Genomic DNA, 72,089 nt, shown 5'->3' with positions numbered 1-72,089 from the left:
GTCCATGGCATTTTCCAGGCAAGAGTACTGGAGTGGGTTGCCATTGCCTTCTCCGCAGGTAATACTAGTTTGTGATTAGTGCGTTGAAGGAAAGCAGCTGGTAGAGAGAATGGCCAGTTGACCATGGTGAGAAGTATAGGTTAGATAGGAAAGACCCCCCTCCAAGAAACTGACAAGGGACCGGAGGATGCACAGACATTCATTGGTCAGGTAAAGCTCAGGGCAAGAGTGTTCCAGGCCTTCGGAACAGGTGGGACGGTTCTAAGGTGAGAGAGTGAGAAAAGACCAAGAGTGGCTTCCTTCCCATCTCACTCAGGACAGAAACCTCATCCTCCTCTCACCCACAACACTCTGCCACATGTAATTCCCCATGACCTTTCTGACCTAATGCTATGGCATCTTTTTCTCTTTCTGACCTCACCGCCTACTTCCTTCCTCTCTACTCCCTCTGAAATAGCCCCCTATCTTTTCTTCAAACATGCCAGGCAAGTTTCTACCTCAGGGCCTTTGCACTTGCCATTCCTGGCTGAAGGCTCTACTGCCAGGTAGCTGCAGGGATCATCTCATTTCTTCTGGATTTACTCACAAATCACTCTGTAACACCTGATGTGGACTCCTTATCTAAAACTGCAGTTCCTCCTATGCTTTATGTTAATCTTCCCTGCTTTTAGAGTTCTTCTTAACACTTATCACCTAATGAACTATATATATATATAACTATAATTATGTAACCATATACAACTACATATAAATGTATATGTCATTCATTATATGATATATATACACATTTGTCCGGGCTGCATGGCTTGTGGGATCTTAGTTTCTTGACCAGGAATGGAACCTGGGCCCTTGGCAGTGAAGACACAGAGTCCTAACCACTGGACCACTGGGGAATTCCCTAACAAACTATATATTTTATTCATGTATCTTACTTATTTCTCACCTGACCCCCTTGTACTGTAATCCGTGAGGGCAGGGGTTTGTGTCAGGTTTATTCACTACAGTATCTTAGCTATTAGCATAGGACCTGGCATGTAGGAGGCATTCAGTACACCTCTGCATATTGAATGAATGAGTGGTTGACACTGCTTTTTAATGTACTTGGTTTCTTCCCTGCTTCATGGTATTTGCTCTAATTCAGTCCCTCTCTTCTCTCTTACAGGCTTACCCTGCTCTGCATCATCTCAGGCTCTTTGCTTCTGCTTCTCTAGCAATCTGACACATCTCCTGGGTGTTTAGATAGTGAGTCAAATTCTGTTCCTTCCTTCTTGCCTTTAATGATTATTTGTGGGGCCCCTGATACCAAGCAGGACCCTATGGGACTCCTAGGCACAAAAACCTTCCTGTGTTTCCCATTTCTTGATTACAGGAAATAGGCTTCAGTCAGCCTCCGTGAACTCCCCTGAGTTCCAGCAGGCAGGTTCAAACAGAGGCTAATTAGGGAAGGGAGGAGATTGAGAGAGTAGGGAGGAACAGTCAAGAAACAATAGGGGTAGAATCCTGGTAGTGAAGGTAATGAGTACGTGCTCAGTCATGTCAGACTTTTAGTGACCCATGGACTCTAGCCTAGTAGGCTCTTCTGTCCATGGCATTTCCCAGGAGAGGATACTGGAGTGGGTTGCCATTTCCTCCTCCAGGGGATCTTCCTGACCCAGGGATTGAACCTGCATCTCCTAAATTGCAGGTGGATTCCTAACCACTTGAGCCACCTGGGAAGCCCATAGACTCCTGGTTCCCCCTCAAGGGCTCTATATAACAGTTTCTTTGAGCTGTTTTACAGTTAATCCCATCAGGCTGAAGAAGTTAACAGTGGCTGCCCACCAGTATGTAGACCCCAGACTAGTTGTAACCAGAAGGTTGATGATGCTGACTTCCACTTACCTCGCCACCAACCAATCAGAAGAATGTCGACGAGCTGATCCATTCCGTGTGAGCCATTATGATAAAACTCCCCACTACTCCCTCCAGGTTAGGACACACAGTTTTGAGGGTATTAGCCCGCTGTGGCCCCACTTTGCCCAGAAAAGCAATAAATCTATTCTTTTTACTTCACCCCAAACTCTGTCTCTGAGAATTAATTTGGTGTCAGGATATAGACTTCCCTCGCTTTCCTGGTGGCTCAGACTGTAAAGTATCTGCCTGCAGTGTGGGAGACCCAGGTTCGATCCCTGGGTCGGGAAGATCCCTTGGAGGCAGATGACAACCCACTCCAGTATTCTTGCCTGGAGAATCCCACGGACAGAGGAGGCTGGTGGGCTACAGTCCACGGAGTCGCAAAGAGTCAGACATGACTGAGCGACTAACACTTTCACACTTTCAGGATATAGAGGCTGGATTCAGCTTCACACCTGCTATGTACCAGGCACTGTTCTGGTCTTGGGGGATTTGATGACAAGGAAGACAATATCATTGTCTTCACAAATTTAGACTTTAATCAAGAGGATCCCCCCCACCACCACCCAGAGATTCTGCTTTGTGACAAACACCTCACCCCTGACTCTCTGCTGCCTTTACCTGTTATAAGGCAGCTCTAACAGCAGGGGCCAGCCTGGCAGAGCATCTGCTGTTAGTAAATAAATGTGGCACGAATAAAATCAGTACAGGATGTAGGAGCCAGGAAGGAGAGAGGAGCCTGCCTGGTTGAAACACTGCAGAGGGAGGCAGAGGTGCCTGCGGAATGCCCCCCAAAAGGATTTACTTGATTGGGAGAGGGTGGTAAGGTGAAGACGCTGTGCTGTGCTTAGTTGCTCTGCCGTGTCCGACTCTTCGCGACCCCATGGACAATAGCCTGCCAGGTTCCGCTGTCATGGGTTCTCCAGGCAAGAATACTGGAGTGGGTTGCCATGCCCTCCTCGAGGGGGTCTTCCCAACCCAGGGATTGAACCCAGGTCTCGCACATTGCAGGTGGATTCTTTACCATCTGAGCAATGAGGGAAGCCCATGAATACTGGAGTGGGTAGCCTATCCCTTCTCCAGGGGAACTTTGTAGATAAATGCAAGCTGGTCATCCAATTACCCAGTAGTGTTTTACTTCCTCTTTACGTGATCAGGAGGATTATCTTATTCTGAATTTGTTCTTAGATAAATTAGGTTGGCCGCTGCGGAAGAATGGCTTCGTCTGTGTAGACTGTAAAAAGCAATGAAGCATTGCCATCCCAATTCCCATAAGCACATGGCTTTACAAAACTTGATTGCTCACAGGACGTACCATTTGAAATGCACATATTGCACACTCTAAATGACACGCTTCCAATGTGGCAGATGCTGACAGAAAGTTAACTGAAAAATCTAACAGCTTACGAAAAACCTGAATGGAATTTTTTGGCCAACCCAACATTATGTAAGATAAGCGCACATACTCAAAAAGGAGATATAAAATATAGGAGCAATAAGCACTTTTCTATCCCTTCCCCCTACACATCCCTTTTCCCGACACATGCATACACACACCCCCACACACACACATCTTCACACACATATAAACCCCTCATGCAAATGAAAAGAGAAGAGCTTCCTTCACAGGCTACCAGGCAAAAACCTTAATTCTCTCCTGGGGCTTCTGATGTAGTGTCTGCCCTTTTAAATGAACCCAGTCTGCCCTTGTGAGCCTGAGCTGGGATTACTTAAAGGCTGTGCAAGGCCTCTGAGCTCCATCCCTGGAACACTGCCAGGTCATTTCCTATCTGCCAGAAGTGCTAATCCTTGATCTTGGTGTGATTAGATCATCATCTTTTCAGATAATAATTTTTGTGGCCTTCTCCCCACATCTGTTCTTTAACAATGTCCCTATCTTTTTCTCTCTCCCTCCCTCCACTGCCTCCATCCAAGTTTAACCTAGACTCAGCTCTGCTTTTTTCAGTGGCTGTTGGAGGTGGGGGCAGGGTTGGGAGTCTGGTTAGAATGGAAAGCACTAGTAACCTGCACATGTCTTGGCTTTCTTTACTCAAAATCTAAGCCCGCAGGATAATTAGAGGGCTTGTAAAGTTGCTAGAAAGGTGAAGTGAATGTGTGTGGGTGAAATGATTTAGAAGAAACAAGGCGAGAAAGATTTCCCACAGTTTTTGCAAAGGTTCTGTTGGATTGCAACAGTGTTTGCAGTCTGAAGGTTTTATCAGTAAAGGAGACTGGAACGTTCCTCCCTGACAAAAATGCCAGCATTAAACGTCACTCCAGGGGGACTGGCTGCACAGGACGTCGGGAAGTTGGAATCTCAGGCACCTCATTAATGATCTCCATATGCAAAACCCGAGTTGGAAGTGACAAATAGCTGGCAGAAAGCAGACATGTGGACAAAAATTACGGGATTCTCCAAGTAATCTATGAAGACAGCAGACCAGAATCCGGGCTTTGGTGATGCAGAAAAACGGGAATAGCAGCAAAATGCTTGTGCATGGAGAAACTCCAAGAAATAACTGTTTTCTACTGATATGGTGGAATGAAGCTCAAAATAGAAATTAATTTGATATATACAAAATAAAGAGGTCTGATAGCTCTGGCTGGGATTTTTACCTTGCAGTGTTCTCATCCTTTCTTCCGCTACAAAAACCCTGGCCCACTTTAGAGGAATTATATCTTTTCCATTTGAGGAGATGTGATGAAATTGTGGATCAAGTCTTTTTATAGAAAATTGGAGAACGCACAAGGTTCAGACTAGACCAGTTAGCGTCCTCCTCTTAAGACTTTGAGGAAAGTGATGCAAGTACAAAGAACTGTTGGATCTGATCGATCTGTTTTAGAAGTCATCAGTTCCTGCCACTGAGATCCTCAGGGCTGCTCTGTGTTCTGCCCTTCACAAGTTCTTTCTTCGGGTTTGTCTTGGATGCTGCGATTCTTTCTCTTCAACTTAGAAAGGCTGTTAGTAGAAATACAAAGTTAAAGAGAATTGGCATTTTGGTTCCAACTTCTAAAATGCACAGTTCTTCGAAGTGTTACACCATCCTACTGCACATGGCTTTGGATTAAGGAACTGGTGATGAATTGCAGCTGTAGTTGGCCTTGACTCTATGCCAAGGTATGCATTTTTGCATCTGTTTTGGTTTCTCACGCTGATTCTTCTTTTCCCTGAATCAGCCCAAGTGATTAATTCTTTCTACTCCCCTTCTCCCAGAATCTGCTTCGCAGGAGGAGGACCAGAGAGTTAGGCACTGACCCCAAAGCTCCTGATCAATGAGAAGATGCTGTATCATCTTCAGTATGTTCCAAGATGTGCTTTCTTTCATTGATATCTAGTTTTTAAAACATTAGCATGAACCCTCTTGATCAGTGGCTGATATAAAGAACAAGATTAAGTTTTGTCCCCAAACCAGAGTGATTTCTCTTTCACCCTTTGGTGTCATTTCCTTCTATCTGATTTGTAGCTTTTGTTTGCTAGACAAATGCCATGCTAAATTTTTTATTTTACTGAAAATTATTCATCTTTAAATATTAGTGAATTCACAATTGCAACCCCATATCGAATATCTTCATTTATTTTGCCAAAAGTTTACTTCAAATATTTATCAATGTTGTTTTGAATCATTCTATAACAAATTTAATTGTATACTTTTCAGTTCAGTTCAGTTCAGTCGCTCAGTCATGTCTGACTCTTTGCGACCCCATGAATCGCAGCATGCCAGGCCTCCCTGTCCATCACCAACTACCAGAGTCCACCTAAACCCATGTCCATTGTGTTGGTGATGCCATCCAACCATCTCATCCTCTGTTGTCCCCATCTCCTCCTGCCCTCAATCTTTCCGAGCATCAGAGTCTTTTCAAATGAGTCAGCTCTTCGCATCAGGTAGCCAAAATATTGGAGTTTCAGCTTCAACATCAGACCTTCCAATGAACACTCAGGACTGATCTCCTTTAGGATGGACTGGTTGGATCTTCTTTTAGACACATATTTTCTTGATTTTGAGTCTTTCCTCCTTTTTTGCAGTTTAATCATCAATATTTTAGTGTGATTGTGGTGGTAAATATAAACTACGTTTTTGTCAAACATAGAACTTTAGGCCATAAAGTAATTATTTTACTGTATATAAAATTTTTTTAATGAAAAAAGCAGGTTTTTTTCCTTTTCAGTTTCTTGCAAAAAATTGTAAATAGGGAGATAAAAATAAATACAATTTTTTGTTATCACACTTGGATATCCTCTGGCCTGGATTATATCTGAGGTCTGTAAATAACTCATGAGGTTACATTACTCACACAAAAGAATACTGTTTGGTTATGAAGCATCTCTATTTTGTACCCAAATAGTTACACAACTTACATGAGATTTTCTGGGGAGCCATAAATCCGTATATTCCAGTTTTGACAGGTGATCCTACATAGATCATAATCCTTTTAAAGATGTTACATAGATGAAGATTCACCTCCTAGAAAACATTATTTACATGTTTTCCTGAAGGTCAGTCTTCAAGTGTCTATAAGTACATTTGACTAGATCACCTTCCTCGTTTCTTCTCTGGAGATGCCACTTCCCCAATTCCCACGTGAAAAAGTGGATGTAGTCCTGCTGTTACTTCCTTTTTGGAACTTTTTAAGTCAGAAACTCAATGTCATCAAGCTTCTCTCCCTCTTTCTGTCTCTCCCAGATAGACTCCCACCACACCCCCTCCCCTTATACTTTGGAAGATGGTCACCAACAGCTTTATCTTAGAAACTCCAGTAGAAAGAATTACTATCATCATTTTTTGTTTCTTCATTTCACTCTCATTTCACCTTTATGGCAGGGAAAATAGGGATGGTTCCTTTTGAGGTCATGTGCCATCTCGCTGTTAGTGGATTTAAGCCCCTGGATCAAATTGAATCAGGCAGTAAGTTCTGTTATTTAAGAAGAAAGTCAGGAAAACTTCCTGGGCAGCTAAATCTAATAGCCCAGAGTCCAGTAAAACATCAATCATTTTTGTCTTAAACACAATCAGAATTTGGTCAGAAACCACCTGACCTGCCTCTTGAGAAATCTGTATGCAGGTCAGGAAGCAACAGTTAGAACTGGACATGGAAAAACAGACTGGTTCCAAATAGGAAAAGGAGTACGTCAAGACTGTATATTGTCACCCTGCTTATTTGACTTCTATGCAGAGTACATCATGAGAAACGCTGGACTGGAAGAAACACAAGCTGGAATCAAGATTGCCGGGAGAAATATCAATAACTGAGGATATGCAGATGACACCACCCTTATGGCAGAAAGTGAAGAGGAACTAAAAAGCCTCTTGATGAAAGTGAAAGAGGAGTGAAAAAGTTGGCTTAAAGCTCAACATTCAGAAAATGAAGATCATGGCATCTGGTCCCATCACTTCATGGGAAATAGATGGGGAAACAGTGGAAACAGTGTCAGACTTTATTTTTTGGGGCTCCAAAATCACTGCAGATGGTGATTGCAGCCATGAAATTAAAAGACACTTACTCCTTGGAAGGAAAGTTATGACCAATCTAGATAGCCTATTCAAAAGCAGAGACATTACTTTGCCAACAAAGGTCCATCTAGTCAAGGCTATGGTTTTTCCTGTGGTTATGTATGGATGTGAGAGTTGGACTGTGAAGAAAGCTGAGTGCTGAAGAATTTATGCTTTTGAACTGTGGTCTGTGGTGTTGGAGAAGACTCTTGAGAGTCCCTTGGACTGCAAGGAGATCCAACGAGTCCATTCTAAAGGAGATCATCCCTGGGTGTTCTTTGGAAGGAATGATGCTAAAGCTGAAACTCCAGTACTTTGGCCACTTTATGTGGAGAATTGACTCATTGGAAAAGACTCTGATGCTGGGAGGGATTGGGGACAGGAGGAGAAGGGGATGACAGAGGATGAGATGGCTGGATGGCATCACCAACTCGATGGACGTGAGTCTGAGTGAACTCCAGGAGTTGGTGATGGACAGGGAGGCCTGGCGTGCTGCGATTCATGGGGTCGCAAAGAGTCGGACACGACTGAGCAACTGAACTCAACTGAACTAGCATTTTGTTCATAAATATGCTTCCTAGGTAGCTCAAATGGTAAAGAATCTGTCTGTAATGCAGGAGACCAGGGTTTGATCCCTGGGTTAGGAAGATCCTCTGGAGAAGAAAATGGGAACCCATTCCAGTATTCTTGCCTGGAGAATCCCATGGACAGAGGAGCCTGGCGGGATACAGTCTATGGTGTAGCACAGAGTCGGACATGACTGAGCAACCAACACTTTCATATTCTTAAAGATATTTTTAACCATGGTATTTTTTATCCACGGTTATTAGATGTAAGATTAAAAAGTAAGACTTTTGTTTAAAAATATCTCGCTAATATAGTTATTATTTTTCAAGTTAGTTTTTTGAAGGAAATTATACTCTTCTTTAAAGCATTCTGCGAATATTGAAAAGATTTCTGAAATTTTCTATAGAAAAGCTTTAAAAATCAGTTTGTGAATTACACAGGAAAATTATTCTTGTTACTTCATAACATCATATTAAATTTTAATGTCTGCAGTCAAATGTTTTATCATTAGCATTTGTCTTAAGAGAAGACTCTGAAAGTTATTAAATACAGAGTGACAAAAAATAATTTTGGAAGTCTTTAGGGATCACATCACTGCCAAATTAACAAACAGTAGTATTTTATTCTGCCACTGAAGGCTAATCCATACAATGGAATGCTGGATGTGGAGAAAACAGTGGCAATAAATCCTTAAAACAAAGTGTGCTTATTTAAGAAATTTTTAAAATAAAATTCATGGTCTCTTTGGAAATGCCAATTATTTCCAATTTTGTTTCATAATATACATTTTGATGATATGACCGTACAGTTGGATCTATCTTCAACTGTAAACCTCAGATATGCAGGTGACACCACTCTTATGGCAGAAAGCATAGAAAAACTGAAGAGTCTCTTGATGAAAGTGAAAGAGAAGAGTGAAAAAGTTGGCTTAAAACTCAGCATTCAGAAAACTAAGATCATGGCATCTGGTCCCATCACTTCATGGCAAATAGATGGGGAAACAGGGGAAACAGTGTCCAACTTTATTTTTTTGGGCTCCAAAATCACTGCAGATGGTGACTGCAGCCATGAAATTAAAAGACGCTTGCTCCTTGGAAGAAAAGTTATGACCCACCTAGACAGCATATTAAAGATCAGAGATATTTCTTTGCCAACAAAGGTCCATCTAGTCAAAGCTATGGTTTTTCCAGTAGTAATGTATGGATGACAGAGTTGGACCATAAAGAAAGTTGAGTGCTTAAGAATTGATGCTTTTGAACTGTGGTGTTGGAGAAGACTCCTGAGAGTTCCTTGGACTGCAAGGAGATCCAACCAGTCCATCTTAAAGGAAACCAGTCCTGAATAGTCACTGGAAGGACTGATGCTGAAGCTAAAACTCCAATACATTGGCCACCTGATGCAAAGAACTGATTCATTTGAAAAGACCCTGATCCTGGGAAAGATTGAAGTCAGGAGAAGGGGATGACAGAGGATGAGACGGTTGGATGGCATCACCAACTCAATGGACATGAGTTTGAGTAAACTCTGGGAGTTGGCGATGGACAGGAAGGCCTGGTGTGCTGCAGTCCATGGGGTCATAAAGAGCCGGACACGACTGAGCAACTGAACTGAACTGATATATATATCTACTGTAGATGTTTACATGCTCAGTTGCTCAGTTATGTTTGACTCTTTGCAACCTTTTGGACTGTAGCCTGCCAGGTCTCTCTATCCATGGGATTTTCCCGACAGCAATACTGAGTGGCCATTTTCTCCTCCAGATGATCTTCCCGACCCAGAGATCAAACCAGTATCTCTTGGGTCTCCTGCACTGAAGGTGGATTCTTTACCACTGAGCCACTGATGAAGCTCCCTATAGATAGACATGATAAAGATATATGGGATCATAGTACAAAAATATGTGATTATAATGAAAAGTGTGATCACTCTGTGTAACTGACTGAGAACTAATTATGTCTTCATCACCATTTCCTCCCCACTCCAGTCTTTGCATAGACAAAGATCACCCTATCTAATTTACTAGAGAACTGAAGGCACTTCTCATCCCTCCTGAAACTTTCAGTGTCTTATTTTTGCATTTTTGCAAGTCAGCTTGGGAGCACCTTCAAGGGGGATCTTGTTTGGTTTGGCTTCTGCTTTTGCCAAGAGAGATATTACTTTCTGAGGTGGAGAGAGAAAAAAAAGGCTCATCAAAAAGGACAGGTGTGGGTCCACCACCACCAAAACTCCCAGTAACCCCAACATCACCACCAGCACCACCAGTACCAGCAGCACCACCACCACAACCAGTACCACCAGCACAAATCAGCTCAGGTCTGTTTAGCCTCTAACTATGAGTTGAGAGTAACAGAAATATACTCTCCCAAGAACAGAGAAGAAGAAAAAAAAAACAAACAGTTCTTCTCTAGACCTTCTCAGAGGAATAACATTTCTGTTAAGAATTTTGGAAGGATGAATAGGGCTCAGCAGGAGTGCAGGAGAGAGTGGGGGAGATAAGATCTCCAGACCAAGGAGACATGATATTAGGTATTAAGTGCGAAGGTTCAGGAACTTCTAGCAGTTCACTGTGGACCAAGACCAGTGGCTTCAGGCCACGAAGTATCCTGGTTTGTCAAAGAATTTGGACTACGAAATCTGAGAACTACTTCAAATGGAGTAGACTGGAATTTGGAAATACCAGTGTTGCTGCAGCTAGAGGAGGGATGCAGGCAGATGGGGTTAGAAACAGGGTCCCAGTATCTTTCATGTGAGAACAGGTGAAAAATGCAAACTTGTTCAGGGGCAGGGAGAACGGAAAAGGGAGGAGACATGTAGGAGCTATTACTGATAACTGATGATCTACTGGATGTGAGGACTGAAAGGGAGGCATTCTTCCTGCTGCACTCAGAAAACTGCAAAAACTAATTACAACGATCCGCTCACCTTGTTTAAAATGCTTTCACTGACTTTCTGAGGTTTTCAGACAAAGATGAAATTCCTCACCTACTCACCTTTGCAGCTCTAGTACCGAATGTCTAGTGGTCACTTAATACGTACAAATATTCTTCATCTCATCTCCTTCTCCCTGGTCTATGAACATACATGTATGCTAAGTCACTTCAGTTGTATCAGACTCTTCCCTGGGATTCTCCAGGCAAGAGTACTGGAGCGGGTTGCCATGCCCTCCTCCTGGGGATCTTCCAAACCCAGGGATCGAACCTGTGTCTCTTATGTCTCCTGAATTGGCAGGCGGGTTCTTTACCACCAGTGCCACCTGGGAAGCCCACACGTGCTATTTAAGTTGATCTTTCCCTGAAGGTAAAGAAAGATTTTAAAGGAGATAAACTGAGGTTTCTGTCAGTGGCAAAACTGGCAAGAGCTCTTGGGACTCACAGTGACAGCCTGATACACATTTTGTCCAAATAAGGTAGTTAGGGTAAATTTCTCAATAACCTATAAATTGTAATATAAAGATTATGATTATGCTCTATTGCACATTTTACATTTGCTGGGTTGGTCCTTGGTCTTTGGTAGAATAGTAATAAGTGTTCTTAGGGTGAGAGATATGAATGTTCTAATCTCAGCATGACCATAAGCTCAGACTATTTATTATTTTAAATGACCTTTTTTCATATAAGTGAAACCCAGGGGTATTTTAAAGTGTAGAATGTTGGCAAGGCCATCTGATATATTCCTATAAATGCATGCCCTGAGGCCTTTCCTGAACATAGTTAACCCATTTGGGATAAACATTCTTAAAATTACCCTACATCAAATAAATATTGACATGTTTTTAAGGTCATTTGCTACAAGACTAGAATTTTAACAGAAAGCTAAATTTGATGTAATGTTTTAAACCACTAAGTGGAATTGAAATTCATGGCATTTATTTGAGAGTATAAATCTTAAGCATTAAGAAATCATTTTGAATTTCTATAGTTCCTGTCATACCCTAAGCTGCTGGTGTATATATATATAGGCTATTTACATACAATGCCTGTAAAATATTCTTTATATCCCATTTTTTTTTCTAAAATGCCCAGAAACCCAAGGACTTGAGATGATAGAACAGAAGATTCTTTTTTATTGTATTATACATTTATTCATTATATATATAAGGGATTAATTCCAAGCTATTATTTATCTCTGTGCTATTCACTTTTCCCTTTCTGGACTATGCTTCATAGATAATAAAGGAAACAAAAAGACAGAGAATTGGGTCTGGGAGGAAAAAATTAGAGAGGAAAAATAGTTCCCATTATTGAGATAGATGATGGATTTAGAGAGGCAGGGCAAAAGGTTGTCATTCTTCTAATGAATATTTTTGTTCCACATCGAAGCACAAATATGTTTCAGGATTTGTATGTGAGGGGGTATCCATAATGAGAAGAAACATTTCTTCTTGGGAGCCAAATAGCAAGGAACATATCTCATCTCACAATAAAACTAGACACACGTTTTGTTTATTTGACAAGAGAATTGATGATGTCTTTACATCCCACAGAATAACCTCTTAATTTCTGGGTTCCCAGGAGCAATCCTAAATTCCCCATCCACCTTAGATCAGGCTTCTGGCAAAAACTGATTCTAGGAAATTGCTATGCTTCCCAGTTTTGGTTGCTTGTGAGTGAGGGGGTGTGGGCAGGGGACAGGAAGTTGTTCAATTAAAAATGATTACTATGCACAATTGCTGAAGAAGGGAAGAAATGGGTTTTACATCTTGATTTTTAAAAACAAAATCATTAAGGCAATACCTTTATAAGATGATGCACTCTCAGGTCCATACATGACCGCTCCTGGAACACTTGCCCTTTCTCCCAACACTTTGAGTCGGCTTTGTTATCATTGCTTCTGAAAATCAAGCTGTGGCAATGCCTTTCCATCTCTCCCACTCTTACTCCAACTTAAAGCAAAGCCCCAAAACCAAATTTTGGGGTTTAAAGAAGATTCCCACAGTCAAGGCAGATCATAAGCATTCAAGCGAGGCTGTCAGATGAAGAAGATATAACATTTAAATGCTTAGGTGGTAGACAGAATCCTTCCCTCCCCTTAAAACGGTGACCATGCTCTAATCCTTGGAACCTATGAATATGTTATATGACCTGGCATAAGAGACTTTGCAGGTATACTTAAAGATAAATTATCTCAGATTTTCTGGGTAGGCAGGCTTCCCTGGTGGCCTAGTGGTAAAGAGTCTGCCTGCCAGTGCAGGAGACAGGGGTTCAATCCCTGGGTCAGAAAGATCCCCTGGAGAAGAAAATGGCAACCCACTCCAGTATTCTTTCCTGGGACATCCCATGAACAGAAGAGCCCAGTGGGCTATATAGTCTATGGGGTTGCAAAAGAGTCAGAAACAACTTAGCGACTAAATAACAGCAACAATCTGAATTGGCACAGCAGAGAACCTGCTCTGGCTGGAGTCAAAGAGAGGCAGCAGCAGAAGTTAGTGACAACCCTGCATGCAAGTTGGCTATTGGAGGGGGCCACATGGAAAATATGAGCACAAATGTGGTCAGCCTCTGACAGTAGAGACCAGCGCAGGGGGATGGCCATCAAGTGCACGAGGATCTCGGTCCTCCAGCCATATGGACCTGAACTGAGCCGACAAGCTGAGTTAGCTGTGAGCCCCACTCTAGACCGATTAATGCCGCCCTCATGACACACTCATTTTGGCCTTGAGAAACGCTTACACAAATACCCATTTAAGCCTACCCAGACTTCTGACCTACAGAAGTTGTAAGATTAAAAAACAATAACAGGGACTTCCTTGGTGGTCCAGTGGTAAGAATCTGCCTGTCAATGCAGGGGACACAAGTTCGATTCCTGGTCTGGGGAACTAAGATGCCACATGCCGTGGGGCAACTAAGCTCACACACCACAACTACTGAAGCCCACTCGCCCTAGAGCCGTGCTCCAAAACAAGAGATGCTGCTGCAATGAGAACCCTGCACACTGCAAAAAGAGGAAGTCCACGCACCACAGCAAAGACCTAGTGCAAGCCAAAACTAAATAGATAAATAAAATAACTGGTAACTATGATGGCTCAGGTCAGTCCCATCACTTCATGGCAAATAGATGGGGAAACAGTGACAGACTTTATTTTCTTGGGCCCCAAAATCACTGCAGACGGTGACTGCAGCCAAGAAATTAAAAGACGCTTGCTCCTTGGAAGAAACGCTATGACCAACCTAGACAGCATATTAAAAAGGAGAGACATTACTTTGCCGACAAATGTCTGTCTAGTCAAAGCTATGATTTTTCCAGTAGTCATGTATGAATGTGAGAGTTGGACTATAAAGAAAGCTGAGCACTGAAGAATTGATGCTTTTAAACTGTGATGTTGGAGAAAACCCATGAGAGTCTCTTGGACTGCAAGGAGATCAAACTAGTCAATCCTAAAGGAAATCAGTTCTGTGTCTTCACTGGAAGGACTGATGCTGAAGCTGAAACTACAATACTTTGGCCACCTGATGCAAAAAACTGATTCATTGGAAAAGACCTTGACGGTGGGAAAGATTGAAGGCAGAAGGAGAAGGGGACGAAAGAGGATGAGATGGTTGTATGGTATCACCGACTTGATGGACATGAGTTTGAGGGAGCTCCAGGAGTTGGTGATGGAAAGGTAAGCCTGGCATGCTGCAGTCTTTGGGGTTACAAAGAGTTGGACACAATTGAGCAACTGAACTGAACTAAATTGATAATGGCTCAGGCAGTAAAGAATCTGTCTGCAATGCAGGAGACCTGGGTTCAGTCCCTGGGTCAGGAAGATCCCTTGGACAAGGGAATGGCAACCCACTCCAGTATTCTTGCTTGGAGAATTCCTGAGGTAACAGTCCATGGTGTCGCAAAGATTTGAACAAAACTGAGTGACTAACACTTATTAAGTCACTAAGTTTGTGGAAATGTTACAGAAGCAATAGAAAACTTAAAGATGTAACTACAAATTCTAATAAAGTCTTTACTTCTACTTTTACTGTTAAAGTTTTGACAATGATGAGAGAGAAAAGAAAATCAACTTAGAGTAGCTTTTCCTCAAAATGTACCAATTTTTTTTGTCAGACAAGTTTCAGTCAGTAAAAAAGAAGCCATTGCAGGTATTTTGAGTAGGAAGGATTTAACATAAGACATTAATCACTTTAAAAAACGATAACAAAAACAAGGGTTGAAGAAACAAAAGTGAGCAAAACCACCTCTCATGAAACATGGAAATTGAAAGAACTACAAGAAACCACTGCTGATGATTTCAGTTAACTGTGGTACCAAAATGAGCTGTTCTCAGAATGACTGGGAGCAGTTGGCAAAGCTTCCTGTCAACTGCTTGCTAAAGTGAATGCTTGCCTTGCTCTGCAGGAGGAATAATAATGGCTTCTGCCTCTGTCCCGCTCTCTGAACCTCATGTAACTGGTGGAATCTGACCCAGAAACTAGGCTTCTAGCTCGTGCAATATAGAGACAAGAACAGAAGGAAAACAGCCCTGAGTGGCTGGCACGTGGCTGTACATCGTTGTTGCCACTACTTCAATATCCACGTGTAGAAAGATGAAGAAAAATGAAGCAGGAAGAGGAAAAAATCACCATCCACCAAAGCATTCAGTGACAAAGATTCAGACACAAAATGAAATGGAGAAAGCTTCATTGTATCCAGATGAGTACTTCCACTCTACATCTCTAGGTGTTTTTTTCTACACTCACACAATATGACGTCATGGAATACTGAAAACTAGTTCCATTTTCTCCTTTTACGTAAAAGGAATGGAAAAAGTCTATAGAGATTGTGTGAAGGTCCAAAACAAGTTGGCTGGTTAGGCAGGAAACAGGGTCAAGGGCTTATGGAGTCTTTCTAGTCTCCCAACTTCCTGTCAAGGTCTAGGAAACATCTAGGTTTTTACCTAACTTAGAGGCTAACAAGTTAGTCTGTTACTGTGTGTGGACGTTGGCAGAAGACAGAAGACTCTTGGATCAGGGACAACGGACTTTAGTCCTTATGTCACAGCGGTGGCCAGGCTGTCAGATGGTCATATTGGTCCCCCTTGATTGTTGAACTTCATAGAAGTGAGGCAGAGGGGCCCGGAGGCTGCTATGCACACAGTAGGTTTGTGTCATAGCCAGAGAACACTGAGCTTGAGGAATGTTCTGCCTTTTTTTTTTTTTTTTAGCAAATGGAAGCAAGCCTACTCTTTGAACTATAAAACATGCTACCTCAATCTTCAAGGTGAAGTGAAGTGAAGTGAAGTCGCTCAATCATGTCCGACTCTTTGCGACCCCGTGGACTGTAGCCTACCAGGCTCCTCCATCCATGGGATTCTCCAGGCAAGAATACTGGAGTGGGTTGCCATTTCCTTCTCCAGGGGATCTTCCCAATCCAGGGATCTAACCTGGGTCTCCCACATTGCGGGCCGACGCTTTAACCTCTGAGCCACCAGGGAAGCACAAATATAACCCTGAGAAAGGACATTGATAAAGGGTTTCGCATTCTCGGCAGACTTGCAAGAATGTGCACCAGAGAGTCGGTGGCAACTCACCCCTTCTAAAGTCACTCATGGGTTTCCCTGGTGACTCAGCCGGTAAAGAATCCGCCTGCAATGCAGGAGACCTAGGTTCGACCCCTGGGTTGGGAAGAGGAGGAGGGCATGGCAACCCACTCCAGTATTCTTGCCTGGAGAATCCCTATGGACAGAGGAGCCTGGTGGGCTACAGTCCATAGGGTCACAGAGTCAGACACAACTGAGAGACTAAACACTACACTGCTACTACTCATACCACTTAAAATTTAAAATACTTAATACTATGTGCAAAACAACATATGTAATGTATGTAAATATTCCACCTCTGAAATTTAACCAATTCTGCATATGGTTTTAGTCCATTCATTTTCACTACCATATAATATTGCAGTGGGTGAATACGTAACAATTTATTAATCCATTCTCCTGCTGATGAACATCAGGGCTGGTTTGCAGTATTTTGCTGTTATGTTACTATGAATCTTCTTGTGTACATTTACTAGTATCTTTGTGCAAAAGTTTGTCTAGAGGATTTGATGAGATGTGAAATTATCTGATTATTAATGAAGTTAAAAATAACTTCTTATATTTTAGTTACAGTTTGTCTTTCATGTCTATGAATTGTCTGTTTATGTTTTTAGCTCATTTTTCTGTTAGGTTGCTTTTCTTTAAAAATTTAAATTTATTTTTAAGAGTTCATAGTTTCATCACTAATTCATGGTTAAAACCAAATCTCTTAGTAATAGGAACATTCTTAATCTACACACACACACCCACACCCCCCTCCACCACTGCCAAAAAAAAAAGGTATCTATTAAAACCTGTAATTGCAACCATCTTTTATATGACAATCTGATAAAAGCATTCTTTTTAAAATCAGAAACCAGACAGGGATGCTCTCTATCTTGGCTTCTATTCAACATTATACTTGAAGTCTTACCTAGCTCATTAAGGGAAGAACAGAAAATAAAAGATATGAGAGGAAAGGTAAGAAGAAAAAAATAATCACAGATGAAATCATTGTCTACTTAGAAAAGCCAAAATTATTCAAGGAAACATGATTAGAAATGATAAGAGAATTTATAAGTTGTATGGGCATGCTTAGAATCACAAATGAGTGATAATGTTTTTCTGCAGCTAGTGAGATGACAATATTCTTTTTTTTCTTTAAGCTGTTAATATGGTGAATCACTCTTGTCAGTTCAGTCACTCAGTCATGTCCGACTCTCTGCAACCCCATGAACCGCAGCACGCCAGGCCTTACTGTCTATCACCAACTCCTGCAGTTTACCCAAACTCATGTCCATTGAGTCGGTGATGCCATCCAGCCATCTCATCCTCTGTCGTCCCCTTCTCCTCCTGCCCTCAATCTTTCCCAACATCATCTTTGCAAATGAATCAGCTCTTCTCATCAGGTAGCCAAAGTATTGGAGTTTCAGCTTCAACATCAGTCCCTCCAATGAACACCCAGGACTGATCTCCTTTAGGATGGACTGGTTGGATCTCCTTAGAGTCCAAGGGACTCTCAAGAGTCTTCTCCAACACCACAGTTCAAAAGCATCAATTCTTCGGCACTTAGCCCTCTTTATAGTCCAACTCTCACATCCATACATGACTACTGGAAAAACCATAGCCTTGACTAGACAGACCTTTGTTGGCAAAGTAATGTCTCTGCTTTTAAATACGCTGTCTAGGTTGGTCATCACTTTCCTTCCAAGGAGTAAGCGTCTTTTAATTTCATGGCTGCAGTCACCATCTGCAGTGATTTTGGAGCCCCCCAAAATAAAGTCAGCCACTGTTTCCACTGTTTCCCCATCTATTTCCCATGAAGTGATGGGACCAGATGCCATGATCTTCATTTTCTGAATGTTGAGCTTTAAGCCAACTTTTTCACTCTCTTTCACTTTCATCAAGAGGCTCTTTAGTTCTTCACTTTCTGCTATAGAGTGGTGTCATCTGAATATCTGAGGTTATTGATATTTCTCCCGGCAATCTTGATTCCAGCCTGTGCTTCATCCAGCCCAACGTTTCTCATGATGTACTCTGCATATAAGTTAAATAAGCTCTTGTAGACTTTTTTTTTTTAGAATTTAGACCACCTCTGTGGATATTTGTTCATCTTGTATTGCTATCTCACGCTTAGTTGATTTTAATCCATGCTTTGGACAACCTGGAGACCTACATTGGCAATTCTTTTCTCCAGCAAGTATTTACATTTGCTTCTTGTTGAAGTCCAAGAAACCACTGACCTAGGGCCACATTTTCTGTCTTCAAGGATCCAGGTTAAAACCTGAGCTTCTGATTGAGCTCATTAAGCTGATTGCTGGCGAAAGGCTTATTCTCAAGTGTGACCTGCTGATGTTGGTTCTGGCCCTCAGACAAACATCCCTTTCATTTTAGCTTACTTTTTAACATGCTGATTGCGAGTCCAGCTTTTCTTCTTTCCCAGGGAAAGGGAGGTGGTGGTGTTAGAGATTTTCCTTATTTCCTGTAAACTCAGCAATGCACTAAAAATTAACTTGCATGCAGGATCTAGTCATTTTGTACTAGAAGAGATTTTTAAAGAACACTGTTTCCCATTTTGACCCACATTGTCTTTTCAATCTACCCTAATGCTTTCAAATTTCCCTGTCTTGTGGAATATAAAAAAATCAAGACGTGGCTGACACTGCTAGTTTCCTACTTAATATCCATTATCCATTTCTCCTTTAATAACAGACCTCAATTTTATTCATGGTTGCAATGTGTCCAGCTGAAAAACTGTATTTGCCAATCTTAATGGCAACCAGACTTGCTCATGTCATTCAATTCTGGTCAATTATCAGAATCCAGAGTCACTGATTGTGTTTCAGGAAAGCCATTGACAGAAGTTAACTCAACCTTGTAGGTCCTTTTGCTTTTCTCCCTTCCTCAATTTTCCTATCTAAAAGGTTCTTTGAGAGCTTGGCCAAAAGAACTCCAAAGACTTTGGCAGTAAATTTTTGTACCCATTTTGGACTTCCTGTAACACAGAGAAAAACAAACTATCTTGTTTAATTCACTATTATTTGGATCTTCAGTTACATACACTGAAAGCAGTTCCCTACTGATGTATTACATATCTGATTTTGATGTAACTTTTAATTGTTATCTTCACATATTTAAGTAGCAGTCTTTAGAAAAAAATCACAGTCACAAATCCCATTTATTTTATGTTTGGTAATTTAAAGTGTTTTGCTTTATCATGGTTAATTATGGAAGCAGCTGGAGATGAACTACATCTAGGCTTGTTATTTCAAGAAATTTTTATTGAAGGTATAATTTGATCCTATTCAAAAAGAAATGAAACTATAATTTAAGTCAATAGCTATTATCTGATATTTGATATGTATCTTGACTTCCACATTTTACACTCCTTGTTAGAAAATTATCTGATTCCATTTATAATCATGCCTGGTTATTTCCTCCAAGTGCAACCATTAATGTACTTCAACTTTTATTATACTGAGTCTGTTTTAATGGCATTGAAAGTTATCTATGCATTGTTTTCCCACTAGTCCCCAAGTAGAAAAGTAACAGAATCAACTATCCCTTTAGCTATTTTCATTTATTTTAATATACCTTAATTTTTTTGGACATCTGGTAACTATTGCCATGCAGATGGATATATATTGGATAAAGATCACATTCTATGTTTAAAATTAACAGTAATTGACTTTTCAGTTTTGATAGATAGGGCCGTTTGACTTGGCTATATGATCTCTACTGTCAATATTTTAATTAATTTTTTAAACACTCATTTCATTGGAAGCTCCACGCTCAGGCAGAGTGGTAATGATGATTATTTCTAAAGCAAAGGGGAGAACTTAATCAGAGAGGAAACTTGAAGAAAGAGGATGCTTAGTTGATTTATGGACATGAGTTTGTGTAAGCTCTGGGAGTCGGTGATGGACAGGGAAGCCTGGTGTGCTGCAGTCCATGGGGTCACAAAGAGTTGGACATGACTGAGCGACTGAACTGAACTGAACTGACTAGTTGAGTTTGAGCTGAGCCTACACATGATAACCTGTAACCATCCAATATGATTTAAATATCTCCCATCGGTGCTCCCAGAGTCCTCAGTGCTACAGAGGCAGTACCTCACTGAATACCCTGAAAGATCCACTGAAGACCCCGGAGGCCTGAGGTCTCAAGGAGCAGTGGGTAGGACTAATGCATAAGAAGGTGCTGAACCGTAGCAAGGAAGCCAAGGAAGAAAGAACTCTGCACTAATTTTCTCCTTTGTGCAGCCAATTGTGCTAAATATCCATACAGAGCACATACCTAATTGTCCCAGTGAGCCTTGTGGGGAAGGGGTTTAGTAACCTCCGACCAGGGATGTTGAACTTCAGAAATGTTATGAAGTCCAAATGTTATGAAGCCCAAATGTTATGAAGCTTGCTTCTATTTGCTACTCTTATTTCACTGTAAAAACAGGGAGGGAAGTCTTAAAATCAGACTATTACTTGGAGGTGGGCTTCTGTTTAGGCATTCTCTTGTGGTGCTTTTAATTTTTATTTCTTCCCACTCTACTAAGAGACAAAGGTGCCACAGGGAATTAGCCCTCTCATTTTCCTCCAGGTGGCAAGATTTTTTTTTTAATTATGAAAGTATGATAACACACTTAACAGGAGTCTGGAAAACTATAGAACAAAGTTACATATAGTTCCATTATATACTGTAATTCTTTTTTAAGTAGATAAATTAAGATTTTACTTGGAGCTTCAATATCAAACTCTCAAAAATTAATAGAATTAAAATAAAGAAAAGTTGAAGGGTACAGTAGACCTGAAAAGCACCATGAAGCAATTCAGCATGATTAAGATTTATACAATTTTCACACAACAGAACACAAATTCCATTCCAGTTCCCATAGACTATAAACTAGGAGACACTGGAACATATCTAGGGCCATAAAACAAGGTGCAAAATTTTCATGGTCTAAAAGTATTGAAATCCTATAGAATCTGTCCTCTTATCACTGTGGAATTATGTTAGAAATCAACATCAAAAGATATTTGAAAATAACTCACATATTTTCAAGTGCAATGTGACATGTATAGGTGGCAAGATTTTTTTTAACTTTGTTTTTGTACTAGGGTCTTGTCCCAGCTTTATGCAACAGTGTCACCCAATATCCTACTCTTCTTGATCACAGGGCGCTTCTCTCCAGGGTGCATGTATTCACTACAATCTGATTTAGGTCACTCAGGTTTTCAGATGGGCCCAGCCTAATGTCAGTACTGGGGCTTGCTTGCTGTCTGGATTCCCACCCTCTCATTCCTCCCAGGCTCCTTGAACTTCTATTCAGTTTAGTTCAGTCTCTCAGTCACGTCGGACTCTTTGCGACCCCATGAATTGCAGCACTTCAGGCCTTCCTGTCCATCACCAACTCCTGGAGTTCACTCAAACTCACATCCATCGAGTTGGTGATGCCATCAAGCCATCTCATCCTCTGGCGTCCCCTTCTCCTTCTGCCCCCAATTCCTCCCAGCATCAAGGTCTTTTCCAATGAGTCAACTCTTCGCATGAGGTAGCCAAAGTATTGGAGTTTCAGCTTTAGCATCAGGCCTTCCAATGAACACCCAGGACTGATCTCCTTTAGGATGGATTTGTTAGATCTCCCTGAAGTCCAAGGGACTCTCAAGAGTCTTCTCCAGCACCACAGTTCAAAAGCATCAATTCTTCGGCGCTCAGCTTTCTTCACAGTCCAACTCTCACATCCATACATGACCACAGGAAAAACCATAGCCTTGACTAGACGGACCTTTGTTGGCAAAGTAATGTCTCTACTTTTTAATATGCTATCTAGGTTGGTCATAACTTTCCTTCCAAGGAGTAAGCATCTTTTAATTTCATGGCTGCAATCATCATCTGCAGTGATTTTGGAGCCCCCCAAAATAAAGTCTGACACTGTTTCCACTGTTGCCCCATCTGTTTCCCATGAAGTGATGGGACCAGATGCCATGATATTCGTTTTCTGAATGTTGAGCTTTAAGCCAACTTTTTCACTTTCCTCTTTCACTTTCATCAAGAGGCTTTTTAGTTCCTCTTCACTTTCTGCCATAAGGGTGGTGTCATCTGAATATCTGAGGTGATTGATATTTCTCCCGGCAATCTTGATTCCAGCTTGTGCTTCTTCCAGCCCAGCATTTCTCATGATGTCCTCTGCATAGAAGTTAAATAAGCGGGGTGACAATATACAGCCTTGACGTACTCCTTTTCCTATTTGGAACCAGTCTGTTGTTCCATGTCCAGTTCTAACTCTTGCTTCCTGACCTGCATATAGGTTTCTCAAGAGGCCAGTCAGGTGCTCTGGTATTCCCATCTCTTTCAGAATTTTCCACAGCTTATTGTGATCCACACAGTCAAAGGCTTTGGCATAGTCAATAAAGCAGAAATAGATGTTTTTCTGGAACTCTCTTGCTTTTTCCATGATCCAGAAGATGTTGGCAATTTGATCTCTGGTTCCTCTGCTTTTTCTAAAACCAGCTTGAACATTTGGAAGTTCATGGTTCATGTATTGCTGAAGCCTGGCTTGGAGAATTTTGAGCATTACTTTACTAGCGTGTGAGATGAGTGCAATTGTGTGGTAGTCTTAATCTATTTTTAGTTTGGGGGCTACTGCAAATGAGTGCTGCTATGAACATTCTTTACATATACTTTAGTAAATGCAAATATGCATTTAGTACATAATGCTAAATGATTTTCAAAAATAGCCCCCGTTCACACTCCCCAAACTGAATAATAGTTCCAGTTGCTCCACATTTTACCAACACTTGGTATTGTCAGTTGTTTAAATTTTGACATTTCTTTCTGGTAAATGTCAAGTTGTTATAGATGTTTTTAAATTAGCATTGCTTTGACAACTAATTTTCATCTGTTTCCTTTCCCTCACTAGAAATAATAAAAACCTGAAGTTAATATCATTTCTATAGATGTTTTGGTACTTTCACTACATATGTATGTATCCATAAATTATATCTACAATTGGTCTTTTGCATTACAATTTTACATAAGCAGTTACTTAAATTTGCTTTTTTGTTTGACATAATGTTTTGGGATTACCCATGTTGATGCTTATAGATTAAGTTCATAAACTTTAATTGCTATATAGATTGCATATAATTTATTCCTTTTCTAATTAGGTTGTTTAAAAATTTTTGCTATTAAGAAGAGTGCTACAGGTTTAACAATTTATGCTCCTACCAGAATTGCCTAAAATTTGTTTTTCCACCTTTCCTCAATTTTTTGCGTTGCCAGGCTTTTTAATTTTGGAGCACAAAATAATACTCCACTATATTATTGAGTTGAATATTTTTAATGCTATTTAGATTTCTTCTTCTATGAAATTTCTCTTTATAGCTTTTACCTATAATTCTTTTGGGTTGTTTGTGGTTTTCTCACTGAATGGTTGGAGAAGGAAATGGCAACACACTCCATTATTCTTGCCTGGAGAATCCCATTGACAAAGGAGCCTAACAGGCTACAGTCTATGAGATTGCAAAGAGTTAGACACGACTGAGCAACTAATAAACGCTAAATGGTGGTTCTTAACTGATTCATTGAGTCTGTATATAAATTTTCTTTTAGTTATATAGATATCAAATTCAACTTCCTGATATTTGGTTTGCCTTATCACTTTACTTGTGGTGTCTTGCTGAAGCTTTAAATTTTATTTTTAATTTATTTATTTTTAATTTATTTTATTTTACTTTACAATTCTGTATTGGTTTTGCCATACATTGACATGTGTGCATTACTTATTTTCTTTAATTTTTGCTTTTTCATGACCTATTTAAGAAATCACTTGTACCTTGATATTGTAATGGCATTCTCCTATATTTTCTTACAATAGCTTTATAATTTTTCTTTGTATATGTAAATCTTTGATCCATCTGGAATTTATTTTTATGGATGCTGTAAATAGGGATCTAATTTTATTTTCCTTCATGTGGATAGCTATATATCTCTTATCAGTGATGATTAATGCAGCCTATTCAGTTCAGTTCAGTTGAGTTCAGTCGCTCAGTTGTGTCCGACTCTTTGCGACCCCATGAATCGCAGCACGCCAGGCCTCCCTGTCCATCACCATCTCCCGAAGTTCACTCAGACTCACGTCCATCGAGTCAGTGATGCCATCCAGCCATCTCATCCTGGGTAGTCCCCTTCTCCTCCTGCCCCCAGTCCCCCCCAGCATCAAGGTCTTTTCCAATGAGTAAACTCTTCATATGAGGTGGCCAAAGTACTGGAGCTTCAGCTTTAGCATCATTCCTTCCAAAGAAATCCCAGGGTTGATCTCCTTTAGAATGGACTAGTTGGATCTCCTTGCAGTCCAAGAGACTCTCAAGAGTCTTCTCCAACACTACAGTTCAAAAGCATCAATTCTTCGGCACTCAGCTTTCTTCATAGTCCAACTCTCACATCCATACATGACCACTGGAAAAACCATAGCCTTGACTAGACGGACCTTAGTTGGCAAAGTAATGTCTCTGCTTTTGAATATGCTATCTAGGTTGGTCATAACTTTTCTTCCAAGGAGTAAGTGTCTTTTAATCTCATGGCTGCAGTCACCATCTGCAGTGATTTTGGAGCCCCCAGAAATAAAGTCTGACACTGTTTCCACTGTTTCCCCATCTATTTCCCATGAAGTGATGGGACCAGATGCCATGATCTTCGTTTTCTGAGTGTTGAGCTTTAAGCCAACTTTTTCGCTCTCCTCTTTCACTTTCATCAAGAGGCTTTTTAGTTCCTCTTCACTTTCTGCCATAAAGGTGGTGTCATCTGCATATCTGAGGTTATTGATATTTCTCCTGGCAATCTTGATTCCAGGTTGTGTTTCTTCCAGTCCAGCGTTTCTCATGATGTCCTCTGCATAGAAGTTAAATAAGCGGGGTGACAATATACAGCCTTGACGTACTCCTTTTCCTATTTGGAACCAGTCTGTTGTTCCATGTCCAGTTCTAACTGTTGCTTCCTGACCTGCATACAGATTTCTCAAGAGGCAGTTTAGGTGGTCTGGTGTTCCCATCTCTTTCAGAATTTTCCACAATTTATTGTGACCCACACAGTGAAAGGCTTTGGCATAGTCAATAAAGCAGAAATAGATGTTTTTCTGGAACTCTATTGCTTTTTCCATGACCATTTAGCAAGTCACCAAATGTATATGAGTCTTTAACTAGGTTTTCTATTCAGTCACATCAGTATATTTGCTGATATCTGTTTTAGTTACTGGAACTTTATAATAAATAAAGGTATTCTCTTGTGCTGGCATTTAAAATGATCTGAGCTGTCCCTGTCTCTTCACTTATCCGTAAGAATTTTAGGATTAATTAATAAGATTCCACTTAAAAATCCCTCTCAGGATTTGATTTCAGTTGCATCAAATTTAGAGAATATTTAAGCCCCTCATAGTTTTCATATCCAATTTGTTTATTATAGTTGTTTTGTGCAGATTCTGTTTTTTGATTTGTCAGTGGTAAGGAACCTGCCTGCCAGAGCAGGAAATGCAAGAGACTTGGGTTAGATCCCTGGATCAGGAAGATCCTCTGGAATAGGAAATGGTATCCCACTGCAGGATTCCTTCCTGGAAAATACCATGGGCAGAGGAGCCTCACGGGCTACAGTCCATGGGGTCCCAAAGAGTCAGACACGACCAAGCAAGTGAGCACGTGTGCATACATCACACACGCCCTATGTCAAAGGAACGGATTCCAATCTATGACTTTTTGCATCCCCTCCTTCCTTCTGAATTCTGGTTGCATCTTCCTGAAGCACCCTCTTTGGAATTCTTGCAGTGAGGGTCTGAGAATGATAAGGTTTGTCTTTTTCTGAATATTTCTTCATTCTGTCATCACTCTTTGTAATGAATACTGGAAACTACCACCCAGATTCCTCTTTAGAAGTGAAGGACTGAGCTGCTGGTAGTACAGCAAGGTGACAAAGCCCAGTTGTCAGCCCTTGTAATGAGTAGTCTAGTCCAAGGTTTACACCTGCTTCCCTTGTCAGCCCACATCCAGTGACTGATGTCTCAGGTGTATAAAGGCCGAGCCCACTCACTTTGACTCTGAAGGGACATGCCAGCTTCAAAATCAAGCCCTTCACTGAGACCATAATGTAGGCCAACTCTTCACTTCATCCACTGTGGCTACCACCCCTTCCTCATGGGTTGTTCCCAAAGCATTCCCTAACAAACTCCTTACGCTTATCTTGGACTCAGGGAAGACATTCCAAGTTGATTGATGTCACGGTTGAACCAAAAAAATAGGAGCTAATATGGAATTTTAAACTTGAATCATTAGTCTCCTGACTGTCAGTGTAGACCTCTTCACTGATGACAGATGAACAACAGATGGACTTTGGCACAAGGTAACAAACAGTGCAATAATTAAAACTTTTATCAGTAGTGAACTGGGATGTATTCTAATGGAAGGTAACATACTAGTAGTGGGTGTAACATATCACGCGTTTAAGAAGTACAAGTGAACTAGTCATCTTAAGAACAAGGAAATTGGCTTAAGCAAAATTGATTCCTTGGAAAAAGTAAAAAAGTTGAGAATGATTAAAGGCTATTAAGAATCTAAGAGTAAAAAAGTAAAGAAAAAAATTAGTAGCAAAGAAAGAGGCTTTTATCTCCTGAAGTAGGAGGGCAGAAAGAGCTGAGGAACAGGCCGCATCCTTAATCATAAGGGTGGCAGAGCTCCAGAGAAGATTAACAACCACACAACCCATCCAGGCTGGCCATGCCACGTCAGAGTGCTGGCTTGGAAAAAAGAAACCCTGATGCAATGGGCTAGGTTGTGACACCTGGAAGTCTTGAATCCCTGGATTCTCCTGCACCCCTGAGTCTGAACACAGAGTCCAACTTTCTCGATCAATGACTAGTGCTCCCCTTGGCTTAAAACCATGCAGAGGCCTCCACATGAGGGGCAACACGTGATCCCTTCAGGATCTGCCTGCCACTGCCTCTCCCTGCCCCCAGCCCCTGCCACTGGGTTGATAACTTGACTCAAGTTACAATGTAACCTGGCACATATTGCGATGAGTGACAAGAAGAGAGTGGCACTGAGAGAGAGGGGTCTGATCCTCAGAGGACTGTTGTTGTTGTTCAGTTGCTAGGTCCTGTCCGACTCATTTGCTACCCCATGGACTGTAGCCCACCGGGTGGGTCCCTCAGTCCGTGGGGTTTCCCAAGCAAAAATACTGGAGTGGGTTGTCATCTCCTTCCCCAGGGGATCTTCCTGACCCAGGGATCTAATTCACATCTCTTGCATTGGCAGGTGGATTCTTTGTATCACTGCGACACCTGGGAAGCCCATAATCGCCTATACTTTAATGTAAAATAAAAAGATTAGGGAGATGGATAACAGAATGTGGGTCAGATGGACAGCAAACAGGGAGACTGCTCAGTCTGTATATTCAAAAGAAATCAAGGGAGTGTCCAACCAGAAGCCAGAGAAAAATGCTCTAATAATGAGTCACAATTCCTTGCTCAGCTTTAAAGTCTGAGCCAGTTTTTGGATCTGGAAACCATCAAAAGAGAAAAGATCAGATCCACAGGAAGAAGGACTTGAAATATCATAAAAGATTTACATCATAATAATTTCCCCAGCCTTCCCCTAGAATGTTTTTTGAAATTTTCTTGGCTAACTATAGTGGGAATAATGGAAACATCAAAACATTCCTCAATGGAATGGCAGATACAGGAATTTATCTGCCTTCTTTTAAGCTTTGGGCTCTCCCGGTAGCTCAGATGGTAAAGAATCTGCCTGTGATGCAGGAGACCAGGATTTGATCCCTGGGTCAGAAATATCCCCTGGAAAAGAGAAGGGCTACCCCATTCCAGTATTCTTGCCTGAAGAATCTCATGGACAGAGGAGCCTGGTGGGCTACAGTGTATGGGGTTGCAAAGAGCTGGACATGATACTTTCACTATTAAGCTTTACAAGAAAGACATTTGCAAAATTGTAAAATAGTATCACTCTCCTCTGTTTTATATTTGGGAAAATATGGTTATTTTCATAGAAATGTGCTATTCATGCTAATATGTGATAGACTTATCAGGGTAATTTCCAATAAATGAACAGCTAAAATTTTATCTGTTTTATTTTTCATATATGTGTGTATTTGACTCTTTGAGACTCTTTGGACTGTAGCCTGCCAGGCTCCTCTGTCCATGGGGATTCTCCAGACGAGAATACTGAAGTGGATTGCCATGTCCTCCTCCAGGGGCTCTTCCTGACTGAGGAACTGAACCCTGGGTCTCTTATGTCTCCTGCATTGGCAGGCAGGTTCTTTACCACCAGTGCCATCTGGGAAACCCGAGTTTTTTATGTGGTAAATATCAACTGACTATAACCCACATAAACAAATGTTTGTTAAAATTCTCAAGTTTTAATTAAGAGTTTTTAAGGGGTCCTGAGACAAAATTTAAGAAAAAATTTAAAACTACTACAATAGACAACATTAGAAGCTAAATCATCTGTATAATACTGAAGCAAGTCATACAGTCTCTCTGACCTAGTTTCATCATGTGTAAAATTAGGAGTTAATGATACACATGTAAAAAAAAAAGTGATTAGAAGGCCAAGAGCATGAAACATTATTGTTTGAAAGTGAAAGTGAAGTCGCTCAGTCGTGTCCGACTCTTTGTGAGCCCGTGGACTGTAGCCCTCCAGGCTCCTCCGTCCATGGGATTCTCTAGGCAAGAATACTGGAGTGGGTTGCCATTTCCTTCTCCAGGGGATCTTCCTGACCCAGGGATTGAACTCAGCTCTCTTGCTTTGCAGGCAGACACTTTAACCTCTGAGCCACCAGGGAAGCCCACATTATTGTTTAGTTGTTACCAATACTATTCTATTTTTTTCTGTGAGAAAGGAAGCAATAATATTTGCTAAAATTAATGAAGTGGTAGAAGTTTGATGAAAGGGGAAATTTGAAAGTCCTCATGGAAAATGAGAATGATAGGCTTGATTAGGAAAACATAGACGGCTAGCAGGGCAATTTTGAGAGACCTGAAGAGGTCAATGACTTTGGATTTAAAGTAGAATCATGATTATATACATTTTTCCCTCTATAATAACACTCAGAAGTTCAGTATAGGAAAGAAACGGCAAGTTGTTGAATTAACAGAATTCGGCACATTCCAGCTCAGGAAAAAAAAGGAAAATTGTGAGTGAAATGATGAACTGTGTTTTAAAAGCTGGGGAAGAAAAGAGTATATTGATACCGAGAAAAAAGAAGGATGAAGCGATTCCAAGTCTTCATTACGGACAACTGAGAGAGTTGACAATATAGGAGGTTGGATGGTTAAACGCTGGAATTTTGGATTTCAGTAGTTCCACCTGACAAGTCTTGTGGTAGTCATGACCGTGGGTGTCCGTCTTGGAGCAGAGATGATGGCTACTGGAGATGAAAGCCAGAACCCAAGAGGACAGGTCTTCCATTTAGATGTTCATGGGACTTCCGGTGATGGCCAAAGTTGGAACCAAAGATTTTCATCAGTAAGGAGAAAGTAACACAAAGCAACAAGGAAGGATAAAAAGTGGCATGGCTACATAAAAAGGAGGAGGGATCATAAGAGTAGGTCACTGGGGAGCGAGGAGACAGACCCTAAGCTCCTAACCAAGACATAAAGGAAGTATGGAAAAATAAGCCATCTTCACTTTAAAGTTTAAAGCAAGCAGCCTCTGGGAGGGAGAGGATGTTATGTCTCAGCTAAAGACAGGAAGAGCACACTGGAGATCTAGAATGTGGAAGAATTTATTCACAAAAGACTGGAATTCCAGAGGCCAGTGGAAACAGACAAAGCAGGGTAGTACAGGACGTCACGGGCAACTAAAGGTCCAGCTTGTGCAGCAAACATGAAAAGTGGTTGTGCGGGAACAAAAAAGTTTCCAGAAGAACTAAGCAAGAATTTTCTGTTTGTACCTGATCCAGTACCAGGTTGTGAGTCTCTTTTTCCTTTTAGATTTTTCTCTTCCTTTAGTGTTCTCCTTTTCTGAAAACAGAAAATTGATGGGCCCCTTCCCAACCACTTTCCCCTTCCCGTTCCCTCCTTTTTCCTCCTCTCCCCTCCTCTCCCAGGTTCTCGGCAGGGCATTGGGAGCCCCGCCCCCCGCGGGAGGAGCAGGGACGGGGCGGAGCGAACAGAAGTGGGCGGGCCCTCCTCTATGGACGTGTAGCCGTAAGGACGCTGTGACGTCAGAGGACGTCCGGTCCTGCTCCTAGTATCTGTAAGCGCTTCTGTCCGCGTTTCCCCGGGCTTAGTAGCATTTTCTCCTAGGGTTGTGGTTCGCGCGCTGGAGCTGCTGCCGCCGCGGCCGGCTTCACGCCATTCTCTGCCCCTCGGCCCCCCGGAGTGAGTCCGGCCTCCCCGCGAGGGTGAGCGAGGTCCGCCCGGAGCGCGCGCGAGGGAGGGTGCCCCGCGGGCGGGGACGGCCGTCGGTTTCCCCCGCCGCGTGGCACGGCCGCCTAGTCGCGCCTGGACGCCCCCCGCACCTCCGGCCCTCCGGCTGCAGGCTTTGCCTCCCAAGCCGCAGTGACCCGCCGCCCCCCCCCCGCCCCGCGATCCCGGGTCTGTTTCTTCATTCCATGACACGGCCCACGTCCTGAAGAAGTGGGAACCTTTCTGGAGAAGGGCTTAATACTATATAAAACCGAGAACAATTCAGTTTTTAAGTTTACAAAACAAACTGGAGGGGTAAAAATGAGGCTCAACTTTCCGAGCGGATTTACCCCTGGGGACGCAGAAAATTTCACCCGAGGAACACCTTGTGATTATCTCCGGAGCTCATTTGGCGAGGGCAGTACACGTTTTTTCACTCTGTGTATCTTGTCACTTTAAATATTGAAAGGGTGACCTAGTCGACTTGGATATTACTCCACATCACCACCCACTAAACCTCGTGGCCTGGTTTGTCTATACTTTGAAGGCTTAGCTAACCACCCCACGGTTTATTGATTGGGCGTTCCACCGTTAGAGTTGAAACCCAGGAAGTAGAAAAACTTTGAGTGACTTTAGTCCTGTTCAGGCACAAGCTGGTGTGTGATTTTTGCGGTACTGTAATGAGAAATATAAATGTAGAGGTGTGTTTTCTTAGAACTCTCTCCCTGTATCATGGACACGACTCCGCTTTCTTTGTATATTTTTGTCTTCATGGAGGTTGTCAGTCCGCTGTGAAACTTGAAACCATGCTTGGAAGTTTCGATTTGTAGATCTTGGATAGAGCCCAGAAGGCTCAGTCTGTACTTTTATAGATTTCCAGATAATTTTTGAGAACCACTCTTAGAAAAGACAGTTTTTTAAAAGTATATGTAGTTTGAAGAATACTAGGAACTTTAAGTTTCTATTTCAAAGCAAGCATGTGGACTCGTTTGTGTATCTCTCCATTTGTTAAGTGCTTAATTTATGCCCAAAGGGCTGGGAGGCAAAGCTTGTCAAAAAAGATAGAACTGGAATTTTCAGGGTCTTCAGATGGGATGAAAAGCCAAATAAAAATGTGTTATTTAGTCAAAATCTTGTTTTTTCTAAGTGTGGTGGTTCTTTCAACTACCTGATAAAAGCCAGTTTTAAAGTCCTTATTTTGATGTGTGGTAAGCACATACTCTTAAATTTGAAGTTAAAATTACATGCTCACTGCAGGTAAAAGTGTAAGGAAAGGCAGCTTTCAAGGAGTCAATTTGATTCTGATGACTTTAATCTTTTTTCAGAAAGAATAGTTTGGCTTTGTAGTTGATGTCATTTGACATGACTATTGGATGTTTTATCTAGGCATTATGTGGGAGAAATTAGACAGGAAGTCTTGGCAGCATCAGGTTATCTGAATATATAGCTTAAAAAGTGAAATACACTGGGTAAATAATACATTCCTAATAATACAGAGTAATTTTTAAGGGGTATTGTGTAACATCAAAGAAACTTCTCTGTGGGAAAGAAAACCATTTTAGCTGTTAGGATAAATCTTTTGATGTTTACATTTTTTAGAACTGTTTGATAATAGAAATAAGTGCTTTGTTTTTCTAAAGCCATCTATTTTATTTGGAATGATGTAAGCTTAATGTTTCATAAAGGCTTAAAATGTGCTTAACCATCAAAATGGCAGAGTGGAGTTTAAATTTAATGAGAATTAGAGCATTTAATTCTGCTGCTCCTCAGTTTCTTTAAAATAGCAAACACAACATGGCAATTATATCTTCTCTGCTTGCTTGTGCAGAAAGAAGGGAAAATGCCTAAAAAAAAGACTGGTGCAAGGAAGAAGGCAGAGAACCGCCGGGAACGGGAAAAACAACTAAGAGCATCAAGGAGCACCATAGATTTAGCTAAACATCCATGCAATGCGTCAATGGTAATGGGTTTTTTGGTTCTCAGTTGAAAAACTATGTAAATCTGTGTTAAAGGCGTGTCTGTTGTTTTCATTAACACCGAATAGCAGTTGAATTCTGTTTGATTTTGTCGTTTATAAAACCTGTCATATTATCTTAGCTACTATTGTATTGATCAAGAATACATACTAGGAACTGTGTGACATTTTCCAGCCTTTCTAACCTAGTACACCTTCCTCAATTTATCCTATTAATTGGAGCCTTTTTCCCACATGTCATCATTACCTCATCCCTTCCTCAGACCATGTTTTCTCTGTGTTGTCCCCAAACTCGGATTTGAACGCCTCTGTACTTTTTCTCTTCCCATTCCTTTTTATGTGTACTTTTGTTTGATCAAACATTTATGAAATGCTTAATATGACTTAATTCCTCAAATGTTTATTGTGTACCTGCTCTGCTATTTTAGGCACTATGGAGGATCATAGGTGAATGACACAGTCTCTGTTTCCACAAGCTGAGGGCTCAGTTGTTTTCTGTGTTACCTAATGTTTATAAATGACAGAAATCCAAGTTAAGTAACTTCAGGGAGAAATAGAGTTGATTGAATGAATAATGGACTAACTTGTGTAGCTGGAAGAACAAGGATGTAGCTGGGATGCGGGAACAGCTGGAACCTGGAACAACTTCTAATTCTGTCCCTTTCTTTTATTTAGTTCCATTTTCACAGATTATTTTGTTTGGGTTCATAACCACTAGGTTTATAGCTTGCATGTTACAGCATATATTGTCCTAAAAGAGGGAAAGCGCTCTGATAGGTTGGGCGTGGGTGAGTGCCCATCCCTGGGTTAACCAACATTTATGACTGGGTTGGGGGGTGAGGGGGAGCAAGGTTACATGGTATAATTAGGACAGTGGGGACTCCCTTCTCTGTGCCAGGGTCATTTCTAGAGAAAAGAAGGAAGACAAAAGAAGAAATGACTCATCCATAAATATATGCAGTGAGGGCTAGACTTCGGTAAGTGCTGCAGAAAAGGTACAATTGGGACTAAGGTATATTAGGAGTAAAAATTGGTAAAAGATGAATGTGGGGCTGGGAATCAGTTCATAGAGGAGGTGGGATCATCACCAGAGCTTGCAGCAAGTAAAGGAGTGAGGAGGGACTTTTCAAGGAGACGTATTAGAATAAGTAAGGCATGGAAAAGAAAGTTCAGTTCAGTTCAGTCACTCAATCGTGTCCAACTCTTTGCAACCCCATGAATCGCAGCACGCCAGGCCTCCCTGTCCATCACCAACTCCCGGAGTTCGCTCAGACTCACGTCCATCGGGTCCGTGATGCCATCCAGCCATCTCATCCTGGGTCGTCCCCTTCTCCTCCTGCCCCCAATCTCTCCCAGCATCAGAGTCTTTTCCAATGAGTCGACTCTTCTCATGAGGTGGCCAAAGTACTGGAGCTTCAGCTTTAGCATCATTCCTTCCAAAGAAATCCCAGGGTTGATCTCCTTTAGAATGGACTGGTTGGATCTCCTTGCAGTCCAAGGAACTCGCAAGAGTCTTCTCCAACACCACAGTTCAAAAGCATCAATTCTTTGGCCCTCAGCTTTCTTCACAGTCCAACTCTCACATCCATACATGACCACAGGAAAAACCATAGCCTTGACTAGATGGACCTTAGTCGGCAAAGTAATGTCTCTGCTTTTGAATATACTATCTAGGTGGTCATAACTTTTCTTCCAAGGAGTAAGCATCTTTTAATTTCATGGCTGCAGTCACCATCTGCAGTGATTTTGGAGCCCCCAAAAATAAAGTCTGACACTGTTTCCACTGTTTCCCCATCTATTTCCCATGAAGTGATGGGACCGGATGCCATGATCTTCATTTTCTGAATGTTGAGCTTTAAGCCAACTTTTTCTCTCTCCTCTTTCACTTTCATCAAGAGGCTTTTTAGCTCCTCTTCACTTTCTGCCATAAGGGTGGTGTCATCTGCATATCTGAGGTTATTGATACTGATATTTCTCCCAGAAAAGAAAGAGTACAAGACATATTTTGAGAACAACTGGCAAATAGTGATTTGAATCTAAAGAGAAGAGGCCAACGAAGTTTGAAAAGTGACTAGTTTGAAAAGAGGCCAGATTGTGGAGTTCTGGGTACCATTTTCAGAATTCTGGATTTTCTGTGAGCTTCAACACACTGTGTTCTCTACTGTTTCTTGTACCATTCGGTGTTATTTTTCTGATTCCTTAGAAAAAAAAAAACACAGACCACTACTGTTTTTAGCCTCTTTTGTGAAAATGCCGCTTCTTTCTCTCGTGTGGTATGCCCAGTAGCATACCTTTGTTATTAAAGTATGTGTAGATGCTGGTATACATGGGCTTTATAGCAAGTGTCACTTACATTTGAACAGAAAAATAGGATATTCTTTATAATGCAAGTAACACTGCAATTTTCACCCGGTAGAAAGATTAATGTTATGTTTTTATATTTTACAGGAATGTGACAAGTGTCAGAGGTAAATTTTATTTGTTTTTCTATCTTTTTTCTATCTATATGTAATAACATAGATGGACCTTTTACCTGATATTGACTGTATTTAAAAATTTCCTTTCACATGACAAGGCGGCAGAAGAATAGAGCATTTTGCTACTTTTGTCATTCTGTACAGAAGTTACCAATTTGTGCGCACTGTGGTAAGTGTATGGTAAAAATGCATGCCTTTTCTTTTACTAAAAAATATATTTGGTATTTATTTAGTTTGAACCTGTGGGTTCATCATTATCATTTACAGTGGTGTTATGCTTACTGTTAATAAGATAACATAAAATGTTGCTTGGCCTACCAGAAAACTATCACATGTTGGTTTTATCTCTTTGATGTCACGCTGGAAAAATAATTAAGATACGGTTTAGGTACCATGTATGTTGTTTTAAACATGAAAAGATTAAATTTCAGACTAATAAGATTTGGCGATTCTGAACTTTTCTTGATGCTGTCTTAGTAGTCTTGTCAATATCTTTTGTTTACTTTTCTAACTTGATTCTTGCTGATACTGCCTGCAGTATGTTGGTTAGACCATTGAACGTGACTTTATTGACCATTTACCTGGGGCTGGTTTTTGTGATCTCTTGTTTTCTTATTTGGTTCTCAGTGTATGATTCTTGAGTTTCCTCACATGTGTTCCCAAGTAAGTGGAATAGAGATCCTAAGCCATGTACTTAATGAATTTTTATTCAGAGTGAATGATTATTCAGAGTAAAACTATATAGTAGTTCACAGAACAGCAAGGTTGATGTTTCCCAAATAGTCTTCCATGGAGCACTTGGTATATTAATAGGTGCTCTTCAAGCAGTGCGTGCATTTGAAACGTACTGCGTGTTTCCCTCACTGCCATTGGGGAGAATTCTGTTACATATGTGTATGTGTAAGAGTCTGTAGACCTCCAGTAAGGGAGCCTGATTAATTATATTCACTCCAGAACCACCCCCCAAACTTTTGTTTAAACACGGGCCCCTTTGGTTATGGGATGATAGTTTCAGGTGAAACACAGTTTGAGATATACTCATTTAAATGTGTTTATGCATGGTAACATTGCAGAAAGTTAGGAAGGCTTAGGGCCACACCCCCTGAATATTTCCAGTGTAGTTCCAGCTTCCAAAGATGTCTTTGAAGTCTATAATTAATGGAAAAGAGAACAGTAGCCTAGATAAACCCATCATCTGCTGGTTTTTATATCTTTATTCACAAAAGACAAATGGATGTAGAATGCGAAAATACAGATTGTGAAGGCGGAAATAGAGCCTTGCGAGGCCCTTCGCCTGTCTTCAGCATCTGGAGTGCTGGGCGCGGATGCCTCTCCTGCTCACTAGTTCTTGCCCTTGGTGTTGGACATGGAACAATTGGGGCGCTGCTGCCTCTCATTTCCAGTTTCTCTTTCTTCCCGTTTCCTCCTATCTAGCTTGGTTTCCTAGGTAATCAGGGCAGTGGAAAATCGAGAGTCTCTTGTTCCTTCTACTTTGTGGTGTCTGAGATGTGTGATTAGTATGTCACTGTTAATCCTCTCATGGCATGTGATAAATGAATTTCCTGATGGTGTTTCAGATTGCTAATTTACTGCTAGATCAGAGCTCTTGTGGCTGTATTGTGATTTTTTTGCTTTATCACTGTGTTGAGTTTTTGTGCTCACTTGGGCACTATTTGACAATTCTTTTGAAAGAATGCTTACCTGGGAGCTATGTTTATAAAATTTTAACTATGGATAAACATAAAAAAATGAACTAGGTAATTTGAATAGTTATCTTATATTTGGTTTGAGATGTTCTATGGAAAGAAGCAGTCCTTTCAAATCAGACTGCCTTTATTGTGAATTATAAAATGTGCGTATCACTTTGAAATCTCTTAATTCATCTGAAAATTCAAAAAATTCACAGGGTTTTAAACTGTTCTAGTGATGATTAGATAAGAAAGCATAACCTGTAATTTCTGATGTTTCTACAAACATGAAGTAGTATATAAATTCCTAATCTGAAAAGATCTGACTCTGTTACGGTCTCAGTTATATCCATTTTCTTTTTTCAGTTATGTAAGCAGTAAACAGTGCTAGTCTCTATTTTCAAATTATTTCAATAGGAACTTGGGCTAGATAAAAAGAGGAATTAGTGAATATTTACACAGACCACTTTGTTAGACTAATAGTGAAAATTCATTTCTTTGCTAGGGAAAACAAAGTGCATGATGAAGTCTTCAGACTGTGTCGTAAAGCATGCTGGTGTCTACAGTACTGGCCTTGCCATGGTGGTAAGCTTCTTGTCATATCTTTTAGACCAGTAGATTTCCAAGGAGATGGAGAAGGCATTCTTATCAATGCAGTTATTTTTTCCCAAATGGTATTGCTTGGTTCAGTTAGTCTGGATTATCTGGCATGTTTTTGTATGATTTTCACTTATTCTCCACTTGTTTTTGACTACTTCCTTCTTTTCTTACTGGGAAATGTACGGACGGCTTCCTTCTTTCTTACTGGGAAATGTACAAGGAATGGAAACTCACCTAATATGGACCCAAACAACAATTCATCAGTAGGGCCTTTTAATGTGTCTTAATTAGACCTCAGGAATATATTATTCCCACATTGCAGGCAGATTCTTTACTATGAGCCCCCAGGAAAGCCCTTTCTATGTTAAAAGTTCTGCTAAATTAAGATTCAGGCTTTTGGTTGAATAAGCAACCTAAGTTCCAAAACAACCTATGATTAATTGTATTTTTAAAGCTTTGCATTTCAGAAAAGAGTATGTAGTTAACAGAGTTTTCCTCTTCACTACATATAGACATAATGTACTTCATTGCATGTGGTTATCCTTCATGACATGTAGAATTTTCAAAGGAAGTTCATTGTTTTAAATAATAGAAACAGTTGTGTCCTGTGATGCATTTTACTTTTTTCCACTAAAAGATGTTATCCTTTTGACCCTTTTTACCATATTCTATTGTATTAATTTATGCTCAGTTCCAAATGTCAGTCCATGAGGAATATAATATTTAAAGTAGAATATAAGTAATAATTTTCTAGGAACGCATAATTTTTCATCGTAAAGTAGACCTTTGCATTTTTCATGTGTGCGTGTCTTGCAGAAGAGCGAGCCAGAATTACAATCATCTTGTGAAAATTCTTCTTTAAGTATAGGATTGTCAGTGTTGCCTTTATTCAGAAGCTGTTCTAATCTTCCTTAGTTTGTCTAGATTTATCAAATTACTACTTTTGTAATTCACTGAATTGTGTGAGTGTGAATGATCTCTTATATAAAGAATACATTCAAGAATCATACGTTGTTAGCTCTGAGTCCTAGGACAGTGATTTTCTGGACATTTTCCACTTGTCAGTTAAGATTCCCTCTCCCTTCACTCTTCTCCACCCTGATTTGTCGTGGGAGCCTGGCCTGTGTGTGTGAACTGGGTCGGCGACCTTCATATGGCTTTTTGTTTTTGGCTTCGGCCCATGGGAGGGGCTGACGAGGGGAGGAAATTACGACCTGGGTGTTTATTCTTCCAGCTTTCTCCCTACCATGTTGTCCTGGTCTCCTTTATTTGAATAGGTAGTCCTCTTCATTCGTCTCTCTCTTGTGGTTCTAGAACCTTCTTCTTCCCCTTGCCCCCCGTATCCCTTCAGGTCTAGGGGTATAGGTGTATCCTCCCTTGATGGCTTTTTAAACCCGTCCCTGTTATTTGTGAATTATCTCTTTAAACTCCCCTGGATCATCCAGGTTAGTGTGTCATCTTTCTTCTGAGTTAACATTCGAGGATTTGTTATCCACACTGGTAATCTACTTCTACAAGTCCAAAACATTCTTCCTGTTTGCTCTTTACCACTTTTGTTACGGAGCCTTGAATTGTGTTGAGTGCGACACTGAACACTGAGGTTCAGAAGACCTGGATTTAAATCACGGCTCCTCTCTAATGTAGCTCTGGATCTTGCATCATTCCCCTGTAAAAGAAACACTGTTCATTCCCATTTTCTGAAGAGTCTTTCTAGCTCTTAGTGTCCTGTAGATGTCATTGTGTCATTGAAAGGCATAGTCTTAACCGTCTTATCTTGATAGAGGATTGGAGTCTTATTGCCTTGTCATTTAGTATCGTATTTTACTTTAGTTTTTTCCTACAAAGAAGTATATTAATGATTTACAATATGTGCTGTGTGTGTGTGTTCAGTCACTCAGTCATGTCTGACACTTTGCGACCTCATGGAGTGTAGTTTGCCAGGCTCCTCTGTCCTTGGGATGTTTCAGGCAAGAATACTGGTGTGGGTTGCCGTTTCCTACTCCAGGGGGTCTTCCCAGTGCAGGGATCAAACCGGCATCTCCTGTGTCTCCTGCACTGGTCGGCAGACTCTCTATCCACTGAGCCATTGGGGATTTAAAACATAAGCTGCTTGAAAAGAAAAAAGATGCTGGCAGAAATTTAACATTTTCTTTCTGTTATTCTAGAAAAGTTATATGATTACTTTATAAATTACACAGGTAAGGATCTTTCTTAAGTCAGAAATGTTAATATTTGAAAAAGTTCAGTTTAGTTAACAGAATTTCTATAGGACAGGGGTGTTTGAATTGTGGGCTCTAGACTTCATTTAATTTAAAATCAGTTTGATGACTGTCCACTCTTTGGCTTATTTTAATGATTAATGTTAGAGTACGTGTATAGTTTCCCTCTTGCTTCTTTTTCTTTGGATTTGTAGCTTAGATTTGTATATTGTAAATAGCTGTTGCTGAAGAAGTTGGATCTTCAGGGAACCTTTTTTAATTTTGGGTTAGAGAAAGCAGTACATTTTTAAATGTAGCCACTCTATCACTGAATGTTGATGAGTGGCTGAATGCATCTAATTTTGGTGATAACCTTTGCTTAAATAATGGTTGTGCCCAGTCAGGTGGCAAAGATTAATTTTTGGTGTTCTTTTGTTGCAGGGTGCAATATGTGACTTCTGTGAAGCTTGGGTCTGTCATGGTAGGAAGTGTCTCAGTACACACGCCTGTGCCTGCCCTCTTACCGATGCTGAGTGTGTGGAATGTGAACGGGGTGTGTGGGACCACGGTGAGTAGTTACATACAAGTGATGAGCTTTGCTGGAAGTGAAGGATGACCTTGAAACATTCTAGATGCTCTAGTTTGATTTTTCTTTTTACAGGATACTCTCAGCCCTAAGTATTGGCACTGTTTCCATTATCAGTTTAGTTCAGGGGTCCCCAGCCTCCAAGCCACAGACTGGTACCTCCTGTCAGATGAGGAGCTTGAGATGGGAAATAAAGCACACAATAAATGGAATGTGCTTGAATCATCCTGAAACCATCCCCCCACGTCCCCAAACCTGTCTCTGGTGCCAGAAAGGTTGGGGATCAGATAAACTTTAGTTGGAAAAAGGACTTATACATACCAACATTAAGAGGCAGTGCTAGGATTGTCTACCGAGGCAGGTAGGGAGGGGAGTTACGTACGAGAGAGGAAGTATCTCAGCAGTGCGTGTTATATTGGGAGCTAGGATATAGTGGGAGTTCACTCTCTTGGTTCAGTCGGTTAGTTTTCTATGTAGCTTTTACCAGAACAAGAATTGCTATGCTATTTTGGTATACATCTGAGATAACTTGCCATCTTTTCTGAGCAGTTTTATAGATGAGAATTTTTTAAATTAAACTTTTATTATATTTACATTTGTGGGTTTTGTTCTTTAATCCAATAGGAGGCAGAATTTTCAGTTGTTCTTTTTGCCATAACTTTCTCTGTGAAGATGATCAGTTTGAACATCAAGCCAGCTGCCAGGTTTTAGAAGCGGAAACATTTAAATGTAAGTTTTTAACATATTGCATGTTCTTTATACCTAAGATTCTTAATAGTGTAAGTGTTAAACTTACTGGAAAAGGAATCTGGTTTTTGATGTGGCCTCTTATAGACTGTAATTTAATTCAGTATCTATTTTCTGTTTCTAGAAAAAATTCAGAACACATATAGTCCATTGTTTCCCAACAGTGGTGCCAGTGGCATTTGGGTTGGGTTAGTTCTTCATTTTGTGGGATTGATCAGGCATTGCAGGGCTCGTAGCATTCCTGATCCTGAGTACTGAATGGCGTTTTCACTTCTAAGTTATTACAATAACTAGCCCCTCTTCCCTACCCTATTTTCAGATGTCCCCAAATAAGTGTTCAACCCCTAGTTTGTTCCTGCTTTTGGTTCCAGTGACTCTTAGACAGGAGTCTGCATTGGAAACACCTGTGGAGGTTTTTAGAAAATGGAGGTGCCCAAGCCTCATCCTGGGAGATTTTAAGTCTGTGGTGGGGGCCAGGCATCTGTATTTAGCCCGTACCCATAATTCTCATGTATATTCCAGTTTGAGAACCAGTGTTACTGATGGGTTCATGGTATCATTTTTACAGATAAGATTGTATTATATTCTTACTCTGTTAATTTCTCAAAAGCTCAAGTTTTAGATTCAGACATTACTTGATTTCTTTTTTTCTAATTTAAATTTATTTATTTTAATTGGAGGCTAATTACTTTACAGTATTGTATTGGTTCTGCCACACATCAACATGAATCCACCATGGGCGTATGCGTGTTCCCCATCCTGAACCCTCCTACCACCTCCCTCCATATACCATCCCTCCTGGTCATCCCAGTGTACCAGCCGCACGCATCCTGTATCGAACCTGGACTGGCGATTTGTTTCTTATATGATATTATACACGTTTCAGTGCCATTCCCCCAATCATCCCACCCTCTCCCTCTCCCACAGAGCCCAAAAGACTGTCTCTTTTGCTGTCTCAAATACAGGGTTATCGTACTTGATTTCTTATGGGCCATATGTTTTGGGGCAAATTACCAAATCTTTCTAAACTGGAGTTTTGTTATGTTTTAAAAGGAAGGTGCTAATTTTTTCCAAGAGTTAATTGAGGAGAGAATCCATATGAAGCATCAGGACGGTACCCTTTCTAAGGGTACTTAGGAAGCCCTTAGTAAATAGTAGACACCATTGTAGGAAAGGCTGAAATTCCAGGTTCACTCTCATGAATTTGGTTCTTTTTCTATTATAAAATGTTAATCCTTACACTCATCTATAACATCTATAAATACAAAGTTGGTAAGTCATCAGTCTAACACAATGTCTAAACACATATGTAATTCTTACAGTATTTATAAAGAAAATGTCAAAAGGTTAAAGGAACATGTCAAAGTAGTTAGCATTTTTGAGCTGTTCCTAGACAGCTCCATTCTGTAGCTGTTCCATTCTGTAGCTGTTCCTACAGAATGTGTAATATAAAAATTGAAATATTTTATTTGAAAATTGGGAGCTTTATGTATTTTATAGTATTTAAACCCAAAGACAGCAACTTTGAGTGATAAAGTTTTAGTGATTTGGTAAAAGACAAAGGAAAAATAAAGATACTGAATAGTGGAAGGGATTTTAATATAAATCTGTTACCATGTCTTTGATACCTCATATTAAAGTCATTCTCATTGCAGATTCACAGGTTTCTTTGGCTTAGTGTAATTTTGTCCTCTTTCTTTACTTTTCTTCATTGCTTTATTTTTTCTTTGTCATTTTTCCTTTGCCAGTTACCATTCACTGCTTGAAATATTTGCTCTGAAATACTGCCCCAAAGATACATATAAGCCCAAAGATGGTTTGTCTCTACTCCCTTACTGGTCGTATCTCATCATTTTTGGATTTGAACTTATAACTATGAATAGGAAATTATGGGAATTCTTTAAAATACTTATTTTACTTGCATAACCAATGGGAAAGAATGTCTTGAGGGAAAAAAAATCCCCACACATGTGGTCTTTATTTTTTCAAATAATGAAAATGGCTTGGGGGGTCTCCCATTTAAGTGGCTTATTATCAGTAGTCTTTGATGTATCCAAACCTGCTTTCTTTTAAAATACTCTGAAGACACAGAAATAGATTTAAAAAGAAAACCATTCCCCAGTCTAAAACTAGGAAAGTCACAATATTTTTTAGAATCTGGAAGAAATGCATTTGCAAATATAAACTCAAGATTTTAATTCTTCGGGAGAAAAATGAACAGGACAGAGAACTGGAGCGCCCGTGTGTGGGGCTGAGGTAGTTAGCAGCAGAGTGGCAGGGCCACGTCCCGCCAGAATGGCTTGGGTTCCTGAGAGGTGACGGTGAGGGTGCAGTGGACAGCAGGGAATCTCTTAGAATTGTGTCTCTGAGGCGTGTCCAAAGCTCAGCTGGCGGGGGTGGGAAACCCTTGGTGCACAGGGAAATCGGGTGAGGCACTTTGTGCTTTTGGTGTGTTCCGGTGCTGTATTTGAAAGGGATTTACAGTGTATGGGCTTCCCTGGTGGCTCAACGGTAAAGAATCTACCTGCCAAACAGGAGACAGAGGTTCGATCCCTGGGTTGGGAAGATCCCCTAGAGAAGGAAATGGCAACCCACTCCGGTATTCTTGCCTGGGAAATCCCATGGACCGGAAAGCCTGGTGGGCTACAGTCCCTGGGGTCTCAAAAGAGTCGGACACTACTGAGCAACTAAACAATAATCCGTTTTTTGACTGAATGAAGACTGAACCTAAGAATTCCGGACATATCTTCAAGTAGAGATGATTGAGGTTTCAGGCTTCTTCCTCCACAGACTGAAACAATATAGTTTATAGGAGTAGTTTGGTATGTTTATATATATCTAACATTTGGTGAGTATGCAGTTGATTTTTACTTTTACTGTTAGCATTTAGGACAAGTAATACAAATCCATCTGAATTAGTGGTGGTATTGTGGAAGGAAGAGTGGGGTTGGACAGAAACAATAATAATACACATAACTGAGAAATCATCCTTGAGTTTTTAAAAAATAACTCCTTGGTCCAGATGAAAAAGCTTCCCATGACCCAGACAAACTTAAGTAAAAGAATCCCCAAGTTAGAAATATCTGGTCAAATATTTGAATTATAAAGATAAAATTCCTTTTGTTTACTTTTCTTTTTTCAAGACCTCTGAGTAAATTGAAAGTTAATAGTTTATATTTACACTGTATCAGGGTAAGGCTTATTTTATTTTCTTGTTCTTATATGTCTCTTAATTATTTTTGTCTTCCATATTGTGACATACTCAATATATGCCAGACATTTTGGCTATTCCAAAATATTTGCACTTAAGTGTAGATTTTTTTGCATTAATTGTAGATAATGACCAAAATTAATATGGCTTACTGACTAAAATAGAGATAAAATATTTTGGGATTTTTCTGTTTTCCTGCCCCCTTGAACATTATTTTCTCTTCATAGTCACGCTTTTCCACCTTTTCTTATATCCGAAGATATTGCAAAAAATGGCAATAGCCTATACCACCAGGAGATATTATTAATGGAGATGTTATTCTTTTAAAAATAGAAATATTGTATCATTAAGTGAAGAGTCTAGCCTGTGTCACGGGGAAAAAAAGATGTTTTACCATTTCAGGTTTAAAAATATCACTAATGATGTTTGCCATCTCCTAGTTTTGGAGGAATGGAAGGAGATTAGAGGATAATTAGAGTAGTAACAGTGAAAGAATGCTGGGGATGTGCAGTTGCTGGTTTCCTTCCCTCTGGCTGGCAATTCCATCTCTTTTTTTGTTTCCTCAAAGTTATGAGACAAGAGAAATGTTGATAGTTAATCTAAGATAAGACAGCACAAGTATAAATCTGTGGAAAATAATGTTTTCATTCCAAATTTGAATCTGGATATTATGTACTTTGCCCCGCAGGTGTTTCATGCAATCGGCTTGGTCAGCATTCCTGTCTCCGTTGTAAGGTATACTTTTATATTTTTTAGTTTTAGATTTGTTTCTAATTCTCATTTATTCCCACCAGCCCTTAGAATATTTTTAGTTGTAATAAATCTATAAGGGTCCTTAAACATTATGTGTGGGTTTGCCTGGTGGCTCAGTGGTAGAAGAATAATCCTGAAACACAGGAGATGCAGGTTCAATCTCTGGGTTGGGAAAATCCCCTGGAGGAGGGCATGACAACCCACTCCAGTATTCTTGCCTGGAGAATCGCATGGACAGAGGAGCCTGGGGGGCTACAGTCTGTAGGGTCATACATGCCTGCAAACATTATGTAGTTTAATTCTCTTATTGTAGAGATTGTGAATGAAGTTGAGGCAGCTTAGAGGCATTTCAGAACTCATCTAGTTGGCAGGTGTTGACTTGACACCAGTGTGCGGGTCTCCTGAATCTTAGCTCATTGTTTTCATACCTTATATTTATGGAGAACATTCTGACCAAAATGATGGCAGCATATTTTAATTTATGTCAAAATGGACTTGCTTGGTAGAGTTTGAGAAAAGTGAAGATTTCCATAATGTTCTGCTTCCTTATGCCTTGTCTCCACCATTTCCATTTGTCAAGGATCACTGAACAGATGCACCCTGATTCACTTCGTCTCCGAGTAATTTCTCTGGTTCTTATTAATACGCCTAGTCGTATCTCTTCCCTCCCAACTCCTCTCCAAGTTGGTCTGTGCTGTTTCCTCTGCCTTAGACACCTCTTCCACTTTTGCTTACACTGCTGCACCCCCATTCTCCATATCTTAAGTCTCAGCTAAGACATCACGTCTCCTGGAAGTCTTTCCTGAATCCCTGATCTGGTTTGGCGCTCCTTCTCTGCTCTTGCCTTTCAGTGCCTAGTGTCGTGTAACTGCATCTCCACTTGTATGTGTCCCCATTTAGACGGTATGATCTGTGTGGATAGATGAGCTGTTCACCATTATGTCATCAGAGTCTTTCTGAATACTCATATGAAGAAATGTGTCTGCATGTCACACCCTGTGTATACTTTATGCCATGTGTTTAGGTCATAGTTCAGAAGAGTTCTGGCAGAGACCTTTTCCCTTAAGGAATTGAAATCAAGAATGTTACCAGTCCCAACAAAACTCATCTTCGCCTGAACAAAGTATATCTTTAAATTTCCTTGATATATTGAGTGATGGACCAGAAAGAAGGCTGAGCACTGAAGAATTGATGCTTTCTAATTGTTCCAGAAAAAGAGAGTTCCAGACTTTATATTTTTTGGCTCCATGCATGTTGACTGCAGCCATGAATACCAGAAAAAGAGAGTTCCAGAAAAACATCTACTTCTGCTTTATTGACTACGCCAAAGCCTTTGACTGTGTGGATCACAACAAACTGTGGAAAATTCTTAAAGAGATGGAAATACCAGATCACCTTACCTGCCTCCTGAGAAATCTGTATGCAGGTCAAGAAGCAACAGTTGGAACAGGACGTGGAGCAACAGACTGGTTCCAAATCAGGAAAGGAGTACATCAAGGCTGTATATTGTCACCCTGCTTATTTAACTTATATGCAGACTACATCATGAGAAATGCTGGGCTGGATGAAGCACAGGCTGGAATCAGGATTGCCGGGAGAAATATCAACAACCTCAGATATGCAGATGACATCACCCTTATGGCAGAAAGTGAAGAACTAAAGAGCCTCTTGATGAAAGTGAAAGAGGAGAGTGAAAAAGTTGGCTTAAACTCAGTGTTAAGAAAACTAAGATCATGGCATGTGGTCCCATCACTACATGGCAAATAGATGGGGAAATAATGGAAAGAGTGAGAGACTTTATTTTTTTGTGTTCCCAAATCACTGCAGGTAGTGACTGCAGCCATGAAATTAAGACACTTGCTCCTTGGAAGAAAAGTTACGACCAACCTAGACAGCATATTAAAATGCAGAGACATTACTTTGCCGACTAAGGTCCATCTAGTCAAAACTATGATTTTTCCAGTAGTCACGTATGGATGCGAGAGTTGGACTATAAAGAAAGATGAGCACTGAAGAATTGATGCTTTTGAACTGTGATGTTGGAGAAGGCTCTTGAGAGTCCCTTGGACAGCAAGGAAATCAAACCCCAGTCAATCCTAAAGGATATCAGTCCTGAATATTCACTGGAAGGACTGGTGCTGAAGCTGAAACTCCAATATTTTGGCCACCTGATGTGAAGAACTGACTCACTGGTAAAGACCCTGATGCTGGGAAAGATTGAAGGTAGGAGGAGAAGGGGATGACAGAGGATGAGATGGTTGGACATCATCACTGACTTGATGGACAAGAGTATGAGCAAGCTCTGGGAGTTGGTGATAGACAGGAAAGCTTGGCGTCCTGCAGTCCATAGGGTTACAAAGAGTTGGACATGACTGAGTGACTGAACTGAACTGAATTGTGGTTCCTGAGAAGACTCTTAAGAATCTCTTGGACAGCAAGGAAATCAAACCAATCAATCCTAAAGGAAATCAACCCTGACTATTCATTGGAAGGACTGATGCTGAAGCTGAAGCTCTAGAACTTTGGTCACCTTATGCAAAGGGCAAGTCCATTTGAAAAAATGCATGGTGGCAAAGATTGAGGGCAAGAGGAGAAGAGGGTAATAGAGGATGAGATGATTGGATGGCATCACCAACTTAGTGGACCTGAGTTTGAGCAAAATCCAGGGGATAGTGAAGGACAGGATAGCCTGGTGTGGCGAGAGTCATAAGATTGTAACTACTCAGACATGACTTAGCAACTGAACAACAAAAATATTGAGTGATGTCTTCATGTATTTTTTGAATTACTTATTTAACTTCCTAATTTTTATTTCTCCTATATAGGCTTGTTTCTGTGATGATCATACAAGGAGCAAGGTGTTTAAGCAAGAAAAAGGAAAACAGCCTCCCTGCCCTAAATGTGGACATGAAACTCAGGAAACTAAGGATCTTAGCATGTCAAGTAAGGCTTTTCTTAAAATAACACTGGAGTGATTTTGCTTTAATGCATAGACAAGATTTGTTTCTTTTTTTCCTCTTTCTATTTTTGTTTTTGCCTTTTCTTCATATTTGAGAAGATGAACATGTTCTCCTAAGCAAATGGAATTTTATAGCCTTTGGAAATTGTGGGTAAAATTTTTCAGTTTAACATAAGAAATTTACCATCATTCACTTCAATATTTGGCATTTGCTTCAGTTAATGACATAGTGAATACTGAAATTTAAGACCAAAAAGAGTGATTTGTCTGTTTTTGCTTCAGCTTCCTTGTTAAATAATTGTGTGGTAATAAATCCTTAATATTCAAGTTCTGGTAATCTTTATTACTTGGAAGTTGGAACTCATTTTGAAGCTATTCTTAGGTGTCTGATATTTGAGCAGCAGTGCTTATTATGTTATACATTACTCCTGTAGGAAATTGTTTTATGGTTTAATGTAATTTTTCCATGAAGGAATGCAACTACTATAACGTGCTTACAATAATGCAGCTCACAATTTTGTTAAAGAGAATTTGACTCTTTACCAAACATATCAGAACAGGACCATAATTCTAAATGACTCTGACTGTACTTTGTTTAATCAGAGATACAGTTATGCAGGGAGGTGAGACATAATTTTTTGCACTAAACTTTGTTTTGCTAGTAAGGCAGAAGAAATGACAGGCTTTATTTTCTAGGATATCTGAATTACAAAATAGTTCTTTAGAGAAGAATATAATGACATGAAATCAAGTGTTCTATAATTTGAAAATATACTTTTAATTAATCAAACAAAGGCCTTTTAGACCTTAATGTTCCTTATTTAATGTATGTATCTAGAATGCTATTCTTATTTTGTTCTCCAACTGTCTAGATTTAATGAAACGACACAGTCATGTTGATCATCTGTTTTACATAATGTGTATGTCGACTGTGAGTAGGATATAACTGACTGTTTTTTCTGAGGTCTCCTTTTTTCCTTTTTAAAGCTTTATTTATTTATTGCTGCGCAGGTTCTTCTCTACTTGCAGCAAGAGGGCACTACTCTCTAGTTGCGGTGCGCAGGCTTCCCATGGCAGTGGCTTCTCGTTGCCGAGTGTGGGTTTCGGTAGTTGCAGCACATGGGCTCAGTATTTGTGGAGCATGGACTTAGTTGCTCCGTGGCATGTGGGATTTTCCCATGTCAGGGATCGAACCCGTGTCTCCTGTATAGGCAGGTGGATGCTTTACCACTGAGCCCCCAGGGTCTTCTTTCTTTCCAGTTAAATTTTAAGTGAGTAAATAAGGAAAATGTGACTGACTTTTGCATTTGAGAGTAAGAAGCAGATAGGTTCACATAATTTTATGTGCTGTAGAGGATTTGGAGAATTTAATCAAATTCCACATATATATCTGTGTTTTGTAGCACGTTCCCTGAAATTTGGCAGGCAAACTGGAGGTGAAGAGGGAGATGGAGCTTCTGGGTATGATGCCTATTGGAAGAACCTTGCATCTGATAAGTATGCTGGTGCTAGCTACCATGATGAGGAAGAAGATGAGTACGAAGCAGAGGATGATGAAGAGGAAGAAGATGAAGGTGGAAAAGATTCAGATGCTGAGTCATCAGATTTGTTTACTAATTTGAATTTAGGAAGGACCTATGCCAGTGGCTATGCTCACTATGAGGAACAAGAGAACTAGGAGAGCTGCTTGCCCTTTGATGACCTTGTCTTAGGAGCTGGGATCTGTGTGCTTGATGAATCATGTGTGAATGTTCAAAAGTATTATACATACTGTTACTTAGCCTTGTGCAGAGACTAGTCACATTTATTGGGACAAGGAGTAGGGCATAGCATTTTAATAGGAACTGATAATCAGGCTTCTAACATACGAAAAATGAATTTCAAATATAATATGATTGATCTAAGCAATTGAAGCATCATGGATTGGATTTTTACTGATTTCTGTAATCTAGTAGGTTTGCCAATTAAATACATATATAGGATAAATGAATAGGATAATATATTTGAAATGAAATTGCTGTTTTTATTAAAAAACTGCTTATAAAATCATTTTGTCTGATTTTGTAAAATGTAATGGGTAAAATGAATTATTGTATTTTTGCTTATTTGTCCATAGGATAAAAGTCAGATGTTATATGCTAAATTTTCATTAAATAGTCATGTTATCTTAAGTCATTATATGTATGTTTCAGCCATTCGGTTCTTTCTTCACAGTGTGTGTCCTGAACAATACCTGTTATTTATGGTTAAATGTAGGACAAAGGTGACCATATAGCCATTTTTCAGAGACATAGAATCAGTATTATCACACAGATGTTTTACCCAGGAAATTTGACTTCTCTTTGAATAAATCTAGTATCTCACTTACATACTTTTGACATTTAATTTCTTATTCACACTGTTTTAAACCTATTTTGGAAAGCATTCCAGAATCTTTGTATAAACTATGTCATTTTTTATCTAATATGTGAGATAGGTATCAGAAATGTATAGTGTGTGGTGGACACAGAGTGATTCAGCTGGACCCTGTCATTCATGGTGGGTGGGGAATGGTTTCAGTTTACACTGATGATGCATGGGGATGGTGTGGTAGAAAGGAATGCAGTATTGGACTGGCTGGCATTTGAGAATCTGGAGAAAATTGATCCTTGAGGATAACAGGATCCGATGGCTATTACTGAGCCACTGTTACTCCGTAGAACTGTAATGAACAGCCAAGGGCAATAACAGGCACCAGAAAACCAGGCGTGGCAAGCCAGAGATCCTCCAGATGCATGCAGAAAAGCTTCCATCTCTTGTAGCAGGAGAACTGAGAACACTGAGGACCAAACCAGGACCTAGTAGTCTGAATGGATAAACTTCAAAAGACAGCTGTCAATCAAGGCAGGTCTATTTTGCAAAGGTCAAAGGACTGGGAAAGTTGAGGACTCTAACAAGTGAGATGGCGACGTCTGAGTGAATGCTACTGAACGTTTGCCCTCACTAGATGCCTGAGCTTCATGAGCCTGCAGTCACAGCCCACTTCTCTGTTAAGGGCAGGCAGCCCTAACCCGCTCCCAAGCTGGGTGGTAATGCACAGGTCTCTTTCCCCAGGCAACCTGTCCCCGCTTCAGGACTTGCTCTGTGTCTATGCCACGAGACCTAGAATGCGGGGTGAGCAGCTGTAATTAGGGTTAAGCAAAACTCAGCCAGCGAGAGGCTGGGCCTGATGAGACAGGAGACAGACTGTACCCCAGCGGAGCTGTAAGAATTGGCCTGGGTGTATTGAGTAAAACAGGAGGAGAATGCTTGGGACTGGAAGCTGAAGGTATTGACTAGGAGGGGGAGAACTTGATAATAGCACTCACGTTGGGTCTTTGGGTTGAAAAACAAGCTATCTTAATAGGATTTGACATCCTGGTTAGGATCCCAGGAGATGTGAACTCACTATTAGGGTGGCTTCTAGAAAAATGGAAAAAGCAATGGGCAATTCTGAACAAAGTTGAGTGGCCACTGGCAGAGGAAGGGATGAAAACTGAGGAAATGATACGCCAGAATGGATAGGTTTATCTTTGGATGATTATGTTCCATAGAGAGGCCATCAAGACATGGGCTGATAGGGGCACAAGGGCCCCTAAAAAGTTTGGTGGTAACTCTGGAGGCTACAGCTAACAATAGAAACAAACTATGGTAAAGGAAATCAATCGTGAATATTCAGTGGAAGGACTGGTGCTGAAGCTGAAGCTCCAATACTTTGGCCACCTGATGCAAAAAGCTGACTGATTAGAAAAGACCTTGATGCTGGGAAAGATTGAGGGCAGGAAGAGAAGAGGGTGACAGAGAATGAGATTGAGATTGTTGGATGGCATCACTGGCTCAATGGACACGAGTCTGAGCAAGCTCTGGGAGATAGTGAAGGACAGGGAAGACTGGCATGCTGCAGTCTATCGGATCGCAAAGAGGCAGACACGACTTAGTGACTGAACAACTGGAAAACTTAGCTTGTATACATGTCAGTGATAAGACCCAGAAATGGTGGCTTGTGACAGTACCAATTTGCCGAAAGTCAGTGGGGTCACAGTTAGGGTAACGAGGACCAAGGTGGGAGAGAGCATACACAGACACAACAGAAGAAGGCCATGTGAAGATGGAGGCAGAGACTGAGCTACAAGCCAAGGAATGCTGAGAATTGCTGGCAACCACTGGAAACTCAGAGGGAAACTTGGAGCAGGTTCACTCTGAGGGCCTCCAGGAGGAACACTGCCAACACCTTGATTTCTGGCTTCTGGCTGCCTGGTCTGTGAGAGAATGCATCTCTGTTGTTTTAAGCCACCGAGTTTGTGGTCATTTGTTAACAGCAGCCCTGGACAAACACCGTGGGAACCAAATGCAGAAGCAGGAATTGTCGTCTTTCCCAGATTCACTGGGGAACATCTTGCTTCCTATCTCAGTGACTCTGGGGATCTGATGACCCCAATCCATGGGTTTTCAAAGTTGGACACAACTTAGCGACTAAACAACAAAGGTCACCACAGCATTGAGTAGAGTTCCCTGTGCTATAGAGTTTGTTCTCATTAGTTACCTATTTTATGCATAGTATCAATAGTGTATATATGTCAGTCCCAATCTCCCAGTGTGATGGGGACAGCGGAATCTGGGTGGAATCTAGGGGATTTGCTTGAATTTTCAAGGTGTTCCTTGGCCCATTTGCGATTGTAAATAGACATGGCAAAGTGCCCCAGCCCAGGAAGGGTATGATGACTAGATCCCTGGGGGATAGTGGTCTGGGTCATTCCACCAGCTAAGCCACTGAGACCAGCAGAGGTAGTAGCAGTCAATCTGCTTCCAGGTTGGACTCTGCTGCAGAGCTGCCTGGGTGGGATCCAGTCCTTCCTGGGGCACAGCATGAATCTGGTGACTGAGTGAATTGACTGGCTATTTTGACTCAGTATGACTCAACCATGACAAATAGCTATTAAATTAATAACCATATAAAAACTAGCAGCTGACTATGTGGGGGTAAATATGTTTTCCTCCTGTGAATTTGGTCATGTTGCAGACTCTTTGCCGGAATATTGTAACACATGTGTGTGAGGGTGACCTTTGTAAGTCACCTACAAGCTTCTGCTCATGCAGAATGTATTAGTCCAATTCAGGAAGTGAATAGACCATACAGCAGGCACACCTGTGCTTTACAGGACAACCCCAGCTACTTATTTGGCTAATGGGAACAGTTCAAAGGATGCAACTTAATATATCCATCATATTTTGTAGAATCAGACATGATAGTATAACGATAAGTTAGACATATTAAAGTATTAGTAAAGAATCAGAACACAATATATGTAGAGGCCAAAGGATTTCTGATAGAGCCTGTGTGTGAAGGCAGAAGAATGTGCTACGTGCAATTTGCTTATTTTCCCAAGCTACACTGAGAGGCTTAGTGTAAAGCCGCAAGCCTTTCCAGATTCTCAGTTCTTTCCCCTTCTCTCAGAGTATCTGCTGGGCTCCACCACAGTCCCTCCCCTTCCCTGAACAGTGGGCAGTAAATTGGCATTTGCTGGCAGTAAGCTAGGGCAGTAAGCTAGTAAGGTTCATCTTGTTAGTTTCTCATCTCGTAGGGATTGCCGTCCCCTTCATTACCTAATAGCCTGTGTCTTGAAACCTGCAATTTTATGTATTTTGTCCCTGTTTTTTTTCCGAGGTGGGGAGTATCCTGGTCTCTGCTTCTGCAGTCGGCCTGCAGTCATAATCTATATGCTTAACTCCATAGAAACTTGTTTTCCAGAGCTGACTGTTCTTTGACATATTTTCCATCCACATTTATAGGGATTCTGTTACTATTTTTAATCCATCAAAGAACAAAGGGAGGAAAAAAATCTCCTCATGGTATTGTGCATATCTATTCCTAACTCTATTAACTTAGTTGTATTAATAATCTCACTTTAAAAAAATTCTTGACAGGTTTCCATCAGCAAAACAATAATAATTCTTACTACCAACTTTACATTTAGGCAATGTGTTTCAAAATTATATTGATTTCAGGTTTAATATAAATATGTGTTTTTACTTGTCAGAAGAAATCATGTGACTTTTTTTTTTTTTTTTTAAATTTTCGCTATGCCACTTGGCATGTAGAATCTTAGTTTCCCTGACTAGGGATCGAACTCACACAGGTTTACAAAGTTAGAAAGAACCCTCAGTGTCATCAAGTTTAGTTTCCCACTCTGTTCAGGAGTCTTCTGTAGATTATTAATGTTTATCTCAAACTATGTTCCACATAGGGAAAGGAGTATGTCAAGGCTGTATATTGTTACCCTGCTTATTTAACTTATATGCCGAGTACATCATGAGAAATGCTGGGCTGGAAGAAGCACAAGCTGGAATCAAGAGTGCCGGGAGAAATATCAATAACCTCAGATATGCAGATGACACCACCCTTATGGCAGAAAGTGAAGAAGAACTAAAGAGCCTCTTGATGAAAGTGAAAGAGAAGAGTGAAAAAGTTGGCTTAAAGCTCAACATTCAGAAAACGAAGATTATGGCATCCAGTCGCATCACTTCATGGCAAATAGATGGGGAAATAGTGGCTGACTTTATTTTGAGGGGCTCCAAAATCACTGCAGATGATGATTGCAGCCATGAAATTAAAAGACACTCCTTGGAAGGAAAGTTATGACCAACCTAGATAGCATATTAAAAAGCAGAGGCATTACTTTATCAACAAAGGTCCATCTAGTCAAGGCTATGGTTTTCCCAGTGGTCATGTATGGATGTGAGAGTTGGACTATAAAGAAAGCTGAGTGCAGAAGAATGATGCTTTGAACTGTGGTGTTGGAGAAGACTCTTGAGGATCCCTTGGACAGCAAGGAAATCCAACCAGTCCATCCTAAAGAGATCAGTCCTGGATGTTCTTTGGAAGGAATGATGTTGAAGCTGAAACTCCAATACTTTGGCCACCTGATGTGAAGAGTTGACTCATTTGAAAAGACCCTGATGCTGGGAAAGATTGAGGGCAGGAGGAGAAGGGGACAACAGAGGATGAGATGGTTGGATGGCATCACCAACTCAATGGACATGGATTTGGGTAGACTCTGGGTGTTGGTGATGGACAGCGACGCCTGGCATGCTGCAGTTCATGGGGTCACAAAGAGTCAGACACGATTGAGGGACTGAACTGAACTGAACTGAACTGATTGCAAAACTGCTTTTTTTTTGAACTGTATATAGTTATGTCTATAGCTTAACAGGAAATGAGTGTTATCATACAGAAGAAAGTTAATCATCTGTACCTGAGACTTAAATAGATAGGATCATGGGATCCTGACTTATGCATAGAGTTTTAGATTTTTGGCATCATTAAAAATCTGTTTTAGTGCAGTAGGCAGAATAATGGCTTCCCGAAAAAGTCCACATCGTAATCCCAGGAAACTGAATATGTTATGTTACATTGCAAAGAGGAATTAAAGTAGCAAATGGAATTAAGTTTGCTAACCAGCTGATCTTAAAATATGGAGATTATTTTGTGTTGCTTGGATGGGCCTAATGTAATCACCAAGATTCTCAAACTTGAGGAGGGGGCAGAAAAAAAGGTTTCGGTGATGGGAAAAAAAAATAAAGTCTCCCTTGATGTCTTTGATATTGAGGAAGGAGACTACAAGCCAAGGAGTATGGGAATCCTCTAGAACTGGAAAAGGCAGGGAACTGAATTCTCCCCTGGAACCTTCAGAAAGGAACAGCCTCACCAACACCTTCAGTTTAGCCCAATGAGTGTCAGATAACTCACCTACAGAACTGCAAAGTAACAACTTTCCACTGTTTTAAGCCACTAAACTTGCTGTAATTTTGTTACAGCAGCAATAGGAAAGAAATAGTCATTCCCCAAACTTTAAATGAAAGTGTTAATTTAACACTTTGGCCTGTTTCTATAAATTAGAATAAAAAAGGTTTTCACATAGAATAGTTCGTATTTCCAAACAAAACTGAAATGCTCCCAGAGTTTACTGGGAAGTAATTATTAGATTAAGCCACAGGTTAGATGCAGAAATTTTAGCGATGCAACCCCTCAAAAAGAGAAAATAGAGGGCGGCAAACATCTTCCACAATATCAGCACATTGTCTGAGAGCATTTACATTCATGGAGAAATTGAAAGCTGACTCCTGAATCTATGCTTTTTGAGATACTCTTGCCAGGCTGCAATGAAAACCAAAGACGCTAAATTACTGAGACTGGCAGTCATCATGGCTGTCATATTTGGTCTCTGGAGTTCTTTATTCAATATTGCCTATGAGGTTTTTGTAGACCAATGAGGGCTAAGTCATTAATGAAATTTCAAAATGAGCTCATTCTAAACATTAGGGAAGTAAGATTTTTATTACAGTACAACTTTCTTGGGCTAGATTTATGTTGAAAATCCCACACTTGAGTTCTGTAAGAAAATGCACAGAGAAGAGAAATGGTCTGCGGCTGTTTTTCATATTTGAGACCTTGCACAGCCCTGAGAATGCAATTGTGGACTCTGATGAGTCCATGGGATGGGCTAGTTTTGAGGGCATAGCTATTTTTATGTAAAACCTATGTGCTTAACACAGGTGTAAAGTACAGAGTAAAAATAGTTGTAGACTCTAAATAGCTCCTGCAACTGTGAAGCAAAAACATTTTTTACATAGTTAATTCGAGGAAATGACTACCATATACAAGAACCACAACTCTAAATATGCAGGGCTCATGTACACATACACACTGCTATTTTAAAGTCTGAGATTTACATGTTACCTGTGTAACATCTCTGTAAATTTATATATTTCTCATATTTTGTAAGTTTGGCCTCAGATATCAAATTTTTCTTAGCTTCCTAAAGAAAACAAAATGGTGTTTAAAAAACACAGTGAAAGAAGGGTTCCCATAGTCTATATAGTTTTGACCTTTAAATAATATCTGGTGCCAACTACTGTCTGAGTCCATGAGTGTATAATATACCCGATGAACTCATCAAATTAACTTCCTTTGCTGATAACATCTCTATTTTTAAAAAGAGATATACTTAATGCTACCAGACAATCATGGGGAAAAAAAGTAGTGTCACTGAAGTTTTATTTGGCTGGAAACTCTTTGTTGGATAAAAAGAAAGTTTAAAGAAAATATTTCTCAACCTTTGAACACTCTCCTAAGTGTCTACTCCACCAAGTTTGCATTCCCTAAATATTTCTCATTAAAATCTTATTCATCTTGTAGTTTAGAAATGAGTTCTTGTTTTTAGCTTCTTCACTTGGAGCCTTTAAAAAATAAAAATTCTTCAAAGTAACATTTCCTTCCATTCAACAAATATTTCTTAAGACCCTTCTGCATGGCAGTAGTTAATGTTCAGTGAAAGATTAGTTGACATAGCCCATGTGATCAAGTATGTGGTTGATATATATTAAAAAAGAAAAACCTTAAAAGTGATTCATGGATTTAAAAAAAAAAAGTATGCTTTTATTGGGACAAGAAAACATAACTTGTTGCAATGACATTACTTGGTCAAATAATCAAAGAATACCAGATTCTAGCCCTAAAATAGGGCTACCTTTCATTGGATGAAATACATATGCAGAGAAAAGGGAAAAATTGTACTTTATTATCAGGTAGGGATTTTGCTTTAATCCTAAGGAGAACCCCATGAAAAACTCTTCCCTAAATGTTACTGGCCTGAAATGTCCACTCTGTGTCTCTCTTTCATGAAAGTAGGGTTTGTAAATGGGGATGAAGAGAAGCCAAAATAGAGACCACAATAGCATAATAGAGAACAATTCAAGAAATAACTATGATTTATCAAAATATGCTGCATGAATCTACATAGAATAACAAGGGTAGCCCAGTCCTTGTTCTAAGTCATCTTCTCTGACTCGGCAGTTAGCTTTCAGTAGGAGGCCTCTGTTGTTACCTTAATTTTTGTTGAAACAAAATGGAAGTAAGAATATTCTGATTTTAGATCAAACATCCATCAGCTTCTGCTTTGGCAGAAAGCCTGCTGCCATTAGGAAGAACAGATTAGCTGCGAAGAGAGCCACTAATAAGTAAGAATATGTAGCTCAAATAAATGTACTTGCATAACACTTTACACTATATCTCAAATAATAAGGCATTCAGTGATAAAATTAGATATTTATCCCCCCTGGCATTTTTCATTTACTCACTTTTCATTTTAAAAAGGCACTTCTTTTGGATTGCCTTCAGAGGATTTCTGACTCAGCAGATGTCTACTAATACCAGAGTACAAGACTGCCATGACCTTCATTTTTATTTCAACCATGAGCTGAATCTAGAAATAGACATGATAGTATCAACCGAGTATACTGCTATATTACAAACTATGTCACGGAGACACTGTTTTTAAGGATACCTAAAGAGAGTGTTGTCGTCCCTGGTGGCTCAGACAGTAAAGCGTCTGCCTGTAACGAGGGAGACCCAGGTTCAATCCCTAGGTTGGGAAGATCCCCTGGAGAAGGAAATGGCATCCCACTCCAATATTCTTGCCTGGAGAATTCTGTGGATTGAGGAGCCTGGTAGGCTACAGTCCACGGGGTTGCAAAGAGTCGGACACGACTGAACGACTTCACTTTGCTTTGCTTCACACTAAAGAGAGTGTTATTTTTGGAATTTCCCTGGTGGTTCCGTGGTTAAGGCTCTGTGCTCACAAGGCAGGGGGCCTAGGTTCGATCCCTGGTCACAGAACTAGATCCTGCCTGCCGCAACTAAAGATCTCCCACACCACAACTAGAGACCCGGTCTGGCCAAGAAAACAGATGCATAAAAAGAGAGAGTATTATTCTAAACAGACTTGGGAAAATAAGGAAAATCAAAGTGACTGTGGCAGAGAGTGAGAAGGCCCTGCCACCCACAAGAGGAAAAAATGTACCTCACGGGGCTCCCTGGCCCAGTAGGAGGGCTGCTGGGTGAACCTCGAAGTGGTTGGTAGGGCTGCAGCCACCATGCAGCTTCGGGAGAAGAGGGAAAATACCCTAGAGAGGATTTTGGTCTATAGTGTCACTCCCCATCCACTCTTCTTAAGGCCAATCTGGCTTCTACCCCACCCCACTGACCACTTTTCAGAGAGTGTTTTCATGGAGCATACTGTGATCACCATGCCCTACATCCAGGGACCGCCTCCCTGTTATCTCACTTAGCCTATCCTCAGGCTTTTACACAGATGGCTGCTATCTTTCCTCTCAAACATTTTTCCTGTGTTTTCCACTATATCACACCTTTTGCCTCACTGTCCATTCCTGCTCTTTCTTGCTGGCCATACCTCCTTTCTCTACTTGAAATGCTCTATCTATTAAAAGCTGTTGTAACTAAACATATACATTCTACATTTTATATGTATAACCATATACATTCTACCTATATAACCTCATCCCCTCCCAAGTCTTTAATTTTATCTTCTGAATATATGGTGTCTTCAAAACACAAAGTGTTTTTCAGTTTTCCAGCGAGAAGATCAAAAGAAAAGTGTTTAAAATTTTAACACCTGAAATATACACATTGTAAGAGATATAAACTAGCTAAATATATGCTTAGTTGTTACTTTGATTGCACATATTAACAATCACATGTTATATAAAGGCACATTATAAAGTAATTAGAGGTATTACTTTTTCCATTCTTACAGTCCATGAAATAAATACATGCAGAATCTTCATTTGTAGCCTTGGATATCAGTCTCTGTCATCATTGGAACCGTTTTCAAGTCAAGACAGTTTTCCTGAATACATTCATCTTCACTTCCACTTAGGTTTTTAAGGTTTTGGAATTTTTTAATACATAATTTAAAAAATATTTTAATATAATTTTTAAAGGTAATACTCCATTTACAGTTATAACAAAATGTTGGTTATATTCTCTGTGTCATATAACACACCCTCGGTCTCACTCCCTCACCCGTCCATTGCTCCTCTCTCCCCCCACCCGGCCCCCCACTGGTAACCACCAGTTTGTTCTCTGCATCTGTAAGTCTGCTGCTTTTTTTGTTTTAGTCACTAGATTGTTGTATTTTAGCCCTTTTGGAACTTTGTAGGATAATATCATTGGACATTTTATTCCATTAGGGGTATCTGTACAACATTGTTTGTACATTAGAACAGCTATTTTTTCATTTGTCTTGTAGATGCATACTTGTGATATCCACAATGTAGTCACTTTCTTTAGGTAATTTCAATAGGTGTGCTTACAAGGATACCTAACACTTATAATTGTGAGATCATACCTTCCATTATAGTTAAATGTATGGGTTTTTTTGCCTCCATTTTATGAAAGGTAGCTTCCATTAGCATCTAAAATTAGAATTAATTGCAAACTATTATATATAGAATGGATTAACAACAAGTTCCTACTGTATAGCATCAGGAATTATATTCATATCCTGTAATAAACCATAATGGAAAGAATATGAAAAAGAAATACATACATATGTATAACTGATCACTTTGCTATACAGAAGAATTTAACACAGCATTGTAAATCAACTATACTTCAATAAAATACATTTTAAGGAAAGTAGAGTTAATTGAAGTTCTTTGTGCCTGAGTTTTTCCTAAATATTACTACAATTCTCATATAGAGTTATCCACTAATCTGTTTTTGGTGCCCTTGAGATTTGTTTATTGCCTTTTTCACAGAAATAGAGCTGATTTCTGGTTTAAAAATGTAATATTAAATATATTGAGTTGTCATATTATAATGCCATTTGTTCCTTAAAGTATGGGTTATAAATCTCTATTTATGCTATTTATAAATATAACAAATGTTAAGTCTTTTTAAGGGGCTTTTGGAAAATGTTTGTGTCTGTTTATAAGCTTAGTTAATAAAACATCTTCAAATATTCTAAGCTGCATTTATAAATTTAATCTATTTGATTTCATTTTGAACTATATCAATTACCTGGTTTTAGAGGGTAAACATTCCCAAGTACTAAAAATGGTACAAATCTAACAAAATAAATGTATATGCATGGTGAAACTCAACTATTTTATGGTAATAAATGTTCCAATACTATAATGTAGTAAGATGTAAACCCCAATGCCAAAGCATAAATTACTGTTACAAAATTTAAATTGTCACTCAAATACGTCAAATTCTCTTAATCATTACAACCACATATATTACCAAAAAAGCACAGATTCATTCTTGATACAAAACTAGATATATTCTGGTCTTGAGTCTCTTAATCTTCTTAAAATTTTAGATGTTACTCAGGTTGAAAAATCAGTATTTATTTAGAAAGACAGCTACTGAGGTTTTTGGGCTTCCCTGGTGGCTCAGCTGGTAAAGAATCCACCTGCAATGCGTGAGACCTGGGTTTGATACCTGGGTTGAGAAGATCCTCTGGAGAAGAGATGGGCTACCCACTCCAATATTCTGGCCTGGAGAATTCCATAGACTGTATAGTCCATGGGGTTGCAAAGAGTTGGACACGACTGAGCGACTTTCACTTTTACACACAGATTTATTCTTGACACAAAAATAGATATATATTCTGTCTTGAGTCTCTTAATCTTCTTAAAATTAATTTTAAATGTTACTTGGATTGAAAAATCAATGTTTATTTAGAAAGACAGCTATTGAGATTATTTAGTACACATTCTTATCTGGGTTTGTGAACTGGCCAGAACCAATTTGTTATTTTTGGTAAATGTTTATTGCCACATGTAGCTAATAAATATGTGAGAGCTCCTCCCCACAACCAGGAAATAATACAGACAGGAGTCAGGCTAGATTCTGCCTGCCACACCAGTGTCTTCTCGTGAACAATTATTAAGTCACATCATAGTAATTTAACATGTTCTGTAAGTCTGCTGAAGTCACAGTTTTCTGTTCTTTTTGGTGATCAATAACCTCTTACATGGGGCTTCCCAGGTGGTGCTAATGGTAAAGATTCTGCTTGCTGATGCAGGAGACATAAGAGATGTGGGTTTGATCCCTGGGTTGGGAAGATCCCCTGGAGGTGGGCACGACAACCCACACCAGTATTCTTGCCTGAATTCCATGGAAAAAGGAGTCTGGCAGGCTACAGCCTATAGGGTCACAAAGAGTCAGAAATGAGGCAACTTAGCAAGTACACATGCAGCCTCTTATGTGAAAGACTTACTTAAGGCAAATTCGGCAATATTCTTGTGTCAGGAATTGGCTGGTCATCTATTGGAGACAGGCAACCAAGAATCCTCAGAACCAGCAGCTGGACATGAGATCATATAGGGATCCAGCCTTGGGTGCTGTACCTAAATGTGTAGGTTATACGGCTCTAGATTTTCATTCCAAACGTGGGGGAATGTTTCTAGAAGAGTCTAAATGATATTCTAAACAACTCTAAATTTATTCTGAACATCACTAACTTTTGTGAAGGAAAAGCCTGTTTCTGACATATGTTATGCAAATTATCAAGGCCCTAACTTTGCTAAGAACTTAACATTATTAACATGCATTTATTAGCTACACAAAGAATGGGAACTTTCAGTTCAGTGCTTGCTAACTACACCTGAAATGTGAATTTCTGATTTAGGCAACTGGCCTTCCTCATGTAGACTGAAACAAACCAAAACAAATTTATATCAGTGGTTATACTCAACAATTTAAAATAAATTATAGATACAAATACACTGGTGAAAGCGGCATACTCATTAAGGAAGACAATTACTACCCTAATTAATTGAGTTTACATACAACCAGAGATTCTAGCCATAAGCAGACTGGAGTCCTGTCAGTCACTATGATGGAATATATAGAACTTTATTTCTAGCTGCTATGTCCATGACTTTCTAAATCGAAGTAGATGTATAGCTTTGTTATTTGGATTCATATTATATATACTGCTTAACTTTTTATCATACCCATAGAAATTAGGATGTCCTACTCTGCTTGATCACTTGACTGGATTTTTCCATTATGCTTTTTGGAAGCATAATGAATACAGATACTTTTTATCTTTAAAGATTTTAAAATCTGATGGAGTCCTGTTTTTATGTATGATTTCAGGGTTCTCAAATTCTCTTATGGCTATCTCTAGTAATTGAATTTTACTTATTTCTCACTGCTTTGTCTGACTTCTGGTTGTTGTTGTTCAGTCGCTCAGTCATGTCCAACTCTTTGCGTTCCCACAGACTGCAGCATGCCAGGCTTCCCTGTCCTTCACGATCTCCTGGCGCTTGCTCAAACTCATGTCCATTGAGTCAGTGATGCCATCCAAACATCTCATCCTCTGTTCCCTTCTCCTCCTGTCTTCAATCTTTCCCCGCATCAGGGTCTTCTCCAATGAGTTGGTTGGCTCTTTGCATCAGGTGGCCAAAGTACTGGAGCTTCAGCTTTAGCATCAGTCCTTACAATGAATACTCATGCTTAAATTCCTTTAGGATTGACTGGTTTGATCTCCTTGCAGTCCAAGGGACTCTCTAATAATGACTTCTGATAAGGATTCATAAAATCAGTCTATGATATAATTGTTATTATGCCCCATCCTGTGAAACATCCCAGTATAGGAACTCCTGTTCTGAGCAATCATTTTTTTCGGAAGAAAACATTGTGTTATATTTAGGTATATATGGTGAAGTGAAGTGAAATGAGTGAAGTCGCTGAGTCGTGTCTGACTCTTTGCAAACCCATGGACTATAGCCTACCAGGCTCCTCTGTCCATGGGATTTTCCAGGCAATAGTACTGGAGTGGATTGCCATTTCCTTCTCTAGGGGATCTTCCCGACCCAGGGATCGAACCCGGGTCTCCCGCATTGTAAACAGACGCTTTACCGTCTGAGCCACCATCTGCTACATACCAACAACCCCACACCTATGTCTAACCTAATCATGCTCCTGAATTATAGAGTTGTATTTCCAATCAGGTAGTATAGACATTTCCACTTAAGTGATAATAAATATCTCAAGTAATCATGGACAAAATCAAACCATTGAATTTTCCACCCTACTTACTCAGTCTCTCCTTTGTGTCTCTCTCATGTCAGTACAAAGCATCAGCATCCATCTGTATACCCAGACCTAAAAAATCTATGGGTTACTCCTGATGTTTCTTTTTCTCTTTTCCATTTCTTTCACCCCAACTACCCCCATCATCAATTTCTGCTGCCTCTACCTATAAAATAGATCTGAAGTCACCTATTCGAGTCACCATTATGTGTCAACAGACTGATTTCAATATCTGGTAACTGGTCTGGTCTATTATCCGTTATTAATGCAGTGGTCTTGTTAAAATTGAGATTAGATCTTTCTCCTATGCCCAAAACTCTAAAATTTTGGAATAAAATCCAAACTCCCTACCTTGTCTTATGTGATAGGATCTTTAGAGAGTCTCTGAGCTCCTCTCCCAGCCCTTTCCTTACTAGCTAGATGCCAAACAAAGAGCTTCTACTTCCCTTAAACTCACTGAGGTAATTTCTGTCACACGACCTTTGCCTTAACCCCTCTGAAGAGAAATCCATTTCCTCTTATCATAGGATATTGACTCCTTTTGAATAATTAGAATTTCATTCTAAATTTTACTTCCGTAGATAAATACCTTCTAGCTCCCTAATCTAGAGTAGCCCTGAAAGTGAAGTAGCTCAGGCATGTCCGACTTTGCAACCCCGCAGACTGTAGCTCCTCCATCCCAGGCTCCTCCATCCATGGGATTCTCCAGGCAAGAATACTGGAGCGGGTTGCCATTTCCTTGTCCAGGGGATCTTCCCCACCCAGGGATTGAACCCAGGTCTCCCGCATTGCAGGCAGACGCTTTAACCTCTGACCTACCAGGGAAGCCCAAATATCTTCTATCTACCTAATCTAAAGTAGCCCTGAATCGCCCTCTGTCATTTCACACTATTTTAATACTGTCTACAGCACTTACCAAGACTTACATTAAAAAATTTTTTTAATTCATTTTTAATTTTTTTACAGTAGATACTTGTTAGTTATCTATTTTAAATATAGCAGTGTGTACATATCAACCCCAACCTTCCAATAGATCCCTCCTCCCCACCTTTCTCCCTTGGTAATTATAAATTCATTCAGAAAGTCTATGAGTCTATTTTTATTTTGTGAATAAATTCACTTGTATCTTTATATTTAGATTCTGCATAGAAGTGGTATTATATGATATTTGACCTTCTCTGTCTGACCTTCATTTAGTAAGATCATCTTCAGATCCATGTTCACTACTTTCTTCTCTAGTAATATATGCGGATCATGTTTAGTTTTTCATTATTATATTGCCTGGGCACATGGGATTTGATAGACAGCCTATATTTTTTAAGAACAGTCAGAATATAATCCATACATCAATATGTCTATTGACAGCCTCCCTCTGCCTGTTACATGGCTCCTCACAATTTAATTCCATAACTGCCCCTTCTTCTGTAGCCCCTTAATCATCTGTCAATGTGACTTTTTTGGATGCCTTTATGGGTGGTTTAGGGACCCAGAGAAGATCAAAGCGACATCTTATTTAGTCTAGCCTAAAAATTTAATCATTACCTTTATTAACTGGCAATTTTAATCACTTTTGTTTGTTTTAACCATTTACTCCCATTTCTTTAAACTATATTTAAAACTGGTATTAGATTTATTTTAAAAGTACTTCATTTGAGTCATGAACAAATAAAAATGAAAACTTTCCAAGTGCTTAATAAATCATTTTAAATCGAAATTGATACCTGTGACTTCCCTGGGAGCTCAGTTGGTTAAGAATCTGCCTGTTAATGCAGGACATGTGGGTTCTTATCCCTGGATTGGGAAGGAAATGGTAATTCTCAAGTATTCTTGCCTTGAGAATCCCATGGATAGAGGAGCCTGGTGGGCTGCAGTCCATGGGGTTGCAAAGAGTTGAACATGACTGAGTGACTAAATAACAACCTAACAACAATGCCTAATCTTACATTCTCTGAAATGTTGCATTATTGTTTACGAACTAGTAGAACTGCAACTTAAAACCGCAAGTCTACAGAACAAACATATGGTTGCTGGGAGGAAGGATGGGGAGAAGGTATAGTTAAGGAGTTTGGGATGGACATGTACACACTGCTCTATTTAAAATGGATCACCAACAAAGACCTACTTTATAGCGCATGGAACTCTGCTCAATGTTATGTGGCAGCCTTGATGGGAGGGGACTTTGGAGGAGAATGAATAAATGTATATGTATGGCTGAGTCACTTTGCTGTCCACCTGAAACTATCACAACATTATTAATCAGCTATGCCTGAAAACAAAATAGAAAGTTTTTTCAAAAACATAAAGAGATGTGAAACTCTATTTTCAGATTATAGCATCTTATACCTGGAAAACTCAAAAGAATGACTAGCTTAACCGCTAGAATGACTAGCTTAACCGCTAGAATGACTAGCTTAACATTCAGTTCAGTTCAGTTCAGTTGCTCAATCGTCTACCACTCTTTGTGACCCCATGGACTGCAGCACACCAGGCCTCCCTGTCCATCATCAACTCCTGGAGTTTACCCAAACTCATGTCCATTGAGTTGGTGATGCCATCCAACCATCTCATCCTCTGTCGTCCCCTTCTCCTCCCACCTTCAATCTTTCCCAGCATCAGGGTCTTTTCAAATGAGTCAGTTCTTTGCATCAGGTGGCCAAAGTATTGGAGTTTCAGCTTCAACATCAGTCTTTCCAATGAATATTCAGGACTGATTTCCTTCAGGATGGACTGGTTGGATCTCTCAAGAGTCTTCTCCAACACCACAGTTCAAAAGCATCAATTCTCTGGCACTCAGTTTTCTTTATAGTCCAACTCTCACATCCATACATGACTACTGGAAAAACCATAGCCTTGAAGTTACCATCCCAAAAGATTTGCATGGTTGGATTCCTAGCTGACTGAGGTTGCATAGCAATGAGTAGTTTGGGCTGGAAGTGAGGCCTTACTCTGCAAGTGTGCAAGGCAAACCTTGTGGTTTTTATGCCACCACCTGTCCGCCCAGGCTTTCGAGCTGTGATGTAAATGCCCTCCAGATGGGGTGGACTTGAAGTCTGTTCCCTGGTTCCACATTCCCTAGTCTCATCAGATGAGTCTGCAAATCCATCCCAAGAGCTTCAGCTCATTTTCTTCTCTGCATGAATTGGATTTTTTTCCTTCTTTGCCTTCTAAGATATTTAATTTTTATCTGAATGGGCTCTGCATATCATTTTAATATTTTTCTCACTCTCTTTGTACAGTTTCAAGATCATGTTAATGACATCACTCCAAGGGTGAGATTTGAAAATAAATCTGCCTTTTTCACCAACCCTTCCTGTATCAAAGTTGTCACCTCTGTTGACTCTATGATTGATCTCAAATTCATTCCATTCTTCTCATTCTCACTGTTATTGCCTTAGTTCAGGTTGTGATTTTTTTTTCTCATTTAAACTCTTGTTCTTATTTACAACTATCCAACTCACTAGGCATTGCACACATTTGTCAAAGTGATTTTTCTTAAATGCAAATCTGCTCACATCATTATGTTAAAATCTTTTCACAGTTGTAGGTAAACTCCTGGCTTAAATTTAAACTTAACATGGCATTTTCATCCATTAATTCATAGTCCATTCATTTTCCATCCATCCTCTATCCATCAAACAATCAGCTCCTGCTCGTTGCTGGATGTTCAGTTATCTCTCTCCTATTTCTATCTGTAAAACCTTAATCTTTAAAAAAATTTTCCAATCTCCTACACTGTCTTTCTTTTTAATTCATGTATTTTTAATTGAAGGATAATTGGTTCACAGTGTTATGTTGGTTTCTACCAAACATCACATGAATCAGCCATAGATTTACCCAGGTACACTCCTACCTGAACATCCCTCGCACTCCCCTAGTCTCTTCATCACCCTGTCTACAAACGGCCTTCAGGCAGGTCAACTGGTGCACATTTCTTAAAAATTCTATGACTCTTAGATCTGGTTGGTTTGGCTTCTGCCTGAAATTCCTCTCCTTCCTCAGCCACTGGACTATCTTGTACTCAGCCAAGGTATTGAGTTGAGTCTAAATCTCTCATTTGAACCAGCAATATGTAGTTTGCAGAATCCTTAAAGAAAATTTGTATTTCTTGAGTGTATTTACCACAAGGACCAAGCCTGGGTGACTACTTTCTTTTTTTTATCATTCATACTGATTCAAAAGGTCATTTTTATTTATTTTTAATATAAATTTATTTTATTGGAGGCTAATTACTTTATAATATTATATTGGTTTTGCCATACATTGACATGAATCAGCCATGGTGTACATGTGTTCCCCCTTCTGAACCCCCCTCCCACCTCCCTCCTCATCCCATCCCTCTGGGTCATCCCAGTGCACCAGCCCCAAGCATCCTGTATCATGCACTGAACCTGGACTGGAGATTTGTTTCACATATGATAATATACATGTTTCAGTGCCATTCTCCCAAATCATCCCACCCTCACCCTCTCCAACAGAGTCTAAAAGACTGTTCTATGCATCTGTGTCTCTTTTGCTGTCTCACATACAGGGTTATCGTTACCATCTTTCTAAATTCCATATGTATGCGTTAGTATACTGTATTGGTGTTTTTCTTTCTGGCTCACTTCACTCTGTATAATAGGCTCCAGTTTCATTCACCTCATTAGAACTGATTCAAATGTATTCTTTTTAATGGCTGAGTAATACTCCATTGTGTATATGCACCACAGCTTTCTTATCCATTCGTCTGCTGATGGACATCTATGTTGTTTCCATGTCCTGGCTATTATAAACAGTGCTGCAATGAACATTGGGGTACACGTGTCTGTTTCAATTCTGGTTTCCTCTGTGTGTATGCCCAGCAGTGGGCCATTTAAAGAAAAATCTTTTTTTATTTTAAAATAAAACAGATTCAGAAAGCCACACAAATCAAACAGGTAGACTGATGGATTATTATAAACCAAGCAACCCTGTCAAGAAGTAGAATTTGTCTAGTTACCTCAGATAACCCTTCCGTGTGTCCCAACCTCATCACAACTTGCTCCCATTTTTAAAAGTAGATCATCACCTTTGGGTAATCACTTCTGTTTTAAAAAGTCATTGTTTTATCACAAGATGCATATCTAGCCATGATATTTTAGCTTTGTCCATTAAAAACACTTTGATATATCTCTAAAATGCCTGTGGTTCCTTTTCTATCCTTTGCATTTACTGACAACTTCTCTGTTGAAGAATTCAGGCCATGTGACATGTAGAGTTTCCTACAGTCTGGGTTTTTCTGATTATTGCCTTGCTATTTCCTGAAACTGGCACCTGGATACAAAGATTTGATCAGAATCATATCTGATCTCTGTGGCAAGACTGTCAGTGGCTCATGTAGGTCACCTGTGCCAGGAGTTCATTCAAAGCTGCAATTCTTTTTCATTTATTTACTGCAATACATAAGAAGAGACTCCCTCCTCTACTATAGGCTATTTAGTGTTACAGTTCCTATAAGAAATGCATAATAATGCTTGATTCTTTCCCTTTATTTTCTGGTTTTCATAACAAATAGTGGATTCCCTGGGGTTCTTTGAAATGGACCAACTAGTTATTATTTTTTCTTAGCATAGCATTGTGAATTTGGGGATTTAAACATGTTACAGGTTTTAGTCTACTGTATTACTTATTCTTGTTGAAGTTCAAAGTAATCTATTGTTGGCCAGGGAGGGCCTCTTCAACTCGGCCCCCGAGTCTTATGGATATGATCCTAATTTTCTTAGGTAGATTTTTTTTTTATGTGGAATGATAAGATGTTCCAGGGTTATCTAGTTCATTTTCTGCCCTGCATCTAAAATCCCTAGTTTTCCAAAAAACTGTCTCTTAGTGAGAAATTATATTTCAAAACCACAGCTTTAGGTACCAAGGATGTTTACTGCTACTGGAATGATCACTCTGGCCAAAAGCCTGCTTGACTGTTTAAAGGGCCAAGTCCTAAGAGGACTCACACTGTTAGCCCAAGTGGATAGAGTTAGAATTGGAATAAACTGTTTTCTTCCACCCTAAATTTTTTTTAGGCAAGAAATGTTGGAAAATTTTCACCTTATTTTTGCCTACTTTTAAAATATGAATGCATTTAGCAACTCCATGTCCTAGACATCTGTCTTCATGGTCATTACCAACCTGTGCAGGTCAGAGGCTATCAAGATCAAAATGAATTTAATGACTAACATAGCCCAGGGTTATTTCAATAGCTGTCTTAAAACTTGCAGAGCTATAGTCCTGAGCAATTTTTTTTTCCTGGAAGCCCCAAGGGCAATGCTTCCTCAATAAGAATATTAATATAAATTTGAACTAAGCAAACACATACAATGCAAAAGAGAGCAAGTGTTTGATTTATCATGTGTGGATACAAAAACAAATATGACAGAATTAGCAGTTTTTCCCACAATTATTTCATCATTCATATGATTTTTACAAAATAAATTTGATTTAAAGAAATAAAATTTCTCATGTGAGAGGAATTTAACTTCTCACCTTTTATACAACTGTATGTCCTTGGGGCAAATATAAATATCCAGATGAGAATCCTTTCTTATTAAGAGTCTGCATGTCAACTCTAGACACATTGATTTTCAATTGGATGTTTGTTGAGTGAATACTAATAGCTATGAATTATTAAGTCCCCACTAAGTGCTGGGTATTTTATAGATGTTTTGTTCTTTCTATTATCCTCACAATACCCTGAAATGTATGTAGTCATTTCTCCCTTTTATAGATTAGAAAATGGAGGAGAGTATATTTGAAAAAAAAACAGAGCCAGACCTTCTGAAGCTGAGGATTCCACATAGGGGATGTCTGATTTTAGAGACTCTGTTTTTATCTACTATAGCCTACAGCTGGCTAGGTTTGGACTACACAGACAGAAATTACATCTCTTTTCATGAGCAGACAATGAATGGTCTTTGTAGATAATTTGTTATTAATGTCTCTTTTCCTTGGTACTATTGCTGGGGATGTGTTATGAGGTGATTTCTTTTGTGTGGTGATTCTCACTCATCTTGTGTGAAACTTATAGGATTGAAGCTCAGCTAAGGAGTTCAAAATGAAGTCACAGTGGTCAGTATGAACTTCCATATTAGATGTTGTAAAACCCTCAGGTTTAGGTGGCAGGTGTTTTGGAGTGATAAACTATGAGTGTCATTTTAGATAAGGAATCTGGCAAACTCTGCGAAAGACTTCACTGGAACAAAAGGAGCAACTGCTAGAGACAAGACCTCCTGGCGGGTAACCACCAGTACACCCTACTGGCAGACTCCTTCAGATGAAAACAATATTCCAAGCGACTGACTTAAAGGCTATTTGCTGGAGGACCTGACTCTGAGCTGCTAAGATGTTGGGCCTAGGCTCTGTTGGAGCAGAAAGTGACTTCCCACTCACACCTGGTGGGAGACCCATTGCTCAACCAGACTGCTGCTCACACTGAGACCCCTTCATCCCAGACTTTTCTTGGAGTAATTCACTACCCCTTTCCTCTCTTCCCTACTCTGACTAACCTGCACTGTGTGCTAATTATGTGCAATAAACCTGTGATCCATGAATTGTATATTGGCTGTTTGTATATTTCCAATCTCATAATTCTTACGTGTCATTAGGTCCTGTGACAAAGGGGATGAAAAATAGATGTAACATTTCAGCTAATTATGAGAGGGATGGATTTTAATATCCTAAGTGACTAATAACTTCAAATTAAAAACAGTTAAACATTATCAGGTAGCCAATTGTGTATCTACTAATTACTGAACATTTTGATCCCTGGGTTGGGAGGATCCCCTGGAGGAGGAAATGGAAACCCACTCCAGTATTCTTGCCTGGGAAATCCCATGGACAGAGGATCCTGGTAGGCTACAGTCCATGGGGTTAAGAGAGTCAGACACGACTAAGCATGTACACACAGCGAACACACAGTAGGAGACAAGAAATGAAAAAAAGCATAATGCTCATTCTTTAAAAACATTATACCCTAATGAAGAGGTAGTTCAGTTCAGTTCAGTTCATTTCAGTTGCTCAGTCGTGTCCGACTCTTTGCGACCCCATGAACTGTAGCACGCCAGGCCTTCCTTTTCATCACCAGCTCCCAGAGCCTACCCAAACTCATGTCCATTGAGTCAGTG

At 40.0% G+C, this 72,089-nt stretch overlaps 1 protein-coding gene across 2 annotated transcripts; it reads left to right on the top strand.

The window, feature by feature from the left end:
• Window positions 1-30,646: 30,646 nt before the first annotated feature.
• On the top strand, window positions 30,647-50,396 carry ZNF330 (zinc finger protein 330). Of its 2 annotated transcripts, none has more exons than XM_040250464.1 (10): window positions 30,647-30,831; window positions 32,664-32,795; window positions 35,259-35,278; window positions 35,386-35,456; window positions 37,481-37,560; window positions 40,215-40,341; window positions 40,984-41,088; window positions 45,006-45,052; window positions 47,896-48,013; window positions 49,433-50,396. In XM_040250464.1, exons 2-10 carry the CDS (start codon window positions 32,676-32,678, stop codon window positions 49,705-49,707), a joined length of 963 nt encoding a protein of 320 aa, XP_040106398.1. In that variant the 5' UTR covers window positions 30,647-30,831; window positions 32,664-32,675; the 3' UTR covers window positions 49,708-50,396. The 2 variants fall into 2 exon arrangements, with proteins under 2 accessions (XP_040106398.1, XP_040106397.1); XM_040250463.1 differs by having other exon boundaries at window positions 30,668-30,834; window positions 32,652-32,795.
• The last annotated feature ends 21,693 nt before the right edge of the window (window positions 50,397-72,089 follow it).

The sequence above is a fragment of the Oryx dammah genome, unplaced genomic scaffold (assembly GCF_014754425.2).
Source record: "Oryx dammah isolate SB20612 unplaced genomic scaffold, SCBI_Odam_1.1 HiC_scaffold_12, whole genome shotgun sequence".
NCBI classification, from domain to species: domain Eukaryota; kingdom Metazoa; phylum Chordata; class Mammalia; order Artiodactyla; family Bovidae; genus Oryx; species Oryx dammah.
This window is presented reverse-complemented; position numbering and strand designations above follow the sequence as displayed.

Bases quoted from the DNA above. Each gene is read 5' to 3' on its own strand.
- ZNF330 (XM_040250464.1), top strand. From the start codon at position 32,676: ATGCCTAAAAAAAAGACTGGTGCAAGGAAGAAGGCAGAGAACCGCCGG. The intron at 35,279-35,385 runs GTAAATTTTATT...TCACATGACAAG, and splicing joins GAATGTGACAAGTGTCAGAG to GCGGCAGAAGAATAGAGCAT. The intron at 40,342-40,983 runs GTGAGTAGTTAC...TTAATCCAATAG, and splicing joins ACGGGGTGTGTGGGACCACG to GAGGCAGAATTTTCAGTTGT.